At 33.0% G+C, this 71,163-nt stretch overlaps 7 protein-coding genes, 1 long non-coding RNA gene, 2 other non-coding genes and 1 pseudogene across 22 annotated transcripts; 7 read left to right on the top strand and 4 right to left on the bottom strand.

The window, feature by feature from the left end:
* The first annotated feature begins 4,253 nt into the window (after window positions 1-4,253).
* Window positions 4,254-7,160, top strand: LOC112707178 (transcription factor TCP4). Of its 3 annotated transcripts, XM_072201207.1 has the most exons (5): window positions 4,344-4,655; window positions 4,889-4,936; window positions 5,030-5,772; window positions 5,897-6,619; window positions 6,882-7,160. In XM_072201207.1, the coding sequence occupies exons 3-4, from the start codon at window positions 5,382-5,384 to the stop codon at window positions 6,562-6,564; spliced, it is 1,059 nt and encodes a 352-aa protein (XP_072057308.1). In that variant the 5' UTR covers window positions 4,344-4,655; window positions 4,889-4,936; window positions 5,030-5,381; the 3' UTR covers window positions 6,565-6,619; window positions 6,882-7,160. The 3 variants fall into 3 exon arrangements, with proteins under 3 accessions (XP_025614592.1, XP_025614591.1, XP_072057308.1); XM_025758807.3 differs by lacking the exon at window positions 4,889-4,936 and having other exon boundaries at window positions 4,254-4,655; XM_025758806.3 differs by lacking the exon at window positions 4,889-4,936 and having other exon boundaries at window positions 4,304-4,655; window positions 5,077-5,772.
* A 19,900-nt stretch (window positions 7,161-27,060) lies between these two features.
* LOC112707177 (RING-H2 finger protein ATL40-like) lies at window positions 27,061-28,081 on the top strand (annotated as a pseudogene).
* An 880-nt stretch (window positions 28,082-28,961) lies between these two features.
* LOC112707176 (sodium/calcium exchanger NCL) lies at window positions 28,962-31,561 on the bottom strand. The gene is made up of 7 exons (XM_025758804.3): window positions 31,061-31,561; window positions 30,682-30,867; window positions 30,380-30,561; window positions 30,142-30,287; window positions 29,770-30,043; window positions 29,367-29,666; window positions 28,962-29,267 (listed from the first exon to the last, which is right to left on the bottom strand). The coding sequence occupies exons 1-7, from the start codon at window positions 31,506-31,508 to the stop codon at window positions 29,019-29,021; spliced, it is 1,785 nt and encodes a 594-aa protein (XP_025614589.1). The 5' UTR covers window positions 31,509-31,561; the 3' UTR covers window positions 28,962-29,018.
* Window positions 31,562-33,900: 2,339 nt separating this feature from the next.
* Window positions 33,901-35,376, top strand: LOC112705292 (uncharacterized). Its single transcript, XM_025756126.1, has one exon. It carries the CDS (start codon window positions 33,901-33,903, stop codon window positions 35,374-35,376), a length of 1,476 nt encoding a protein of 491 aa, XP_025611911.1.
* Window positions 35,377-38,565: 3,189 nt separating this feature from the next.
* Window positions 38,566-42,157, bottom strand: LOC112707175 (basic leucine zipper 34). Its single transcript, XM_025758803.3, has 4 exons — window positions 41,162-42,157; window positions 40,765-40,855; window positions 40,542-40,668; window positions 38,566-39,290 (listed from the first exon to the last, which is right to left on the bottom strand). Exons 1-4 carry the CDS (start codon window positions 41,767-41,769, stop codon window positions 39,118-39,120), a joined length of 999 nt encoding a protein of 332 aa, XP_025614588.1. The 5' UTR covers window positions 41,770-42,157; the 3' UTR covers window positions 38,566-39,117.
* A 3,122-nt stretch (window positions 42,158-45,279) lies between these two features.
* LOC112707173 (pentatricopeptide repeat-containing protein At1g06270) lies at window positions 45,280-51,318 on the bottom strand. Of its 10 annotated transcripts, XR_011864796.1 has the most exons (5): window positions 51,183-51,260; window positions 50,910-50,984; window positions 47,822-47,916; window positions 46,541-47,151; window positions 45,342-45,650 (listed from the first exon to the last, which is right to left on the bottom strand). XR_011864796.1 is itself a non-coding variant. In XM_072201205.1 (3 exons), the coding sequence occupies exon 3, from the start codon at window positions 47,699-47,701 to the stop codon at window positions 46,670-46,672; it is 1,032 nt and encodes a 343-aa protein (XP_072057306.1). In that variant the 5' UTR covers window positions 47,702-47,916; window positions 50,910-50,984; window positions 51,183-51,260; the 3' UTR covers window positions 46,583-46,669. The 10 variants fall into 10 exon arrangements, 5 of the variants coding, with proteins under 5 accessions (XP_072057306.1, XP_072057305.1, XP_072057307.1 ...); XR_011864793.1 differs by lacking the exons at window positions 50,910-50,984; window positions 51,183-51,260 and adding an exon at window positions 49,982-50,724 and having other exon boundaries at window positions 45,280-46,036; XR_011864795.1 differs by lacking the exon at window positions 45,342-45,650 and having other exon boundaries at window positions 46,583-47,151; window positions 51,183-51,318.
* A 23-nt stretch (window positions 51,319-51,341) lies between these two features.
* On the top strand, window positions 51,342-51,414 carry TRNAA-UGC (transfer RNA alanine (anticodon UGC)). The gene has a single exon. It is a non-coding gene; the product is annotated as a tRNA-Ala (tRNA).
* Window positions 51,415-51,517: 103 nt separating this feature from the next.
* LOC140174843 (uncharacterized) lies at window positions 51,518-53,065 on the top strand. Its single transcript, XR_011864792.1, has 4 exons — window positions 51,518-51,722; window positions 51,990-52,054; window positions 52,143-52,208; window positions 52,472-53,065. It is a non-coding gene; the product is annotated as an uncharacterized lncRNA (long non-coding RNA).
* A 1,511-nt stretch (window positions 53,066-54,576) lies between these two features.
* On the top strand, window positions 54,577-54,649 carry TRNAR-CCU (transfer RNA arginine (anticodon CCU)). The gene has a single exon. It is a non-coding gene; the product is annotated as a tRNA-Arg (tRNA).
* A 3,810-nt stretch (window positions 54,650-58,459) lies between these two features.
* LOC112707172 (ras-related protein RABA1f) lies at window positions 58,460-60,499 on the top strand. The gene is made up of 2 exons (XM_025758798.3): window positions 58,460-59,010; window positions 59,870-60,499. The coding sequence occupies exons 1-2, from the start codon at window positions 58,787-58,789 to the stop codon at window positions 60,300-60,302; spliced, it is 657 nt and encodes a 218-aa protein (XP_025614583.1). The 5' UTR covers window positions 58,460-58,786; the 3' UTR covers window positions 60,303-60,499.
* Window positions 60,500-61,273: 774 nt separating this feature from the next.
* Window positions 61,274-64,812, bottom strand: LOC112707171 (transcription factor VOZ1). 2 transcript variants are annotated; one of them, XM_025758797.3, is made up of 5 exons: window positions 64,636-64,812; window positions 64,108-64,354; window positions 63,732-63,890; window positions 62,417-62,918; window positions 61,274-62,291 (listed from the first exon to the last, which is right to left on the bottom strand). In XM_025758797.3, the coding sequence occupies exons 2-5, from the start codon at window positions 64,327-64,329 to the stop codon at window positions 61,819-61,821; spliced, it is 1,356 nt and encodes a 451-aa protein (XP_025614582.1). In that variant the 5' UTR covers window positions 64,330-64,354; window positions 64,636-64,812; the 3' UTR covers window positions 61,274-61,818. The 2 variants fall into 2 exon arrangements, with proteins under 2 accessions (XP_025614582.1, XP_072057274.1); XM_072201173.1 differs by having other exon boundaries at window positions 62,417-62,915; window positions 64,636-64,766.
* Window positions 64,813-71,163: the final 6,351 nt, after the last annotated feature.

Here is a 71,163-nt window from a genome sequence, read left to right as displayed (position 1 = left end):
CTTGCCACACCATTTTATGATTTATATGACCAAAAATTTATGTCATTCTAGAAGATATATGAATCTTGAGAGAACGTTTAATCAAAGCAACATTTATTTAAAAATGGAGAGAACCTTTCAGTGTTAATAAATAGGCTACCTAGTTAGGTTTGCCAAATCATGAGAAAATCATGTTACTAAAAATAATGACAAAATTATATTAATTGAATATTAGTTGGAAAAAAAATAATTTCCAAATTATTTTCATTTACTAATGTGTATCTATTATAATATAAATATCACTTTTGCAACCGTTATTATTATTTTTAAGGTAAATTCTATTCTACGCTTTCTTAAATAAAGGATTAGTTATCCTTTATAATATGTTTAGTAACTTTCAGATGAAATGAATGTGTCATTATGATTAACTCTAACTCTTAATACATATAACCTTAGTTTTGATAACTTAGCTAATTAAGCATAGTAAAACTTTTTTTGCAAATTACAAGAGTTATTAAAGAAATTTTATTTTATAATTTTTTATTTTTTCTAAACCATCCATTTATTTAAAAAAGAATAAATAAAAGAGAAACCAAATTGTGGTTCTTCCATTGAAGCCAAACTATACTTTTTCTTTCCTTTGAAGAAATTCAGTGAATTATCTATGCTCAAATTTTTAAAACTGGCTATATTGGATTGGCTCATATCCTATCTTTAACCCCATTATTGTTCAATGAAAAATATAAGTTTTCTTCAATTAGAGAAAACTCTGCTGTTTCGTTATGGAATAACTACTTTTTGGATTTTTTTTTATTTGTTCTTTTAGTTTTTGAGTTTTTCTTTTTCTTTTCTGGCACTAATTAATAAATAATTTAATTATTTTGTTAGTTTTTAAAATTTTATCAAATTTTTAATTAGGTCTTTATATATTTTTTAATTGAATCCCTGTATTATTTTTAATCTTATAATTAGATCATTCTCACGGTAAAAAAATATTAGAGTCAATTGAATATTTTTGTGCAAATTAAAAATATCTATAATTAAGAACCTAATTAGATCTTTCATCATATATTTTTTGGGAAAAATATTCTATTAGTTTTAATATTTTTGACATAAAATGGACTTAATTACAAAATTAAAAATAGTACAGAAACCCAATTGAAATAAAAATATAGAAATCTAATTACAAATTTAATAAAACTGTATAAAAACCAACAGAGTAATTAAAACTTAATAAATAGATGGTTTGAAAGAATAAAAAATTATAAAATGGGACTTCTCTAGTAATTCTTGTAATTAGTAAAGAAAAGGTTTACCATAATTAATTAGTTAAGTTATCAAAATTCATATTAAATTAAGAGTTAGAGTAAATAATAATAAAATAATTTATTTTATTCAATAGTTATTAAACATATGTCAGAAAAAATAATTAACTTTTTATTCGAGAGAAAGTTAGATAGAATTATCTATTTTTAATACTGTACAAACTAAAATTTTAGAAAATTCTAAAATAACTAAATAAAAAATCGAACTCAGTATTTTTAACTATGAAAGTTATTTATATACAATCTTTAATTAATATATTATGGTTAAGTTTATACTTTTGCATCATATAAAATATATGTACATTTATCTTGTTGGTAGAATATGATCAAGTGATTGAGCCCATAATCTAATTAACTTATAACTCAAATGGCATAATCTCTTTATACTCATATAAAAGATTATGAATTCGAATTTTCTTATCTTTAATATCTAAATTTTTTTATTAGTCAACCACTATATCCTCCGATCCTCCTTCAATATTATCTTTGGTGAAAAAAAAAATAAGAATAAGATATTCCTTTTTGATTCAAAATAAGCAGTTAAGCACACAAACCGAATGTTGTATTAAGATCTCTATAAAAGTATAAATAATTATAATTTTCCATAGACGAGGGAATTTTTAAACAATGATAAATTGTTATACAAAATCTATTATTTAATAAAGGGTGGCATAGAATTGAATTCACCTTCTAAAGAATGTTTGCATAGGCACATGCTGATTCCCTTGGACCCTTTAAATGTACCTTCCCCACCAAAAATTTATTTCTAATGAATGTTCACCTCCACACCCCACACCCCCCACCATGATCTAAACAATTTTTTTCTTCTTAACAAAACGGCTTTTCATGTTTATCATAATTCTAACTTATGGATTCCGTATTGGTTTTTGGGATTCACACCTTAATCACTACCTAGAATAGTACTAATTAGTAAAGTTTAAGAAAATCACATGTATACTTTAGCAGATATAAAGGTTATTAAAATTAAAATGTTAGTTTAATAATGTAAGCACATTCATGATAATCTAAATTATGCTCAAAGTTCTCGTTTACCCCATACACACCACACAAGGTAAAAAAGAAAAATAAAAATTGCTTGATTCATAATTTCATACTATATCATCTATCTCACATTTTCCCACAAATGCTACATTGAGATAAACTACTAGTAACTAGGAAGTACTAGCTAGTTTTCATTTCTTAAGTATAAGAATAACTATAAGAAAATAATTTTAAATTAATAATTAATTTTTTACTATAGAATTATTATTTTAATCTTTATTTTTGAAATATTTTGAATCTAAGATTAAGATTTAAGGTTAAAAAAATTAGAATTTAAAATTTAAAATTTAAAATTTAAATAAATATAAATTAAAAAAAATTAACTGACATTAACTGAAAAAAAAGCAATTTTTTAGTTGAACCCACCTCAAAATTATATAAAGCTTTGGTTAATGTAAAGATAATCTCCACGCATGTACTTGCAAAACTTATGTTAAGAATGTCTAGAATGGTGTGCAAACAAAAAATGTTATTACTTAAATGAATAATGATCAAGGTGTAATGATATCTCAATGGTATTTAAAAAGAGGTTTATCAAATTATTCAAATACATACTTTATAATAAGAATACTACAACTCTACAACTACAAGAATGTTTGTTACTAAAAGTGTAAAACTCTTAAAAACTTGACTTATCCAATTTTAGAAACTTTAATTGAAAATAAGCAACATCACTTACAACTTGATAATAAATATTTAAGAGAGGAAATATTCGGATAATTAATTTAGCCTGCAGGACACTGTCTCAAAGCTTTTTGTGATTTGGCATTAAATTTGCATTTGGTGGATTAAATTCATGGAACAATTAATAAGTATCCACACAAGTTGCTAAAAATCACAGAATCAACAGGGCTCTGGTAAATGCATGCTGCACCTTTTTCTAGTTAAGCTTTCTCTTTTCACCAGTGTTTACAGTAAAAATTAAAGGCCATGACTTCAAAAGCTATAATATATATATAGAACATGGCAACATAACGACGAGTGTGCAATCTTTATGAGAAGTATGTTATCTTCACGCACACATCACATTTTTTTTATTAATTTTATATTCCTTAAAAGTTCAAAAGTAAATTTTTTTTATGACAAATACGAATCCACTTTAAAAAAAAATCATTTTAAATATTAAATTTTAAATTTTAAATTCTGAATATGAATTATTGATATAAAATATAATAAATAAAAAGTTAATATTTATTTAATTAACAAAAAATATAATACTCTTTACTAACAAAAAGCGTTTAAAAATGAATCAAATTTCATATATTAAAAAATATATTTTTTTTTATTTTGACAATAAATACACAAATCGATCATATTTCACAAAAAAAAAAAATTTACAAGCTTATATCAAAACAATTTCCTTCTTATTGAACCAAAAAAAAGGAGTGTTTATAGGTACGGATAATCTGATTATCCAACTAAAATTGACTCGATTCGATTATATTAGTTATATACTCAATGGATAATCAAATATACTTGGATTATACCCAATTAAACCCGTTTTTAATTGGTTCGAACATTGATTCTAAAGTTGCAAAATCTAAATCAATCTAATTTTTAATTAGATTAATTTAATTTTAAAAAGTAAAAAATAATATAACATTAAAGTGTACCAAATTATAATATTTATTTAAATACAAATTAATGATGTATTGCTATTTATTTCTTTACTATTATATATTATAAAAAAATTTCCCATTTTTTTAAATTTTATTTTCAGTTAGATATAATTAAATTATCCGAACTAATCCAACCCAAATTTTATCGATTCAAATTGGTTTGAGTCCACCTATAAATTAAATACAAACCAATTCAAATTAATTAAATTATGGTTATTAATTTTTCTTAATTTCAAACCAAATGGACTCGGAAACAAAAAAGAAAATTAGAAATAGGAAGGAAATAAATCAAAGAAAAGCTGTTAGATGTCATTATCAAAGGGTTCAAAAAGGTGTGGGTACAATACAAGTAGAAGACATGGTGATTGAGAGTTACCTCTCCATCATACACCATCCCCCTTAATCATACTTCATCACTACCAACAACTATACACTAAAACTCTTTCTCAAAATAATATACTTTTGAGAACATGGCTCAAAAAAAGAGCTTGGGGTTTGTGACAACAAACTAACCTCTTTTCTTTCTTTCTTTCTTTCTTACACTTGCAACAACATTTGCGTTTGTGGGGCTAAAAATAAAACGACCAAAACATCTTTAATCTCTTCACTCATCACACTCTCCCACGCTTTGCAGAACCATCAACTAGCTCTCTCATACTCTCAACCAAAGGTACCACAAATTATCTTCTTTTCTTTTTTTTCTACTTTGAATCTCTTGCAAGCCTTCTGAACCCATGTGTTTTTTAACACCCACTTCCCAGTTAGTACAATTCAGTTTCAAGGCTTGGAATTTGGAGAAATTAAGAAAAGAAAAGAAAACAAAAAACTGCATATTCTTCTGAACTCTATCATAAAGTTTAATTTTTATTTTTACTATGTCCTTTTTACTCTATGTTGTTGTAGTTGCAGTTGTAGAAATGATGTATGCATATGAGTCATTTGATGAAATACGTAAGAGAAAGCAAATGAGTTAAATTAGTTTTTGTTTTGTTGTGTGTATTTTTATTCACATGCTATGGTTTTTTGGATTTTGGAATTTGGTAGTGGTATTGCTCTAGTGGACAGGGAATCTTGAGAGATTGAAATTGCAGGTTTGTTTCTTTCTGGGATCAGCAGCAAGTGGCAGAGCTATCAGAAAATTCAGATGAAGCTCAACAAGAAGAAACACCAATTTAGAGTTAGAAAGGAACCAAATCCAAAGAGTACTATCCACAACAAAAACCTATAACAAACCCAAACCCCAATTTCAAGAAGGGAAAAATAATCTGAATTCTCATCACCAAAATTTTGAGCACAAAACACCCCATATATGATATATGAAATAGGCTCAGAGACAGAACAGAAGAAGAACCTTGTTTGAATCAAACCACATAGCATATAAAAGTGGTGAGTTATTATGGGAATGAAGAGCACTGGGGGAGAGATTGTTCAAGTCCAAGGTGGGCACATTGTTCGATCCACCGGCCGGAAAGATCGACACAGCAAGGTTTACACGGCGAAAGGGCCGCGTGACCGTCGAGTTAGGCTCTCGGCACACACTGCAATCCAATTCTATGATGTCCAAGACAGGCTTGGCTATGACAGGCCAAGCAAGGCAGTGGACTGGCTTATCAAGAAGGCCAAAGCAGCCATCGACAAACTCGCCGAGCTCCCTCCTTGGGAGCCTACTCCTCCTCCTCCCACTACCAATGAGGTGGAGGAGGAGCAGAATGGAGGATCAACTGACATGGCAATTGCAGAACAGTCAGAGTCTTCTGGTTACAATTTTCAGCTTCAAAGGCAACTTGGTAAGAACCTAACATTATGCTTATTTTATGCATATATGCATCAAATAAAAACTGCTACCTTATAATTTTGTAGTTTTTTAATTTCAAGCTAATTTACTTGTATTCATATTTGTGCGACATATAGGTGAAGACCCTGAAAACCAACACCACCACTCAGCATTCATTCCTTCACCTATTGACACTGATGGTGGCATAGCATTTTTCCCAACAACGTCTGCTGCTTCCTCCATCAATTTCCAGAGCTACCCTCCTGAGATAATCTCAAGGACCAACAACTCCTCAGAGGATCTTGGACTTTCCCTTCATTCTTTCCAAGATTCTGGCCTAATTCATCATCATGGACAGTCACAACAAGGAGGTGGTGCAGATCATCAAAACCCTTCTTCAAATGACCAAACTCTCTTTGCTAACTACCAGAGAATGGTGGCCTGGAACAGTGATGCCGGAGGCACGCAAGCCGACATGAACCGTTCCGGTTTCATGGTGAATTCACCTGGTTTTTCTTCTGCTTTTTCTCATCATCAACAAAGGGGTACCCTTCAGTCCAGTTTCTCACCATCACTTCGCCCTTGGAGTGAGATTCCTCAAATGGCTTCTTCTAACGAGCATCACCACAACCACAAGTCTCAGCCAATCCAGCAGCAACACCAAGCTTCAATCTTTGGAAGCCGGTTCCTCTCTGATGCATTGCCAGGGTTCTGCATTCCTGCTAGGATTCAAGGTGAAGATGAGAGCCATGGTGTTGGTTCTGACAGGCCTTCATCTTCTGCTTCTCCTAATTCACATCACTGACACCAAAAGCATTGAACTTCACAATGGTGCAGTGTTCCCTATCTATCAGTATCAGGTAATAATACTTCACTGAATCCCCATTATTTTTTTCCTCTCTTGGACCATTGATGTTAAACAATTCCATCCAAGGGAAAATGGAAAAGGGAAAGGGACCACTTCATTAGATTTGCACAAAGATGTCATCTTTTTGAGCTTTTCTTTATTTAATAGAACAAATAATGAAAACTCGTCAAAATCAATTGTTTCCTTTTATGCAATACTGAAAATTAAGTACTTTTTCTGGATTCCTCTTATGTCTTATGAATCTTGTCATGCAGGAGCAGTGTCTAACTAGATTTGCAATCTTGGGGGAAGATTAAGATGATGGGCACATTTTGATCATCTACAAGACTTTCAAATTTGTCTGGTTGGATTCGACTTCCTTTTTTTATGGCTTTCTTTTCTTTCCCTTATTGCAGGCCAATTACACTGGTGTTTTCCCCCCTTCTATAATTAATAGGGGGTTCCTTCAAAAGTTGTTTGATAAATTTGTGTAATTATATCTTCATGAAACTTTGCTCAATTAATATAGGGCTTTGAGGTGGATTCCTTGGTCATTTATAGCTCTCTTGCTTGTGTTAGTGTTGAGAATAGAGTAATTCAAGAGGAAAAGATTCTGGTTTGGTTTTGATTTATTATTAATTTATTATCTTCCTCTAGTAGAAAAAGATTTTGGTTTCTTTTATCCTTGCCCCACCCAAGTACAATGTTTAAAGGATCACTTTAGAAATCACACTTTCTTGAACAATTTTGCAATGTGTTCTTCTGTCATTCTGTGTCTCCTTCAACTTCAAATAGCTCTATGCCTCTAGCAATGAAACTGTCCATTGCATTTTGCATGTAACTTAGTTTCATTGATGTTATTCAAATCATTAGTTATCTGTTGTTTTATTTATATTAGTAAAGTGAGAAAAAAAAATTATATCTGTTTTAGATTAATAATTTGCACATGTAAACTCTGCAAAATAATTTAATAGTAGTTAATCCTTCGTTATCTTCAAGAGCATCATAGTCCAACTGTGTAAATATATTACCAGAAAAAAAAGTGAAAATTATTGAAATAAATTAGAATTTGATTAGGCGTATTTTCAATAGTAACGTGTGGCCCCTCTTCAGTCTTCACACACGAAAGTATCATCAATTGAGTCATAAAACCGTACAAATTAATTTAATGCCGATCCTATTCCTACCTTGCTAGAGCTTTGATTATGTTGACTTCAACCATATATCACAAAATTCACAAACTTTAATTAAGAAACTAGCACCTTCTATTCTATGTCTATAATCAAGCTATGGATGGTTATAATTTATACTAATACAGTGACACTTTGTTTTATGCAAGAATAGGACTCTAATTTGGATTACAATTGGAAAATATAAGTGAAGGGTGTGACAGGTTGAATTTAGTTGTATACTCAAAAAACGATAATATTAGGAAGACAAAAAAACAACCACAACTTATTTTATTTAATTTTTATTTATTGTTACAGCAATTAATAAAAATTAAATAAGATTAATTTTGATTGTTTTTGCCTATTTTTCTTTTGTTATCAAATATTTTGCTAAAAGAAAAAACTATGCTATTCAATAGAGATATATATGAAATGGATTTAATCAAGTAAGGAAAGTAAGACTTGTTTCATTTTTTAATAGAGAGTGTTTGAGTATCTGATGCAAACTTGGGCAAAATATCACTTGTCTATTTTTGCAAAAATAAATGATAATGCATCTTTTGCTACTTAAATTATTTGGCATTCAATAAGTATTTTATGAAATATTGAAGTTTATTTTTTTCAACGTACACTAAAGGATTTTCATCTACCACCGGTCTCAGCCAAGTTTCGAATTCGAGCGTACTTGTTGCAAGATAAAGATCATTTATCACTAACTGAAAGTATTGAAGTATTTAACTAAACATGTCTTAAAGAAGGTTTGAGTTTTCTTTTTTGTCCATATTTTATTCGCTTAGTGTATTGGGCCGTTGGGCGGTTTATTATTGTTATATTTTTTATGAGTTCGGATCATTTTTTTTTTGCATGGAAGTTCGGTTCGGTTAGACAGGATGAGAATTCATCGTCAAAAGTAAACTTGGGCCTGAGTACTGTTGTCTTCCTTTGGGTTTTACACTTTAAGCTAAACCAACAAAAAAAGTAATAGTTTAAAAGTTTAGAATGGATAAAAAACACGCAAGATTTTGGTCTAGTGGTTATTGTGTATGTCTTATAGAGACCTGACTAGGTTAAGTAATAGATAAAACTCTTAAGTATCGTGTGTGTGAGTGTGGTATGAGTGAGTCTGTAATGTTTAGAATTGGAAGCTGTACAATTTATTTGCCAAAAAATAAAGAAGAACCATAATGTTCAATCTATGTAATTATTAAATCAACTATGCTAAGTGTACGTAAAATTAGTCACTTAAAATCAGTCGCGAACGTAAAATATATATTGACATATATAATACATATTAAAATAAGTTAAACTGCACATATATATAATGATTAATTTTAGTAACTAATTTTGATATATAACTAGCATGTTTGTTATTAAATAAATTGAAAATTTTGTATCATATTACGTCTAAGTCTCTAACATCTATATTTCAAGTCATGTACACAAACCAAATACAGTTATTAGCTACACTATACGTCACTTAAATTATGTATTCGTGCTCTAAGGCTACGTTTGTTTATTATCTTTTAAATACATGTATATAGACACAAATATATAAAGAAACATATAGACAAAGATACACAAATTTTTTTATTGTGTTTGGTGATATTAAATAAGACATACAGTATAAATTAAATATCAATTTTATCCTTATATCATTACCAATGAAATAAGGACAAGAATAAATTACTAAGAATAAAAGAATAAATATTTGTGTCTCATCAATGTGTTTCCGTGTCTCATCTTTTTTGAAGGACACCAAATATATATATTTTATATATGTTTGTATGTCAATGTATCTTTTAAAATACTGTGTCTCAGCAAACAAGTAATAAACGTGTATCACTATATCTATATATTAGTGTTTGTGTCTCATCAAACAAGCACACCACAAAAGAAGGATATTAGAAGTGTTTATATAAGTGAATAGTTTAAATATTACTGTAATGTCAAAATTTTGAGCAACATTATGTTAAAATATGATTTTATTTGCTAGTTTAACATATAGCATATTTTGTTTAATGGTATACAAAGAATATCTTTAGTTATGTCTAGATTGTACCTAAAATATTTCAATAGTACGTAACACTTGTATTTAGTATTTACCCAACTAAATGAAAGAGCCTAGCAGCGGAAACGACAACAATGTCCAACACAAGAACAATATGGAAGCACTCACAACACAATATGGCAGCAACTATAACAAACAAATATAGCAAGTAAAGCAATAACAAGAACACACCAAGATTTTAACGTGGAAAACCCCCTCAATGTGAGAGGTAAAAACCACGGGTCGTTCAGACCAATGAAATAGCTCCACTATAATCAAATGAGGTACAAGAGAGTCTCAAACAAAGCACAAAAATGTGCATATAACCAGCCAAAACATCAATGCACCAAAGCTCACAAATAATAGGCAAGAAGATGAAATATACCCAAAAAATAGAGCTGATGTCGAAGCCAATTTCTCTCTCTGCAGACCTCCAATTAAAATCTCCACCATTCAAAATGAATAACAAGATGTGAATAATCTACAGTCCAAATTTCACGTCGATCCAACGGTGAAAGAATAAGAAACTGCCGTTCCAAGATTGATGCTCTGTGTAAAAACGGAAAATCTAATTTCTCTCTTGCGAAGCCAATTTCTCCTACTGAAAACCTCCAATCAACATCTCCACCGATCACAATGAAGAACAAGATGATAAGAACACGAAGTTTAAATTTCAAGTCGATCCAACGGTGAACAACTGAGAAACTGCCATTTAAAATTTACTGCTTTGGGCAAAAACGGGAATTCTGTTTTCCCTCTTCTCTCTCACTTGGTGGCTATTCTCTCTTTCTCTCAAAAGACCTCAAAAAACTGAATTAGGGTTGTGACACTAGGGTGCAAGAATACACCCCCAAAATGTTGGGCTTGGGCCTCACAAAGGAGAGAAAAAAACCCAACAAATCTCCCCCTTCTCGACTAGGTGGAGGCCCTTGCCATTCCGGCGATCAAACAACATGTTTCAAACTTTTCTCTTGACAATGCTTTTGTCATCATATCAGCACCATTGTCATCAGTGTGAACTTTCTCAAGTTCCAACAACTTAGAATCTAACACATCTCGTATCCAGTGATACCTAACATCGATATGTTTAGATCTTGGATGAAAAGTAGAATTCTTGGCAAGATGAATAGCACTTTGGCTATCACACAACAAGATATAACGGTCTTGCTTAAAACCAAGTGCTGCAAGAAACTTCTTCATCCACAACAACTCTTTACATGCTTCAGTTGCTGCAATAAACTCTGCCTCTGTGGTAGAAAGTGCAACACACTTCTGTAACCTTGACTGCCATGAAATAGCTCCCCCTGCAAACTTGACCAAATAACCTGAAGTAGACTTTCGAGAATCAATATCTCCTGCCATGTCTGCATCAGTAAAGGCAACTAGCAAAGGTTTCTCACCACCAAAACTCAAACTCAAGTTAGTTGTACCTTTGAGATATCTCATAATCCATTTAACAACATTCCAATGTTCTTTACCTGGATTAGAGAGAAAACGACTCACTGTACCAACCGCATGAGCAATGTCTGATCTAGTACACACCATAGCATACATCAAGCTTCCAACAGCTGAGGCATAAGAAATTTCATCCATTGCTTGTTTCTCCTCATCAGTGGTTGGACACTGCTTGGTACTCAACTTAAAATGAGGAGCAAAAGAACTAGCAACACATTTGCCATCATTCATGCCAAACCTTTGAAGCACCTTCTTTATGTACTTCTCCTGTGACAAATAAAGCTTCTTGGAATCTCTATAACGACTAATATTCATGCCCAAAATCTGTTTAGCAGGACCCAAGTCCTTCATAGCAAAGAACTTACTCAACTGTTTCTTCAACTCATTAATCCTCAAAGCATTCTTGCCCACAATCAAAATATCATCCATATAAAGCAAAAGAATGATAAAATCATCATCAGAAAATTTTTGCACAAATACACAATGATTTGAAGTTGTCTTACGGTAACCATGCTTTCCCATAACAGATTCAAACTTCTTGTACCACTGTCTTGGAGCTTGCTTCAACCCATAAAGACTCTTCGTAAGCTTGCACACAAAATCTTCCTTTCCTTTAACAACAAAGCCCTCCGGTTGCTCCATGTAGATCTCCTTATCTAAATCACCATGAAGAAAAGCTGTCTTCACATCCATTTGCTCAATCTCTAAATCAAGAGACGCTGCTAATCCAAGCACAGCACGAATGGATGACATCCTCATAACAGGAGAAAAGATCTCCTCATAATCAACACCTTTTCTCTGGCTAAAACCTCTAACAACCAATCTAGCCTTATACCGAGGCATAGAATTGTGTTCTTCATTCTTGATTCTGAATACCCATTTGTTCTTCAAAACTCGCATACCCTTCGGTAGCTTCACCAACTCATAGGTATCATTCTCAAGCAAGGACTTCATTTCTTCTTGCATAGCTTCAAGCCATTGAGCTTTGCTTTCATCTTCAACAGCCTCTCCAAAGCATTCAGGTTCTCCCCATCAGTCAACAAAACAAACTCATGTGGAGAATACCTTGATGAAGGCTTCCTATCTCTTGTAGACCTTCTGAGTGCATTTGCAGGAATTTCCAAAGCTGGTTCTTCATCTTGATCATCATCACCAACTTCATCAAGTATCGGATCAACTGTTCCATCTTCACCTGCACTTGTATCATGCTCATTATTTTGAACTTCAACTCTACCATCTTCTACCATAGGCATAGAGGGAGTAATATCCAGCTCAGAAAAATCATCACTAGGCTGAACCATTGGCTTCTCTGCATGATCAACATCCTTCAATGTTTGGTCTTCAACAAAGACAACATCTCTACTTCGAATCACCTTCTTGTTAACAGGATCATAAAACCTGTAACTAAACTCATCCATGCCATAGCCAATAAAAATACACTGCCTAGTCTTTACATCAAGTTTAGATCTCTCATCTTTAGGAATATGAACAAAAGCTTTACATCCAAAGACTCTTAAATGATCATAAGAAACATCATTACCTGACCATACCTTCTTTGGCACTTCAAATTGCAAGAGAACACATGGTGTCCGGTTCAAGACATGAACAACAGTGCTCAAAGCTTCACCCCAAAAGGATTTTGCCAATCCAGACTGTGACAACAAGCACCTAACTCTTTCAACCAGTGTTCTGTTCATCCTTTCAGCCAAGCCATTCAACTGAGGAGTCTTTGGAGGAGTCTTCTGATGTCTTATACCATGCTCTTTACAATAAGCATCAAATGGACCTGAGTACTCACCACCATTGTCAGTACGAATGCATTTCAACTTCTTCCCAGTTTCTCTTTCAACAGAAGCTTGAAATTGCTTGAACACATTCAAAACTTGATCTTTGGTCTTCAAAGTGTAAACCCATAATTTTCTAGAATGATCATCAATAAAGGTTACAAAATAGATAGACCCTCCAAGTGTTCTTGTCTTCATCGGTCCACATACATCAGAATGCACCAAGTCAAGTATCTCCGGCTTCCTTGAAGGTGGATGGCTCTTAAAAGAGACCCTGTTTTGTTTTCCAGCAAAACAATGATTGCACTTTTGCAAAGCAACCTTACAACCAGATAAAAGATTCCTCTTGGATAACATATTCATACCCTTCTCACTCATATGACATAATCTCTTATGCCATAAATCAGTTTCATCAACAAACTCAGCAGCATTAACAACATCTTTCACAATCTTTGCTTGAGTTAAATAAAGAGTAGAGTGTCTTGTACCTCTAGCAACAACCATGGAACCCTTGGTGAGCTTCCAGCTATCACGAGAAAATGAGCTATCCAAGTCTTCATCACACAACTTACCAACAGAAAGTAAGTTCAACCGAATATCCGGAACATGCTTCACACGCTTTAAAGTCAACTTGGTACCGTTGGAGGTTTCTAAGCAAACCTGTCCAACACCAGCACATTTTGCAACACCTTGATGAGTCATTTTCACGTCACCAAAATCACCAGGAGTATAGGACGTAAACAAATCCCTCCTAGATGTAACATGAATAGAAGCACCGCTATCAATCACCCAACTAGTGCTATTATCAACAAGGTTAACAGATTCAAACTCCTCAACAACAAGAAAATCATCATGAGTTACATTAACCTTGTCTTCTTTGTTACCATCATCTTTATTTGTGCTCTTGTCTTTACTTGCCTTGGTTTTCTCCTTCTTTAGCTGCCAACAAAATCTCTTCACATGTCCCTTTTGACCACAATGATGACACTCAATATTCTTATACTTTCCTCGAGACTTGCTTCTGCTTTGATCTCTACCTTTAGGACCTCGACTTTTGCTTCTCCCCCTAGACTCAGAAACAAGAACATCTGAATGTGTAGTCGATGTACCTTGTGACTTTCTTCTCATCTCTTCATTCAAAACACTGCTCTTGGCAAGATCCATAGAGATTACACCATCAGGAGCAGAATTAGACAATGACATTCTGAGAATTTTCCACGAGTCTGGTAAGGAGCCAAGAAGTAACAATCCTTGAACCTCTTCATCAAAATTGATGCCCATGGAAGATAACTGATTCATAATTCCTTGGAAATTATTCAAGTGATCTGTCATTGATGTCCCATCTGTATACTTCAAAGCCAACAACTGCTTGATAAAAAACATCTTGTTATTCCCAGTTTTTCGAGCATACAACTGTTCAAGCTTAATCCAAAGGGTTCGAGCATGTGTCTCTCCAATAATATGGTTCAACACATTATCATCAACCCACTGCCTAATATATCCACAGACTTGTCTATGCAATAAAGTCCAATCATCATCAGACTTATCATTAGGCTTCTCTGTACCAAAAACTGGTTGATGAAAATTTTTGACATAAAGCAAATCTTCCATCTTTGACTTCCACAAATCATAATTAGGACCATTAAGAGTGATCATCCTACTAGTATTAGTATTAGCTTCCATTGTTCACAGAATCACAAGCGCAGAAAAATACCAACAAGCTCTGATACCAGTATGAAAGAGCCTAGCAGCGGAAACGACAACAATGTCCAACACAAGAACAATATGGAAGCACTCACAACACAATATGGCAGCAACTATAACAAGCAAATATAGCAAGTAAAGCAATAACAAGAACACACCAAGATTTTAACGTGGAAAATCCCCTCAATGTGAGAGGTAAAAACCACGGGTCGTCCAGACCAATGAAATAGCTCCACTATAATCAAATGAGGTACAAGAGAGTCTCAAACAAAGCACAAAAATGTGCATATAACCAGCCAAAATATCAATGCACCAAAGCTCACAAATAATAGGCAAGAAGATGAAATATACCCAAAAAATAGAGCTTATGTCGAAGCCAATTTCTCTCTATGCAGACCTCCAATTAAAATCTCCACCATTCAAAATGAATAACAAGATGTGAAGAATCTACAGTCCAAATTTCACGTCAATCCAACGGTGAAAGAATGAGAAACTGCCGTTCCAAGATTGATGCTCTGTGTAAAAACGGGAAACCTAATTTCTCTCTTGCGAAGCCAATTTCTCCTAGTGCAAACCTCCAATCAACATCTTCACCGATCACAATGAAGAACAAGATGATAAGAACACGAATTTTAAATTTCAAGTCGATCCAACGGTGAACAACTGAGAAACTGCCATTTAAAATTTACTGCTTTGGGCAAAAACGGGAATTCTGTTTTCCCTCTTCTCTCTCACTTGGTGGCTATTCTCTCTTTCTCTCAAAAGACCTCAAAAAACTGAATTAGGGTTGTGACACTAGGGTGCAAGAATACGCCCCCAAAATGTTGGACTTAGACCTCACAAAGGAGAGAAAAAAACCCAACACTAAACACCGAGTTATTGTAGTGTATAGTTATAGTTATATCGTCGTTAGTTGTTTTGAAGCGTCAGCATTTGCAACCACATTGCCGAAATAGGAATGATGATGCTTAGCACATGATGTTAATTTCTACAGAAAAGTCCAAATAAATTTGATCCACCTAAAATGGAATGCAAAATATATATTATATAATTTTTTCATGTTTATAAAATCTTTGCTAATTTATTTTAAAAAATAGAATAAAGTAGGATCCATTCTTTTATTTTTAAATTCTATGAATAAAATTTAAATACCATAAAAAAGATTTATTATATAAAATGGTGAACTTGTGAGTTGTGAATGTATTTCTACTAATAATAAGTAACAATAACACATTAATCTCTCATAAAACAACTGATTTAACTTGATCCATATTTTCAACGAGTAAAAATGTGCTAGAACTACATTTCACAATAGAATCTTCTTGGTGTCTTTGACTTGAAGGTTACGTTAATTTATATAACTTCATTCGCCGTTAGCATAGATATGTAAGCTAGAAAGGAAACGAAACTGAAAGACAAGTGTTATGAATTTGGAGAATTTTTTCGAACAACTTCAAATTTATATAACTTCATTTCTTTGGTTTGGGGTGGACTAACTAACTTAAGAATTTTGCTACAATTATAACAAGAAGTCAATTCTACCTCCTAAACAAAAGTCATTATATAAATAAATTAATCAACTAGTAGTAACGTGGAGATTCATCCTCTGACATTTATTTCAAGTTTGGAAGTCAAGGAATGACGTGTTTCCACTTAATTTCCTGCCATGCATAATGTATTGATTGCAAAATACTTTTTATTATGAGTTTATTTATTAGGTTGTTTGAATAATAAATATCAAATAAAAGAAATTTTAACCAAGATAGCACCCTAAAATCCAAATTTCCAACATCATTTTCAAAGACTTTAGTTCGTGTGACTCAGGTGGGAAACTGGGAATTTGGTATGGTATGGTATCCTGAATTTCTAAGGCCCTTATTATTATTTATTTGACTTTCAAGATTCAACTTAAGAGTAATATCTCAAATTTGATTTCTTCAACAAATTATTTTTTCATGTAAAAATTAATAATTTAGTTCCTAATCTATTAAAATTTTAAACAAAATTTCCTATAAAAATTAAAATAAAAGGAAAATATCTCTTATTTTTTAAAATATCAGCCAATTTATAATTAACTCTATTTTTTTAAAATCATCTTTTTAAATATTAGAAATTAATTTTTCTAAAATTTTTAGAGATAAGAGACTAATTTATTACTTTTTTAGAAATTACTATGTGAAAAACAAAAATCGTTGTTGACCAATTTAAAAGATCACATTTAATTTAATTTTTTAAATAAGCTTGATAAGTTGTTGTTGTTGTTTGTGTGAACTTGACGTTGATGTTTGTTAGTGTGAACAGTGTTAGTTGGCGTAGAGAGATGTACTTGGAAGCTATGTTGTGTTCTTTGTTTGTCTGCTTCATTAATAGGAAGTAGGTTGAAATTAACATCTGAATATTCTTTGTTACTTCTTATTATGTGCATTTCTTTTTTCTTCTAAATTTGTGGCAGAATCAGATTGCACATTGCAGTAATGAGAGACCGACGTTCTAACTTCTCATTCACGTTAGAAATGAAACAATACTTTCTTTTCTCCCTTCTTCTACTTAGAATTAGTAAACAATTAATCTAAACTAGGCATAAATAAATCATGATGTATTTATAATTTTATATACCTGTTCACTATTATTTACTATTTATTTGATCAATTTCGGGGGTCCAAGCCTGAGAAAGTAAACCGATGATGACTTCACGTTTAAATACTTTAGCAACTAATAATCTGAAAAGAAAATAGAAGAGCTGCAAGGAAACTAGGACTACATATATGCAGCAAGGAATGACTATATGGTTTTTTTTTTTTTTTATAACAAAAAAGCTCAACACAAAAATAGACCGAACAAGAATGAAATAGAATAAAACAACACCTATTTTAAACACCTAAAAAATTATTCTAATGTCATTTCTAACATTGCCATCAACAACAAAAGGGATTCTAACACCTCCACTCTTTGTAGTTAAGAAGATTCATGTTGATAATTTTCTCTACACATTTTGCTTTATTCTAAAACAACCTCCTATTTCTTTTTAAGCAGATGTTTTAAACTACCGCGAAGAAAATTATGAACCACTTCGTCGCTCATCTTTCCTAAAAGTTACACCTGTCCAACTTAGGAAGTGTTCCTTCAAAATATTCGGAAAGGACCATTGTATGCCACAATCAGATAACCAAACGCACCACACCTGCCAAGTAAAGTCACAGCCAAAAAACAAGTGGTGAATATATTCAACATCTTTATTACACAAAAGACACGCATTATCACTTTGATTTACAATTCCAAGACGACCTAATCTTTCCTTTGTATTCACCTTGCATATCAATACAAACCATGCAAACAACTCCACTTTTGGAGGGACTAGCCCTCTCCAAATAGTCTTGGTGAAACTATAACTTGTTACGTTATCTGGAAGCGTTTCTACCTGCAACACCTGCACAAAAAAGTTAGTAGAAAATACACCCTGTCTGTCAAACTTTCAAACTACTTTATCCTCTCTGTCCAATAAGCTAGTTTAACCGGTCTCAGAGTCTCGTGTAGTTAGTTTACAAGTTCCAACTCCCATTGGAAGAGTTCACGCCTCTATTGGAAGTTCCAAATCTACTCTAACCCATTCCAAAAGCCACACACCCCTATGATTGATCCTTTTTGAATTGCAACTAAGAAGAGCATTGGAAACCCATCCTTCAGAGGGTCACAATTTAGCCACACATCTTCCCAAAAAAGAGTTCTTCTTCCATCACCAACCTCCATGGACAAGCCAGTTATCATCTTGTCTCTTAGATATTGCTCTTTTATCTGTAGTTGACATATGTCCTTCCATGGACTCGCTCTAATAGGTAGCGTCTGGGTTGATAATAGCGCATTAAGAGAGAGATTGTTACAAGAGCATACTACCTTCTTCCACAATGGACACTCCTTCTTCGAGAATCTCCACCACCACTTGAACAGGAGAGCTGTGTTACGAACCATCTCGTCTCCGACACCTAACCCACCCAATTTTTTTGGAGCTTGGACCACTTTCCAACTAACCAAAACCATGCCATTCCTTCCATCCCATTTACTCCATAAGAACCTTCTTTGTAATGAAATCAGTTTTTTCGCAACAACTTTTGGTATCTTATATAAGCTTAAGTAATATACCCGCAAGCTATTTAACACTGCTTTGATGAGCACCAACTTCCCGACTTTGTTTAGTACCTTAGATTTTCACAAGCTGAGCTTCTCCTCCACTTTGTTTATGATTGGATTCCAAGTCTTCACCAACCTCGGGTTAGCTCCTAGAGGAATTCCAAGGTATCTGATTAGAAGGTTAACTTCCTTGCACACCAGCAAGCTACACATACTTCGAACCCACTGCTGTTTACAATTGATTGGGATCAAACTGGACTTGTCAAAGTTGATACTTAAACCCGACATCAACTCAAAGCATCATAGAAGCCTCATGTAATTCTTAATGGTTTGCTCCTCTGACGGACAGAATAGCACAGTGTCATCAGTAAATTGAAGATGTGACAATTCAATATTGTCTCTCCGAACGAATAAAGGGGTTATCCTGCCGTTTCTAACTGCCTCTCCAATCATTCTATGTAAGACGTCAACAACAAGTACAAACAAAAATGAAAATAGAGGATCATCTTGTCTCAGACCTCTTTCCATCCTGAACGACTTTGTTGGTGAACCATTTATCAACACCGACATAGAGGTTGTGCTAATACACTCCATAACCCATTCCCTCCACTTTTGCCCAAAGCCCATCTTCTGCAGAACAATGTGATGGTTTCAGTGGCTAAGAGAAGGGGGGTTGAATCTTAGCCCCCTTTTTCTTGATTACACTTTCTGGTCTTTGAGGAGACTTTTTTGTTTTTGTCTCGTCCCTAGCCACGAGACTTTTTACTTTTGTCTCGTCACTTGACACGAGACATTTTTTATTTTAGCTCCTGTGCAGCAGAAACAGAAATGAAGAAGTAGAGAGAGAATATTACACCCAGATATATCCTGGTTCAGCTGCTAAGTGCAATGCAGCCTACATCCAGTCTCCATCACAACAATGATGGAATTTCACTATAATCATCCAGATTACAAATTGTAAAGTGCTAACCCAACTTACAAGGGGATTCCCACAGAATCATGAAACACAACATAGATGAACAAAGGAACTCTAAGACATCTATGGCTTTTTCTTTTAATTTTGCACTCTCTACCTTTTTCCGCTCTATGGCTTTTTCATACAAACCTCACTGTTTTCTTTTTTTCCATGAGACTCAAGACATGACAAAATTAAACAGAAAAATTATAAAATAGAATACATTGAAGGAGAAGAAAATCTGTAAGCTTAGGTAGCTATGAGACTTTTGTGCCTTGCACTCTCACTTTCTTTCCTTAAATCAAACCGTGACTGTTCACCCCTTTTATAGAGAAGAGAAGCCTTCACAGTTGAAAAAAAACCAAGCTTAACTTCCTTTCTTTCAAAACAGAACCGGTTCGGCCACAAAGAGAGAAGAGATAACTCATGCAAAACCCAACATGCAAGTACCTCTAGTTCTTCCTTGGTCATCACTCTTCATCAATCCGAGCGCTCCATCCTTGGCTTGCTCTCCAAGATGGATTTCTGGCCCTTGATGCTTCATGATGATGATGGCTTCATCTGCTCCAATCTCTGCCTCTTTCATCACTTCGCCACTCTAGCTACTTCCTGTGGTGGTTGAGCAGAATCAGAGACAAGCCATGCCTCCAAAGATCTCTTACTTGCTGGCCGAATCTTCTTCTTTCTTTTTAGGTATGAAGAGCTCGAGATTACCTCACAAAATCTTACCACTTTTGGTGAAAATCTCAGCCACAGCATACTTTTATTTTGTTATGTTTTCCTGCCATCATTGTGATGGTCTTTAGGCGTGTTTCTTTCTTCTCTTTTTCTTCGGTGTGTAGCCATAACCTCCATGCTTTCTCTATGTTGATATGACCGAAGGTGAGAAAGAGAGACGAGAGAGAAGAAAGAAAAAGGCTTCCAACTGAAAAAAGAAAGAAATTAAAATCAATTATGTTCAATTAAAAATCCACTTCCTTTTCTTTTCTGCCTTGTAACGTGTAGCTCACATTTAATGACCATCAAATCACATTTGCATTTTCTCTCTCATATTACCAAGGCAATTAAGGCTATTTCATAAAAATTTGAATTCCAACTAAAGAGAAAGAGAGGTAACGGAACAAAGCATGCAGATTCGCTTTCTCTTTTCATCCAAGCCTTAATGGACTTGGTGCAGCAATTATTTTGGGCTTGTTTAACATAATTCTGGCCCAATTAACACATCATAAATTCAGCTATATATATTAAACCATTTTTGTACCAAAGCTGAATTTTAACTTCACATTGGACTTATAAATTTTTCTTTTAGCCCAATATACATATCCTGCAAAATAACAAAATTATTAATCAGCAAATATAGCTTTGAAGATTAAATTGATAATTTTGTAATTAATTATTTTAATAATATTTGATCATCATCAAATTAGTTTAGAATTTTCCAAACTCATCACAATGTCTACAAAACTCCACTTGACCCTATCATATGCCTTTTAAAAGTCCAGTTTGATTATTGTCGCATGCTTTTTCCTCATTTTAAGCCAATGTACAGTTTCACATGCTATAAGCGCCCCGTCATGTATTTTCCGACCCTTGACAAACGCACTCTGAGTATTTCCAACCAGGGCTGGTATAACTGATCTCATCCTCCTAACCAACACCTTAGAAATCACCTTATACACACAACCCACCATGCTGATTCGTTGAAGGTCCTTGATCTCCATAGCCCCAACGAACTTAGGTGCCAAAGCAACCCAAGTTATATTAGTATCGGTCGGTAGCCTAAAAGTCTGAAAGAACCCCACTGTTGCTGTTAACTCAGCCCCAATCTCGTCCCAGCACTTCTTAATAAAATTCATGTTGTACCCATCACTCCTTGGAGCCCTAGAAGAATCACAGTCCCACACTGCATTTCTAATCTCCTCAATCGACGGCAACACCTCTAAGGCCGCAGCATCCTCTTCAGCTATCATACCCACCAGGCCATCCCTAAAACCCACCATAGGAGACTCCTCCTAATGATATAATTTCTTATAGAACTCTCTGATGTCTATTTTTATTCTTGCTTGATTTCTTCCAACCTTTCATTAATTACCAGCGCATCAACCTTATTGTTCCTCCTTGTTGTCGAAGCTATATTATGGAAGTACCTTGTATTTTTGTCCATGTCCTTTGCAAGACGAGAACGCGACATCTGCTTCCAGTGTAATTCTTTTCTCACAACAAGTCACTAACGCCTTTCTTCTTGCCTCCACCGTTCCATCATATACGCCATTGCTTACCATATCATCTATCTTCTTGATCTCTTCTTCAGATTTCATAATTTTGTTATCCATGTCTCGAAAATTGTCTTTGTGCCATCTTCCCAAAGAAATCGTCAAAGCCTTTAATTTATCTGTGAACTGTATCTCCCCTAATCCCATCCATTCCTCTTTTACCATTCTGAGAAAACCTTCGTGTGTAAACCATGAGTCTAGGCTTCTGAACGGTCTAGGTCCATCCCCCAACCTTGAACCTTCCACTATCAACGGACAGTGATCTGACAAGCCTTTTGGTCCTCCTCTTAAGCGAATCTCAGGGAACTCCTCAGCCCATTTCAGACTAACCAGAACTCTATCTAATCGACTGCAAGAACGACCTCTGAACCATGTAAACTTACGGTCATTAAGCGGTAAGTCCAACAGCTGCATATCTTGTATCCAATCCTTGAAGTCTTCTGTAGATGCTGTTAGACTAGTAGTACATTTTCTTTCCTCAATGTTTAAAATCTCATTAAAATCTCCTATGAAGCAATAAGGGACCTGGCATAATCCAGTAGTATAGCTCAACGCCTCCCATATAACAAGTTTCTCCTCTCTAGTGTGAGCACCATAAACCAAGAAAAAAATACAGTTGAAATTATTCTTTAACATGATCCCTTCCACACATAGCCATCTCTCCCCTTTATAACAGTTATTCATCTTAAAATTAGTTTCATCCCACGTTAACAACAACCCACCCGACGCACCGTCAGCCTCAACATATGGCCACCCAACACTATCACACCCCCAAAAACTTGCCACATCAAACTTCGTCACTACAGGCCTTTTAGTCTCAATCAAACCTAACATGTTCAGCCTATATTTTTTCTTTAGGTCCTTTATCATTCTCACCTTACCATCCCCCCTCAACCCCCTAACATTCTAGGAATTAAAGATCATTTAAAAGATTATTATACATCTTTTTATCATTCTTTGGTCTGCACCGCCGTGCTTTCGCTTTTTGCTTTGCCATTCTTCTTTTCTGAGCAATTTCTTCATTTTGAGCTTGGAGAATGGCCATGATATCATCTTCTTCGTTGTACAATATAGCACCAGATTCCACTGCTATTTTTCATGTCTTCTTGTTTTCTAGTATCTGCTCCTCCAATGTTAAACTCTGATTGTCACCAATTTCCGTGTCTTATCCACTTTGAGCATCTTTAAATCCTTTGCCAACCTGCATCAACACCCTCTGACCTGCATTTGACCCAGAACGTCCGTTTACTATATCAACGACAACATCTTCTTTGTTTGCCCTGCCTTTATTTACTGCTTCACTTACAAATTTGGTCTCCCCATCTGTGCCGTTTCCATGATCAATATCCCCAAAATTCCTATCATCACTAACATCACCGGGGCCACTATTTCTTCCTCGGGCAGCCCCTTCATCACCAACGCCTCTAACCACCTAGATCTCTGCGCTATCAGCCCCCTGGGTCACTCTAATCCTTTCCTCCTCCAACTCCACCGGTACCGTTACGCGATTCTCGAGCCCAATAGCCTTTTCATCACCGTTTCTGACATTCCCAACCTTCTCAATCTCAACCCCTCACTGAATGGTTCTCACAAGCACGGCTTTGATTGTTCGAATCTCGGCATTCCCCATCTCTTTGTGAACGCCGGATCTGGGTCCAGCCAACTCCTACACAGTCGCTCCTGCCTCCCTCGGCTGCATCGCGAAGTCCGTGATGGCTCTCCCTGTGGAGAGTGTGCTGCACCTGACTCGACTCCTCCAGAACCGGCCCACCCTCACCGCCTGAGCGGTTCTCACATGCATGGCTTTGACGGTTCATGTCTTGGTGTTCCCCATCTCTTCGACAGTTCATTTTTCGTATACATAAGTATAAATATATCTGTTGTTTAACTTATTTATAACATATGTATTTTGTATTGAGATAATATTAGATAATCAAAATTTTAAAGTAAATTTTTTTAAAATTATTTTATTTAAAATAAAATCTAGATCTTAAATCATAAACACTTAATTCTAAATTTTAAATTTTAAAATTGATTAACTGAAAATTAATTTTTTTATCATTTTTTAATATTCTAACATATATTTTATACTAATACTAATTTTAGAAACAAATTTTAATATACAGTTAATATGATTGGTTATTTTTAAAATAAAATTGAGGATAGGGAGCAGGGATGACATACAAGCGCTAAATAAAAATATAAGAGTATTTATCCATTTTAGTCCCCAAAAAATTTTGGACCATATACTTTAGTCTTTAACTAAAATTAATTATTCGATTGGTTCCTAATAATTAATTTCATCAGTCACTTAGGTCCTTTATTTTATCAACTTTAACGGAGGAGGTTTCGTTGTTCATGACTTAGAGAAAAATTAGGGTTCCCAAATTGTGTAAAATGCAGAATGAAAAAGAATGAGAGAAGAGAGCTCGAAAGGTTGAATATTTTTTTCTTTTATATCTAATCTAAATAATTTGAAAATAAAATAAAATAATAAATTCTAAAACCTAAAAGATTGTATTTTGTTTTAAATAAAAAGAAAATAAATAAAAAAATTAAAAACTAAAGCTATAAAGCCTTCCTTAGAGCTCCAAAACGTGCTACTGACGGTTAAACGCTAGGCTTGGTGTTTAGCTACGCTGAGGCAGAAAGCTTTGTTGAGGTTACTAGTTTCTTGGCGCTAAACGTCAGAATTGGTATTTAGCGCCACTAGCGTGTGGTTTTGGGCGTGCTTGGACCAATTATTTTTTTCTTTTTTTTTGTTTTTGCTTTTATTTTATCATCATTTGTGCTTGTTTTATTTCTTCTTACGCCAATATGATTAATTTATTTTCTGCACACTAAACAAAACAAATTACTCAACTAATTAGATAATAGTCCAATAAAATTTAGTCATCATCTTAATCATAATTTAGTTCTCTAAACACAACAGACCTTTTATGATGATAAAATAAAAATAAAAGATATAGAATAATATTGTACATATTTAGGTTAATTTTATTTTTTTAACAACCAAATTTGTCATAACATAACGGATAAACAATAACAATAGATACAAATTAGATGTACTTCAAGTATAATATACATTTTATTATTTTGTACGGAATAATATTAATTTTAATTTATATATTTATTATTATTGGGTATTAAAAATATAGTATTTGTATTATTAGCATTTTGTCTAACCTTCTTCAACTTCAACCATAATTAGATCCAAAATTTGCCCACCTTATTGAAAACAAATGTAATCTAATTAGTTTCGATTTGATAGTACTATTGATAGTGCTATACATTGGCATAATCATATAAGTATTAACTTTAGTGAGTTAACGATACGTTATTTGATCACCATAGAATTATTTTTACAAAAAATTATCAATCAATCATGTATGACTTCTGATAAAAATAATATATTCAACATAGATATTGTTTGTTAGGTAAAAAAAAAACAGATTGACAAAAAAAATTTATTATAACATATATTTATTTTAATAAATATTCTTCTATCTAATACTATAAAAATACATTGGCCACCTTAATTTACTATAGATTCAACTTTCAGTGACAGCGACAGAATGTCTAAACGAGATATTTTTGGGTTATAATATTCATCAAACAAATAATTAATGAAACATCATCCATGCCTTCTCATTTTGAGTACATTTATACATAAAAAAAATTACACATAAAAAAAAGCTAAAATAAAAAAATTATAATTATCTAACAAAATTATTTTATATTTATTCATTCAATTTAAATAAATAAAAAATCATTTTATTTTACTTTATTCTTTAATTCACATATTATTTGAATTTGATTTAATATATATAATTTGATTTAATTTAATTATTAATTAAAATATTTCACTTGTTGTCTATTTTATTCATAAATTTATTATTTTAATAATTAATAAATTAATTATATTAATTAATATACATAATTAATATAATTTATTTATTTTAATAAATTAAAAGAATTAAATTAAAAAATATTATTAAATATTAAAAAATAAATTAAAAAATACTACTAAAATAAATTAATATAAATTATAATAAATTATATGATATTAAATATATAATTAAATTAATTAATTTATATAATTAATTTATTATAATAAATTATATTTAATAAATTAAAAAAATAAATTAAAAAATACTCTTAGAAGAAGTATGCTCGTGAACTGAGAAAAAATATTTTACATAATAGACGATAGATATAATATAATATAAAAAAATATAGATAAACAATAATAATATTAAATAATATAAACAATATAAATGTATCGGATGTTGAATTAATAAATTCATTAGGTGTGCGAATGGTTATCTTAATATTAAGATTTAGATAAATAATTTAGTTGTATAATATATTTTTATTTTATTAGATCAATTTTAGAATCTATTATTTACCTTATCCACAAAAATCTTTATTTATCTAACAAAATCCTATAATATAATATAATTGATGCGTGTAGTACTCTATGTATGTAACTTTTCATGCGCTGAGCATGCACCTTCCCTCACGATGTATTTATTAAAAATATTAAAATAAATAATACCCTAGCTAATTTAAAGGTGAAAATGAAGAGTTAAATAAGAATTATTTCAAAACAAAAAATAACAACGATCTTTTATTTTTCATTTCTGTCTCGACTAAATTATTGAAATTTGAATCTTATTATCAGAAATATAATTAATAACCAAATTTGGAAGTCAGGTATAAAAATCAAGATTTGTCAACATTTTTTTCCTCCAAAAATGATCGGGTTAAAAGTTAAAACCATCTAAATATTTACCACCACACCAACACAGCACAAGTAATGTGTATAATGTCCTTTATCTTGAAAGTAAGTTAAGTAAGAACTCCTCAACCTTCTCCATTATTCCACAATCAAGGTCAATGTTCAACAATCAAATCTGTTTATATATATATATATTGTGTTTCTTCGTTTCTTGTTAGTTAATGCCATAGACTTTTCATATCCACACCCTACACTATATACTATACACTTTAATTTCTCATATACACACATAAACCAAACATAACAAAAACCGCACCCTCCTCCGATCCTCTTCATTCTTCTTCTTTTTCTTCTCAAACATGAGTGGTTACGATGTTGATGGCCATAGAAACCATGACAACTACTCATTCTTCAGTTTCCACAACCCATCATCATCGGATCGAAGCTACTCGAACAAAAAAATCTTGGTGATGGCCGTAGCTTCCTTAACAATGGTCATCATCGTGGTCTTGGCCCTTCACATCTACGCAAGGGTGGTTCTGAGACGCCAAGCTCGAAGAAGATTCGCCATTCACCAACTCAGCCTCACCGTACAAGCCCAAGCCCAAGCCCACGAACACAACACAGGCCTGGACCCTAACGTCATAGCCTCTCTCCCCACCTTCATCTACAAACGAAAAAAGAGAGAAGAAGAAGAAGATGAAGATGGCGAGTGTGCTGTGTGTTTGAGTGGTGTAGAAGATGAACAAGAGGTGAGGTTGCTGCCGAATTGCAAGCACAGTTTCCATGTTGCTTCTTGCTTGCATAGATACATGGCTGGCTTCTCATTCCACGTGTCCAATTTGTAGAACCAAGGCTGAACCAATCATAGGCCTTCAACTTCAACCTCACCCTCCTGAGCCTCCTATTCTTCTTCATGATGATGCTTCAACTTTTGAAGCTACTTCTGATAATAACAACAATTCTGCTATTGTGGGTAAGAACATTACTGGTTCTTCTGTTTCAAGATTCAGCAGCTCTTTTAGAAGGATTCTAAGTAGGGATAGATCTTCTAGCACAAGAATTCAACCTTCCATAGTTACCCATCTTGATGATCATGATTTAGAGAGCCAGCAATAATATATAGTACCAGCATCACTCATTAATTCCTTCTTAATACCATTCCATGTTTCATATGTTTTGGTTTTTGAAAAAAAAAATATAAAATCATTCATTTTTCTCATTCTTATTTTTATACTGATGTCTAATTTAATAACTAATTTTTTTTGTATATATAACATAATTGAATTTTATAATTGTAAAATAAAATAAAAAAGTTAAAATTATGTTCTATCTAACCATAATAAAATACAGAAGATACTGAGATAATAAATACAAAATAAAAGAATTTTTTTAATTTCTCTCAAATTTTTTTATAATTGATCTTGTTATTAAAGTATAATCTTTTGTACAATAAGAGATCACACTTGACAAATTCAACTGAGAAAGTTCAATCCCAGTTTTCACTGATATTTTTCTTTTACCATTGTTTGGATTTTCCATTATACTGAATAGGAAAGTGCACATGAAAAGGAGCTTAGTAAGAAAATAAAAAAAGAAAAAGAATGGGTAGCGGTTAAAGGTGACGGTGTAAGTTTGAGTTTGAAATCTTATTTCGTACGCGTTAGTCAAATCTGAGAGATTTTGTGTTGAATTTGACTCTGCATCGTATTTTAATTATCATTATTTCTAAAGAAAGGATTTGGTGTTTGGTAACCTAAACATATAATTATAAGCGCTGGTGATAATGGTATGGCAGATTAGGTGGTAATCCCATGTGAGCTTAATTAGCAAATTGAACTGACAAGATTCTATTTAATCTTCCTTGTCTTTCTTTAACACAAGGTTTAGTGAAGTGTGAAGAATCAAGATCCCTAATATCAGGGTGTTTATGTTGACTTTCCTGATATTATATATAAAATTCTGCATTTTCTAAATTCATTAGAGTAGTATTAATCCTAACAAGAACATGATGCAATCTTCAAACTAAACCCAACAACTCCTTAGAATATTATGTTAAAAAAGTTGCAATGGTCGGACTAATAATGCTTGCTAAAAGATAGTTTTCTAAATAATTTGATATTAATATTCAACAATGGTAATGAAAATAAGGATTGATTTTAAGGTATTCCAACAACATAATTAAGAATATAGACGAAAAGCAGAGAGAATGGATAAAGTGCAAAGGCAGGGAAGCATAGCCATAGAGGCAAGGTAGTGTGGAAGCTTGCAACAAGTCCCATTGTTATGCACACAATGAGAATGATCAAAACCTCAGCTGAGAAACTCCATGTCAGGTTTTGAATGTAAACCAAACACAAGAAAACTGATAATGAAAGGAGATTGCTCATTGTCACTGATCCATATATCTACACAAGAGAAAAAAAAAAAAAAAAAACAAACTGATCAGGTCTTTGTTCTTGAGTTTAGTTTTTCTTATCTGAAGATAAATGATTAGTCCATTGTACCTCAGAATATGTGAGTGAGGCGGTTCTGATCTTCTTCCGGCTGGCGAAAATAAGAGCCGACACAATTTCGCTGGAGCTGGCGAAAGGAAGGATGATGAAGGAAACAAAGAAAGAAGGGATACTAGTGGCTGCTGAGAAGTTGTTCACTGAATCAACAAGAGGATCAGCAAATACACCAGCCACAGCAGTTCCTAGAAGCAACATCAACACTGCTTTGAAAGTATTCCATCTTGGATTCTTTACAATCTCCACAGCCTCATCAATGTGATCACTCCATACATCTTGTTCTGCTTTCATCCTCTGCTTAGTAGTCAAAGATTTCATTACATTATTTACATGTTTAGTCTTGTTCTAAGTGTTTCTGTATTTTCTTTCCTCAGATATTGTTGTGTCAAAAACATACCTGATGGAAATCATTTAGAATCTTAGGTGTTGTGGGACTGTGATCATTGTCGTGTGTGGCGGATCGCTTAGCTTTGCGAAGCCATCTTGTTATTCCTCTCACAAACTCTTCCATGTCAATTCTAGAGTCATGTGACTTGTCAAAATCCAACATGATGCTTGCAACAGCTTCATCAATGTCCATATCTTCCTCCTCAAAGTGCATTCCTATGATTAAAGCTCTTAAATCTTTGGCTGTTATGTACCCTTCAGGATTCTTGAGTGAGTCAAACAACCTGTCAATTTACCAGTGTTCCCAAATGAAGGTAAAAAATTTCAAGATATTTGCATGTTTTTCTTTATGCTTCTTGAAATAATATTGAGACTCACTCACTTTTGTATAACCTCAATGTGAGGTTCACCATTGTCTTTGAGGAAACGGCCTCTTGCTTGTGTTTTCAATTGTTCTAGAAATCCTGACATTATGTTCTTGTACTTGGCATATGCAAGTCTTCTCCTCTGAATCCTTGGCTGACAAACCTTTATTATTGAATTTCGACAACATCAGTTGCTTGCTGTCCAAGAAACTTCATGTTATGAATATAGCAACAAATATATAAAGTTTTTGGTACCTGATAAATGGTATAAACAACCAATAAACAAATGGAGACAATGAGCGAAAATAGAATGGCTGCGCGACTTGGAGTAGCTCCATGAAGAATTTGGGGTAATTGCACAATAACAAGTGGAATGCAAGATATTATCATCAACATTGCAGCATAGCTTGTCCAAATATCAGTGCTTACACCAGATCCTGTGATAAAACATCTTCAGTTTGGTGCTAGTTATCAAATAATTGTAATATCATACAATGGTATATGTGAACACTCAAAAGAAGTTGAGAAAATCAACATAGTTATAGGGACATATGTACCAGCTAAGTCAAAGCCTTTTGTATGCTTTTGATCAATTGCTACTGAATTTTCAAGGTCACACCTTCCAACTATAAGACAGGAACCCCATAGAATAGTTAGAAGCATTACAGTTGATCCAGCAAGTAGTCCCATTCCCACAGAGACCTGACTTTGAGCTGTTTCTTTGTTCCCAGATAATGCAGATGCTGAATCAATTAAACAACACGTATAGAATACATGTTGAAATACAAAATACATATTGCAAATGAGTTAAACAACACTTATAATTATACACAAATATATAGCAGCTGATTTGGCAGATGATTTTTAGTGTACACCTAGCATTTTCTTTTGAAAGTGCTCAATGATCATCAAAGATTGAGGAAAAGAGAAACATACCAAGAATGATGGTTGCATCAGGAAGAGAACTCAAGAGAGGGAGGAATAGTCCACCAATGATGCCGGGTCCAAGAATTTGAAGCAAAATCTCACTGCCAGCTGATAATGACTTTGCTGCCAAGAACATAAAGTAGCCATACACCAACATGAGGAACACATTCCCTAGAGCAGTATTTGTACATGGCAAAAATCCATAAGCTTCTGTGCATGTATCTGAAGAACCTAGCTTGTTCACATAAATAAGAGAAGGCTCACTACTATGATCATGGATTCCATCAGAAACCATCAATAGAGGTGCCTCTTTTGTGACAGGTCTACCATAATTAGAATGTGGTAATATGAGCAGGAATATGACAAGGTAAATGAATGAAAACTTGTGTCTCATGGTCTTTAGAATACTTGTAACTTGAAAGGAACTTTGTATTTCTTCTCCTTTATATATATTCATTGATTTCTACGTGTGAGGAAGACAAAGTCTTGAAGGCATAGAACAAGTCTGAACCAGATAAGAAAAACATGTTGGAATTGTTTCTTATACATATTATATAGTGTTACATAAAGAAAATTATGCAGTTGCTTCTGTAATTCTGTTATAGCTAGTTAAGGTTTTGCTTAACGTGTACAATATGATTCAAAAAGTAATATATTTTGTTAATTACAATGTGGAGATATATATGCATTTCTGTGATGGCATGCCTATCAAAATTGGTTTCAAGTTTCAATTTGATAGGATTGCTTATTTTCAATTCATTTTTTGATCCAATCAAAAGGCCTTTTTGTTTAATACTAATATATAAGAGGGTTCTGAATGAATGCAAATATTTTCTAAATTGTTTACCTTGTAAGAAGAAACCATGACCCTTTCTTTTTTTTCCATTGCTTTATCTTGCTGGAGAATCTATTACACAAGAAACATCATTGAGAATATTCTGTAAGGATTCTTAGTTAACAAGTCAAATAAATATTTAAATTCTTCATTTGGCATACTTGTAGTTATATAATCCTCTCTACACTCAGCAGCGTATTATCACAACCTTAACAATCTTACCTCTCATTTCATATATTATATTATATTACAAAACAATTTATTAGATTACTAGAGTTAAATAAATACTATTCATAATAAGTTCATTCTTGTCACCAAAAAATAATAAGTTCATCCAATTAATGTATTGGGAAGTGGTATCTTGCGGTCAACAATATAGTTTCTTGTGTGACAAGAAAGAGCAGAGTTGACGCCACTTGAGCATGGATGTCTTCTCAATTCCCTTGCTATGTGATTAGCATAAACTTGTACGGAATGACTTCACCTCAAGCATCATCTTTTGATATCCCAATATTATTAAACTATTAATCCACAATTTGTCACATTGTGTTACCAACCTCTTGTATATTATATTTTTAGCGGTGAAAATTTCATTAAAATATTAATTTTTATGCCTTAATTGAGGTTTTTTTTTTATTTTGATTCGATATGGTATAATTTAATTTATTTATTTTACATTAGAGAGAATAAACTTTAAATATTTACTACTATTTAAATGTATATTAAAATTAGTTATTAATATAAAATATTTGTTAAAATATAAAATATATATTAAAAATAAATTAAGTAAGATATAAACAAATATATAGTGACTATTTATAATAATTAATTTTAATATATAAATAATATTTTTAAAATATTTAACTAGATACATATTATTAAAAAATCAAAATTTCTAAAGTAAAAAAATGACTCAATTAATAAAGTAATAAAATAAAAAATTAATTATTCTCTCTTTTACTCTCCTCTTTCATCATCAAATTTATACCAAACATAGGAGCCAAGAGAATTTATAGTCAAAAGTAAATTTTCACAAAATTAAAATTTGAAGGGATGCAACATAAAATACAGGTTCAAGAAAGACAGAATTTTTATGCAAGTATTAGTAATTGTACTGAGGTTAATGTTCATTTTTAAGAGGGATTTAGATCTTTTAAATTTTGAATTTTATTTGAGAAGATAAATTATAATTTTTTACTATTTATTTTATAGGTGGGCTAAAAAAAATATAAAAAAAAAAATATTTAAAAATGATAGATTACATTTTACTCTCCAAAATTTGGATGATCCAAATTCTTTAAAGGGGAGTGAAAGGAAAAGTTGGGTGTTCCAGTGAGGTGGGCAGAGAGGAGACGATGGTCGGCGGAAAAAGAAGGAGTAGTAGCAATGGCAAATGCGGCGCGCAATTGAAGAGGTAGTTGTCAAGAGAAGAAAATGGGTGAGAAAAGAAGAGGATAGAGACCACAAAGAGGAGGAAGAATAAAAAGAGCATTAGTGTGGTGGATGAAAAACATAATTGAGAAAGTGAAAAAAAAAAGAGTCAAAAACTGTTTTATTCTCTTGCACACATAAACCTGGCACATGTGGATACTTAATGCTAATGTGTGCTAGTTAATATGTCAAACTCCGTATTGGAGACTATTTTTTCTAAGAAAAAAAATAACAAGAATTAATATGTGTTAATTTTTTTCGAAAAGTAAAATATCCGTTTTTAAAATTTTTAAAATTTTATTTAGATAATTATTTATAAATTAATTTATTTGTAATTTGGCGGGAACGATTAACGAGCAAAGAAGCGTCCGTTGGGGGCAGAGAATCTCTATCGTCATCACCGCCATTAATAATTAACCCATATAAATCCACTCTAATCCCTCGTATTCGTCTTAAACCCTTCACTAAATTACACACCTTAGTCAATCCTTAAAGCTTAATAATACTCAAAATACTCATTCCTTGAAAACCCTAAATCCCAATTCCCGTTCTCAATCCTCAACAGCACTCTCCACATCTTCCAATGGAAGAAGAAAACGACACTCCTCTTCACAACGCAGAATGCAACCAACCCTTCGCGAACCTAACCCATCAGGAACCGAAGACCCGGTTCATGACCCGAACACTCAAACCTGTTCCTTTCAAACCTTCTAAAAACCTCAACTTTGCGCGCCACGAGAAGCTCTTAAGGCGAATCGGTCTCTGGGACTTCGCGCATCTCGAATTCGATAGCCACATTCGGGTTGATCTCATAGAACAGCTTGTAGATAGTTACGAACCTTCCCTACGGTGCGGTTACGTCAACGGTGTTAGGGTTTCGGCGAATCGAACTCAATTGGGGATAGCGCTGAAGCTGCTGCCCCTGAAGGAGGAGAAAGGTGAGATTTTTGGACAAGTGTTGGAAGGTTTGGACTTTGCTGAATCGGTTCAATTCCTTGAGGAGTTTATGTGGAATTGGATGGTTCTGCATGATGATGATGATGAGGGTGTGATGGTGATGCCTGATGAGGTTTTGGAGTGTGAAAATTTGATCAGGGAAGGCCATTTTGGGAAGGTTGATTGGGTTGGGTTGATATGGAGCATGGTAGAGAGGGAGATGAGGGAGGTTGGGTTGGTTAAGTGTTACTATGCCTCTCATTTGCAGCTCTTGATCCAGGTGCAATGTGAGGAGTTGTTGAAGGAAGTTCCTTTGGTAGTAGAGGTTGATGATGAGTTTCAGGAGCATAATACTGAACTCAGTTCTGGGAATGTTAAATTACAAAAGAAGAGCATTGAAGGGAACAAGGAAATTTTGGATTTTGGTTTGGATGATCATCTGGGTAAGCCGATTTTGCTGCAATGTGATGTTAATGTGAATAGTTTCGACTACGTGGAAGAGAAAGATGATGAAGAGTATGAGAATGATTCTTTGGAGTTGAATTCTGAAAGAGACTTTATCTCTTCTCAGGATGATCTTGAAATGACTTCCGGAAGTTTATTTGTTGGTAAGGGTCACAAGAGAGCAGTTGAATTGGATTATGATAACACAAATCTTTCTTTGAGTGGCAATAACAAGAAGCTGAGAATAGATAATAATCCATGTAATAATGCTGAGCCTGTTGACTTTGATGCCTGTATGGCACGGATGCAAGATTGGATGGGGAAGGCTGCATTGATGTATGCAACAAAGAACAGGTCTTGTGAAGACTCTGCAATGAGTCTACAGGACCTACTAAACGAGATTCAGAACCGCGACAACACGATAGAGGATTTGCGCAGGGAAATGGTGGATGAAAGAAAGAAGGGACAGATGAATTTGTATAGACTACAGAAGGAACTTGACATGATGGCAAGGCTTCTGGAGGAATACAGAAAGGCCTTGAGGGAAACTCACAAGGCTTTTGCCGAATACAGAGCAATCATCGAGCACAAGCCGATCACCAAGAAGGGACAGTTGAAGAAGAAGCATTTGGCCATTCAACAGAACTTGAAGGAGGACCACGTAAAAACAATTGCATGAAATTAATGTTAAAAGTCAAGTTCTTGAAACTCCCCTGAAGATGCTTCTCTAACTGCTTAGTAGAGTTTTAATGTTTGATTAACTCTATGTTTATTGTTGAAACTGAGAACATGAAGGAACAAACTATGGTAATTCATTCTTACATAGAATTATGTGGTAGCACATAACAAATTATGAATATTTGTTTTATCTGCTTGTAATTTGGATCTTTGTGGACAAACACATATATCAATGTCTATATTCTGTTGCTTGGTATAGCAAAGAGTTGAATTGAGTGTATTTTTCTGTCAGCCTCTATTCCTTTTCATAATCAACAGTGGTATCTTTTGAAATCAATCCTTTTTGCACCTACAATGATTGGTATGCCTTCAACAATTTTATTAGAGTGAAAGTAAAATCCTTTGCCATTTGGCGTTCTTTTATCGTACTATGTCTATATCCAGTCACATGTTACATGTATGCAAGGTAGCAGTAGTAGTAGTACGAGGCTACAAGCATATAAGAAAAACAAGGTTAAAACTATTCATGTGCCAAAACTTGTGTAAGTGTTAGTGGTGTTGGCACTTTCCACTATAGGGACAACACAACACTGGTAGTTTGGATTGGGATTTCTGAATGAAATTGATCATTTAATCTTATATTCACTGATGCGTTATATAGAATGCTTATATCATATGAATGATTGAGAAATTATGCTTGCACTTATAATACATATAACATTCTTTTTTAATTATTATGTTACCATCCTATTGTAAAAGACAAATTGTTTATCCAATTTTATTTTTATTAATTAATTTTAATATTAAAGATAAAAGATATACAAGAGAAATATACACAAAATAAGGGTTTAATTTTTATACACCGACAGTGTATAAAATTTTACACAATCGTACAATCACAACCGTTTTCTTAAATAACCATTTTACGCAGTTAATATAAAAGATAATTATTTTTGCTAATGTGATATTATGTAATTTAATGCATGTGTAAAACGATTTTACACCAATAGGCATTAAAATTAAACATATAACATTCTTTTTAATTATTGTATTACCATCGTATTGTAGACTAGCACCACAAGAGAAAAGGACCATATTATAGAAAGCTCCAAACAAATCTGACACACACACTAGCTAGGTGCATATTCGTTAGTCGCATCTATTTTATATTTTATAAATATTAAAAATTATTATTTTTACACTAAAATTAGTGATTAATATATTTATATATAAATATATATTATTTAATTTATTTTTAATATAAATCTCTATTTTAATATGTATTTTATATTAGTATTTAATTTTAATGTATATCTATCATAATTGTATAAATATATATAATATATTGAGTAAATAATTAAATTCGTTTCTAAAATATCATTCATTATTTAAATTGGTATCTAAAAATTTTTTTTACTCAAATTCGTAAGTTAGTCACGTCAGTCTTTTTGTAACTTTTATTGCTAATGACGTCAGAATTTACTAATATAACATATTAAGTGATACTCAAGTACATACTTAACGATCTTAATTGACTGTTAACATAATAAATCTATAAAATTAAATTAATTCTAATTTGAGAGATTCTAATTCTTTTAAGTCTTCAATTAAAATTTGATTTGATCTAATTTTATAAATTTATTATATTTGATTGTTATGTATGTTAATTGTTATGGTACACTTAATATGTCATACCAACAAATTCTAATGCAATCAATAAAAGAAGTGATAAAAGGATTAAAATGACTAATTTAAAATCTTTAAAAGACGAATTTAATTAAAAAATTTAAAGACCAATTTAAAAAAAAATCTTTCAAAAATAAATTTAACTATTTAGCTACTATGTTTGATACTTAGGTTGATGTAATAAAAATATTATATATTTTGAGATAATTAAATTGCTTATGATTGAGTCCTAGAAAGTTACTGATCATTGTAGAGAAAAATTCAAAACAGTCCCTGACAATTACCTCAAAAGACAACGAGGTCATTGACAAAAAAATATCAACTTAGCTCCTAAAATTTACTTTTATGGGGGCTGATTAACTCCTGTGCCAAAAAAAGTTAATGTTTGTTTTCTTTTGAAGACCTAATTGTCCTTTTAAAATAATTGTCAGAAGCGGTGGGGTATTCACTCATAATTGTAAGTTATTTCTCAATAATTTACCAAACAAAGTACATTTCAAAAAAATGAAAAAGAAAAAACACGACGGAGTATCTTTTGCCATTCCAAAGAAAGGTTATACATATGTCGAGAAAAGTTTCTTGTACCAAAAACTTGGTATATTGAGAAGGACACAGTATAATTCTACTTATTCTCTGTGCTTGCGGCACCACAGTACTAATGAAATAAGTATATGCTGGTAGCCATATATAACTCTACCTAAAATAATACACTTGATCATGTAGAATAAAACGTGTATTCACACTGAAACTGCACAAATCTTATAAGTCTATACCTACATGATCTGGCTGTGTATTAAATATACATAAAAAAAATCTAGACAAACAAAATATAAAAAGAAAAAGAAAAAAAAGTAGTGGTATCTTGCATTAACATCTCTTATGATTCAGGCACATGCAGTTGAGTTACTTAACTGGACCATCCACAATGTCATGACTCGTGACAGCCAAAACATCACATTCATGCCACTGTAAATGTCATCAACACTATTTATATGCTAGCTCTAACATGTATCTATATATCTATATAAGAACAAATTGTCACTCTCAATTTTCCAAAAATTAAATCTAACTTTTGAAAATGATTGAGAATCTTAAATATATAATAATTCTCTTAATTCTTAAATGACAGAAAATTTAAACATTTTTTTTTTCATTTTTACATATTATATATCTACATGCGTTGCAGATACTATAGTAGTAGAGAGCAGATCAGAAATATTATTGTCTCCACTCTCCCACATTTAATTTCTTAAATGTCCTTCCTCCATTTAGGATCCGTATTTCATTCATCAAATAAATGCATGGCCAGATACAGTTCTAATAATATTTACAATAGCCATGTTCTGATGTTATGCATACTTATATGATATCAGATATAAAAGACCTTACTATAACGAGACAAAAAAATATTTTACAGTTATGGCTGTGGCTCTTTCAAATAATATTATTAATGCATGACCAATTTGGTTTAATTATCTCCTTAAACAACAATCAACTTGCTATATCATAGTAACTTGGAAATCATAGATAATAATAACTTGGTTTATTTACAATTTGGACCCTTTTTGAATCGATAATCAAATAAGAATGGTTACACAATAGTACAAACCACAAATCAAATAATTTCCAACATGAATCGAAATTAACAGAGCTTTTTGAGAGAGAGTAGAAGTGGTCCCCTTTCCTTAAGAGAAATGAAATTAAAGTTAAAACACATCACGTGGTTGCAACAGTTTCATGGCATCCACCACCATCGATCAGAACCATCAAAATGTGGCCTCAGAACGTGACTCTTCTCAGTCAACAGAAAAAGTTTCCCCCTTTTTCATCATCAATTTCCTAATAAAACTTCTCACCAAATATCTCACAATCCCATCATACAGTATTATTTATACATTTACATCCAAAAACGAAATTATTCTGCAACTTCTTTGTAAAAAAATATAAAGAATCACAGCTTTAATTTGTCTTCATCTTCATCATCATGTACTTAAATCCTAGCTAGATAGATAGATAATTTGGTTGATGTTGTTGGGGTTACAACCTTTAATTCTTGTCAAACATTGAGAATCTGTTCATTCTGCCTTGGTGACGGCGATGGCGACGGCGGCGACGCTCGTAACGGTGATGAGCATGGTGCATTGTTATTGTTTTCCATCTTCTTAAGGTTCTGTTGGTGATACACTTGCCTCAGTCTCTCTATCTCCCTCTTCAGTGCTTCTTGATGAGCTGCATGCATATACAACCCATCAAAAATATTTCATATACTCATTTTATTATCTATCATACGTAAAATCCACATAATTATTAAACTTTATCTAATAATACAAAAATATTTTTCATCTTATTAGCCTATTATAATTTATAACTAAGTATACAAAAATGTTATTCGTACACTAAAATCAATTATTAATGTATTTGTGTATAAATATATGTGTATTTTAATTAATTTTTAATGTGTATTTATATTTCAATATATATTTTATATTAATGTCTGATTTTAGTAGTTAATTTTAGTGTACACATAATATAGCCAAATATCATGTACCATACATATATAAATACTAGGACTACACGCATTGCCGGTTTCATATATAATTAGTAGCTCTCTTTTCTAAAGTAAATATTATTATTATTATTATTATTATTATTATTATTATTATTAAAGTAATTTGTTATTTATTTACTTTTAGATAAAATATATAGAATAATACTATATATCTAAGTCTTTTTATTAACCTAAATTTAACTAAATTGATCTAATATAACAAAAATCAGTTATGATTAATATTATTTTAAATTTTATTATTTATTTTAATTGAACTTAATTTATAAAAAAATTTAAATATATAATATTATTTATATACTGATCAACCTAAACAAAAGTCTCTCAACAAAATTAATTATCAAACGATTGTCTAATAAAAGAAAAAATTTAGGTGAACAAAATTAAAAATATTATTTATATATTAAAATTAATTATTAAATTTATCTGTTTATATTAAATATATATTATTTAACTTATTTTTATTATATATATTTTATATTTTAATATATATTTTATATTAATAATTAATTTTAATATGTACTTAACATGATTGTTAATTGATCATATAATTTAGTTTAAAAATTAAGTAGAAAGATAAATAATGTGGATCCTAGTAATCTACTATGACTATACTATAGGCAATAAAAGTACTGGAGCTGATAACATCCACCCACCACATATATCTTAAACATTATGATTAATTGTATTATATGTACCAGAACAAGTAGCTTTTAATTATTACTTCATGCTTATTATTGATCTGATCTATTATTGCTCCCTACATACATTAACCATATATATTAAATAAAAGATAACTATAATTAGCTAGCTAGTAGCTTCCACCCTAAGAGGAGTTAAATAAATGAATGCGAATCTATTTATAGCATGTATAATAATTAAAAATATTAATGAAGAGTTGATGAAGAAATTACCATCTTTGAAAATCTTGTCTTGGGCAAGGGCGGCGATTCTTTGCTTGATAGCACTATTGTCAACATTTAGAAGCAAACGCTGATGATCTAAGAATGCAACCCGTGGTGACAGCACTGAAACTTCCGCCTTCCATTTTGGTCAACGCAAACAAAAAACAAAGTCAACTTTCTAATAATATAAGTCAATATTATGTATTATTATGTGCCGCAATAAATAACTCACCTGTAATGAAGTTACACTCCTCTCTAATTCTGATATGTATTGCAACTTTCTCACTCTCGATCTTTGTGCAGATTGTCTATTTGCCAAAATTCTAATACAAAACAAACAAGAATTTTCAGTTAAAATCATAAAAATGTAAAGGAAAGCAATTTTCATATGATAATTCTCAATAAATTTTATTCGCAACCAATTATAATAATTTTGTAATTCTGCAGTTGCTACATAAAATTTTAGGAGAGAAATTTTTAAAATAAAAAATATAAAAATTTAATTAACATATTTTATTATCATATTTAAGTAAAAACATTTTGCATATGAATAATAAATTAAAAATTAAAAATTAAAATTATGAAGTAAATGAATGAATATAATGTGTAAAATGAGAATATTGATGTACCTTTTGACTCTCTTGGGATCAGTAATTCGGTCATTGGAAGAAGCAAGATTGTTGGTGTTGTTTGAAGGCAGCGCATTATTACTTTCTTCTTCCACTTTACAATGGCTTTCAACCTCATCCGCTTCATTCTTCAAATTCAATTTCATTTCCTGTTCTTCCTCATCCTTCGAATTCTTCTTCACATTAACCTCCTCATTCTGGTAACTCGTTTCTTTCTCGTCGCTTGTAGTGTTTGAAGACGACATCGTTGGCGGCATCGGAATACCTCCACCATTAGCAATCTCGTCCGTGAACATCGACATGAATTGTTCATCGTCGAACTTTTCGAATTCACTCTCCTCATTATCCCTTGGGGGGACGGCACCGTCTCCGCCACAATTCTCCCCTGCCAGCAACGGCACCTCCAGGAAGGTGATCGAGTCGCTCACCGACCTGCGATGCGCGCCGCGTCTGGCAGAGGAGAAGTCTAGGAACTCGTCCACCCAGGACGGGTTCTGAGGAAGCTGATATTGGCTTGCATTGAGAGATGGGGGTGGCATTTTCTGAGGGGAAGGGAAGTCCGGCCAAGTTGGCGACATATTTGGAATCTTGGGAGGCAATTGCGCCATTGATGAGTGTGGATGAAAGAATGTACGAGATATATTTTCAAAATATATAAAAATCCAAGAATTATTTCAAAGAAGAAGAGGAGGAGATAGTTGTTTTTGTTGTTGGTTGGTTGTGGCTGTTATTATTGTTATTGTTGATGATGTGGTTGACGTCGTTGCAGTCTCCCTAACAACATTTGCATTTAAATGTGTCAATGGGAGATCAAGGATGAGAGATAGAAAGAAAAAAGGAAACCCAAAATTGAATATTTATACTAGAATAATAATATCCCCCATTGCAGGGAATGTTACACAGAAAGATATAAAGCCACAAGAACTACAAACACACCATATATAATCAATTCCTTTTTTTTTAATTAACAAATATAATACTATTATTTATATATTCAAAATTAGTCACTATATATATATATATATATATGAAAATTTTTTTGGGATTAACAGTTTTTAGCAATTTTAACAGACTAAATTGTTTTTAATAAATAAATATTATTAATTTATGAGAATAAATTTTAATAAATATAAATTATATATTTTTGTACAAATTTTTCTAAATGTAAATAAAAACAATATAAGAATGAATGTTTTTTTATGTACATAATATAATTGTAATAAATATATGCATGTTATTAATTTATGGATTTGAATAAGATAAAAATTCACGTGCAGTTATTTTTATATGAGGTTAATAGTTAAAAATTCATTGTTAGATAATAATTTAGTCAAATTTATCAAATTATATAACAATTTTTAAATATCAATTTTATATAAAAATAACTGGATATAAATTTTCATCCTTAAATAAAGATAGCATATAAAAAATGAAAGAGGATATGGTGTAATGTTGTGGGAGTGGGAGTGGAATGTCACATGGGATTGGACAGCTATAAACAGCTGTGGAAGGGAGGGGAGGGGGGTCTCTGAAGCCTCAACGGTATTGCTTGAAAGTCGCCAGTAGATTTAATAGCTATTAGCTAGTGGGAGGAATCATCCACCACGTGCCCCTTGTGACCTTCTCTTTACTACTCCACATTGCTCCCTTTTTCATATCCCTTATCTTAACAACATTGCTTTAATTTTGTGTAACATTTTGGTCTGCATATATATGCTTGTGTAACATTAACATAACACAGTCAAACAAGGTATGTATGTATCTCATATCAAAAGCCTATACTATTACACATATCAATTTACTAAGTACTAACAAATTCTTGAATATTCTTCGAGTGCTAATTAAAGGTTGGAGAAAATATCTTAAATTGGAAATGGTTGGCTTGCAATGCCGCCTATAATTAAGTAATTACAAGTTACTGGAGAAAAGAAAAAGATGTGTCTTATTATGTTGCTAAAAATAAGGTGGCCATACATCACGTTAGGTTACTGTTGATGAAATTTTAAAGACCGTGTCTTAAGACAAAAGGTAAGACAAGACAGCCCCACTTGATGGGATTAGTGATTGGTGAAATCATATGCCTCTGTGAATGTGATAATGATCTTTATCTATATGTGAGGAGAACAAACCCCATGTGCATAAGATTTTATACTCTATTAGTGGTGCCTATATATATATATGGGTGCAAGGGTATTAGTTTAATGAAGTAATTAGGATAAGCAGTGGAATAATTGAGACGATACATGAGCTGTGAAGTGGTTTCTTTCTTTGCTTTCTTCTCAAAGCATTCCCACATGTAGGGTATATGCTTTCTTTCTTTCTTTCTCTCTGCGTGTGCCTGTGTTTCGAGGTACCTTCTTCCATTCATCTTATCTTAACCGCAATTAATGTATTATTTTACGACAATGCTTCATGTACTCTAAATTTAGCTATTAATATAAAATATATATTAAAATATAAATATATATTAAAAATAAATTAAATTATATATATTTATACATAAATATATTAGTAGTTAATTTTAGTGAGTGATTTTGATATACGAATAATTTTTTGATTATTTGCAGACCAATAGTGTTTGACAAAGCTTCCTATGTCATCATTAACTGCATGAGATGTGCATATAAACTATATATTTTATGTATATCATTCATATTCCGAATCTTATTATATAAATAATCAATATAATGAAGTGCCTGCCAATAGAGCATCTTCAAGGACGAATTTCATATCATATATAATTAATATGTAGCATCTAGCTATTTGATTAGTATAGCTAGCTCTTGCATTTCCGTGTATTTTTTAAGCCCTCCGTCAGTTCTCAATCATAATTTTTGGGTGAAAAAAGATAAGTATATCTAAAAAAATTACATAATTAAAGGCCATTTTGTCATTTAGTTTTTGTTAAAAATTGTGTTTTTTTTTTTAAATACAAGACTCGAATTAGATATTTATTTATTTTTAGAATGAACAAGAACAAGAATACTATAATCCCATCCATAAGAGAAGGATTACTAGAGCCAGTTGGCGTTGGCCAATTATGAATTATGATCATTCTTATTTTTATTTTCTGATTTTCTAATTTATTTTAAAACATAATCACAAATTTTCAATAAACGGAAGAAAAATGAACTGACAATAATTCATCATCCACAATCATGATGCCAATCATGATTGCAACATCTGTTCGTTTCGCCATATTATATTGTCTACTTTGGAGATAAAAAGAAAAAAGGGTAACTTAGTTCTCGCTAATGAATTCCAACCAATCTTGAAGAAAAGAATCTCAACTAATAATAACTCAAAGAAGAGAATCCCAACTAATTGATTGAGAAGAGAAGAATCCCAAATATAGTTTGCAATTTTGCATTTTCCTTCCAAAAAAAAAAGCCACGTTTAATTATGACTCTCAATATTTTCTTTTTTTGGTGACTAATTATGTCTCTCAATATGTTGATTTTAAGAACCCAAATGCCATTAATTTAATTTTCTAATGAAGGAATTTCCCTTTTTCTTTAAAAATGAACTTAATCCAAGAATTGATATCTATTAATAAGTTTCCAAGTCTAGCTTTCAGCTGCTTCACTATTAACAAAGACTGTCAAGTGATTATACAGAATATTCTGATAATCATATCCTTAAGTATACTATGGAGTATATTATTGCAGAGTTCAAACAATCCAAGTTGTTAATCAATGTTGTATTGAGCTTACAAAAAATACCCATGTGCCATTGGCTTTGGCATGAAGTTAGCGGGGATAGACAGCTATCACTGATTCATTATCCCTGCATCTTTATATATACATTTCCGAAATTATGTTGACATTATTGCATACCATCTCCCACTTAAATAATGCTACTTGAATCTGTTTTTCATTAGTCATAGAAACCTTTTGCACTGTACTTTACTCACATCCTTATCATTTACCCTTATTGGATAGGATGTGACTCCCACTTTGAATAAAGTTGCAATAAATCCAATAATAGAAGGTGTGTGAAACAGCTTTTAATACAGAGTGAGTAAATCTATTACTCATTGCTCATGTAAAACTTGGCTAGAGCGGTCAATTCACACCCATGAAAACACTGAAAGGTGACATAATTCAGTTAGAGGAAGAAAAAGAATACCCTTGTGCAAGTTCAAGACCTTATGTTTCTTGGTCATGCAAAATAAATGTACACAGAATCCTTGCTTTGTTAAAACTCAGAAGCATAAGAATTGAAAGCCATCGGTACAAGAACATAAATATGCAGCCGCAATGCCTCTAAAAAGAATGAGCATGCATTGAAATGGGTAAACAATAAAAGCATTAAGAAAGACAAGAGTCTTACCCTCTATATTCTTTAAGAATAAAAGCAGATTGTTCATAGTAAAAATCAAATCAAATCAGATTCTTGTTCTCCAATTTGCACTAAGACAAGCCATGAAGATTAGTAAAATCCTGTGCCCTTGTAGCGTGCAATCTATGGATAACTGCGAATGCATGTTCTGAAAGCCACAAGAATAATTCATCTGAAGTAAACAAAATCTTGAGCAGCAGATATGAAAGTTGGCTGAAATGACATGGCCAGAAATGCACAACATAGAGAAGAATGGGAAGTCTGTTTTGCCATTTCAACTTTATTCAAGCAGTGTCTTTTCAGGAAATTGTGGAAGGGACCTAAATCATGCTGTGACTATAGTTGGATATGGAGAACAAGGTTTCAACTATCAAGTATTGACTAGAGGAAAACTCATGGGCAAGTAACTGGGGCGAAGCTGGCTATATTAGGATGAAGCGTGAAACCATGGACGAAGATGGGACTTGTGGCATTACTACGGATGCTAGCTATTCTGTCATCACAGATGAAGCAGTATTGTGGCCTAGTGACAGGCTGTGATTATAGAATGAAACATGTTAGCTCAAGAAGATTATTACAAAGCTTTAGAAGGGTTCAACTATGGCCTCGAAACAATCATATGAAATTGAGTAACATGCAAGAAGATTAGGAAACATTTTGGGGACCAAAAGTTAGGAACAAAATGGGGGAAGGAGAAGTTATAATATTATAAAAAAAGTAAACAAAACTTCAACAAATGAAAGAGAAGATAGCTTAACCAATTCCAGTGAAAAGATAAACTAAATCTAAGTCCATTGATTCTATATGAATTACATGTATTGAATGTGAAAACTAGTAAAAGAAAAAACAATGTAACACTAGAGCAAAAACGACATGACATAGAGCAGTTAATAATATAGTGCATTTATTTCTGCGACAAACTTCTACGTCAGTCATTTTCTTAGACAATCCTATGAGACTAATATCGCTAAAAAGTCATGCTATAATGGAATGTATTCAAAAGCTCAAAGAAAATCCAGCTGTGTTATATATACTTACATTTTTTTCATGCTTTAACTTCAAAGATTATAGCTCGATAGATTTTGAAAATCCATAATTTTATTGCATTACGTAGTCACTCCTTCAACATCAAGAATTGTTATTTGACAATTCTAAATAATTTCAAAGCTAAGATTTTAGTGATGTGAATCTTTGTCTCACAGCACAAGCTATCTTCCACTCTCCTATGCTAGCTAGGCCTTCAATTATTTTCTGCCTGGACTTGATATATGGTATAAAACCTCTTTCTGTCATTCCCATTGCAACCTTTCCAGCTAAAACATACTCATGTTTCTCCAAGCACCCTTCAATGACTGCCTCATAACTCTCGAACTCAACAGAGTGACCCTCTTTCTCCAGTAACTCAATCATCTCAACAGCTTTCCATATCTCCCTGTTTGCCCGCAATGCTGCAAACAGTTTCACTAGTGTTCCCTGTCCTGGAGTCAACCCATATTTCACAACCATTTGCTTCATCAAGTCCACTGCCTCAGCAGTCTTTCTGGCTCTGCTTATTGCACCAATTACAATGCCATAACTATTAAAATCGGGAATACATCCTGCTCCACCCATGCCATTCAAGACTTTAACTGCCTCTGCCAATTGACCAACTGCACAAAGAGACGATAGTAGATAATTACAAGTCCCACAGTCAGGATGATATCCAATTGACTGCATCTCAAGCAAAACATTAGCTACAGAATGAGAGAGACAACGGTGATCCAACCAAGCAGAAGTGAGGAGAACATGTGTCTGAGGAACTGGAAAGCAGCCAGAACGCAGAGTCCGTTGTAGGACAGCAAGTGCAATTGGGAGCGGATGAGAACTTTGGAGGGTGTAAGTTAGCAAGAAGGAAAGGGCTATCTTAGGCTTAGAGCGAGGTCTGAGAGGTATAAAAGATTGCAACATTTCATCAATAACTTGCACTTGCATGTTCTGGGAAAATGAAGAAAAGAAAGAAAAAGGATTATTCTTTGAACTATGGCAGGACTCTAAGGGAATGAGAAGGTCAGGGATTTTAACATAGTTTTTGGCTTCCACTTCAGCTCTAATATCCTTCTCAAGCTTTTGCAGTGATGACACCGAACGTACCAAATGGCACTGGTTCAAAAGAGGGTGAAAAGGTAAAAGAAACCTATGCATTGTAACTGCAATGACCATTCTTGGTGAATTAATATACTCCCAAGGCACCTTGTGACTCAAGAAACATGAATCCTGTTCGAAGTTAGTCAAAAAAGGAGATAATTTGAGTCAAATAGATGGAAGTTAATAACAAAGCACCTTTGTTTTCCTCTGTTCGTAGAGGACTTTTGGCAAACACTTGGTGAGCAGCCAAATAGATTTTGAGTCATGGTCATGTGTTAATCATAATTCAGCTGAAAGTAAAGAAATCAGAACACTTAGGCAAAGAAAAATCACTTTTTGTGTATAAAGTCATATAACATCATCATCGATACAAAATCAAATAATCATTAGTGGTCATCCTCCAAAATCCCATTTTGCATAATTTGCAAGTGGCGCACCTGAAAATAATTTATCAAAAACATAAGGGCAAACAAATAAACATTATAGTATTTTCATAATCCCAACTAACAATAAAAAATTACCAAAACAACAACAACAACAACAACCAATTTCCCACGCCATTGCATACTAACCTAAACTAATTTTAGCTCCTTTCAATAATAAAAGAATTACAGATAAAAAATCCATTTTGCTTGCACAAGGGAGGCAAGTAAATTAAAGGAAGAACCTTTGGACTTGTCTTAAAAAAGTGCATCGCTACTCACTAGGGGGTGTTCATGGACCGGATGAAACCAGATTTGTCTGGGCCCAGACACAACCCTAAATATTGACTGGGTCCAAGACCCTTACCTGGTTCTAGAGCCGATGAAACCTCATTACTTTCGACTACAATAAAACCGGGTCTCTATAAATCCTAAACTAAAAAAGAATGAAAAACAACTTGCTGCCAATGGAACTTAAAATGCAGAGTTGAACATTGATACAAATTTATCTTATACAAGTTCCAACTCATCAATTTGCAAGAACAGATCCATATACCAAGAGTCAGATATTTTGCTAGAATTTGGACTCAACAAATCAAGTATAAGCAAGGTTCTGAAAACCGGACCGGTTATCGAACCGCTCTAGTTACTGGTTTACTGATTCAACTAGTTCAACTGTGGTTCAACCGAAAATCATTTTATAATAAACAACAGCTGATTCTATAAAAATTCAATGAATAGAGCAACTGGTTCTAAACACTCTTCTACAGCATTTTTTTACTTCAAAAGGGGATCATAAACAACTAGTTCTATAAATAAACAAACTACAAAAATATGCAATGCCAAAAATAGGCCAATGATGAAATAATAAAGGGTTTCTCTCTTCAATTCTATGTTCAAGCTTGTAGCAGACCAGAATCAACAGAGTAATACCATTGAAATAGTCTTCTTTCTTAATTCTTATATACCTCAGAATTTCCTACAAAATGAAAATTGAACAAAACACACAGCCTTAAAATAAAAAAAAAACAATACTCAGAAATCATCACCTCTTCCAAACACAGCCTTAAAACAAAACAGAACAACATTCAGAGTTTGAGCATTGATCACAAAAAATTGATTTCTGAAACAAAACAAACAATCAACAAAACAATGAAAACAGATTTTTTTTTTCCTTCAGAAGAAGAAAACAATAAAAACATGAAGCATATAATAAATCAATGATAACCAATATCAAGCAATAATCTCAAAGACAACAATAAATACACAACAACAATTTAGCAAATGATCAAGAACAAGACCTAAATAGAAAATCCAACAAATTAAATCACAGAAACCTAACAATTTAGCAAATTAAAACAACAGCAGCCCAACAATTCAGCAAATTATCAACTTAACAAGTTCAAGAACAGAAAATCACAACAAAAAAAATAAAAATAACAGAAGAACAACAGAACAACAACATAAGAACAATTGGGAAATTAACAAGTTCACAATAACAGTTAAGATTTACCAGAAGAACACTAATGCAAGTGGAATCATCATGCTAATATGTTTTCTGCAAAGATGCTATTTGTGCAGCTAAAATTTCCTAATTACTAAGATCCAATTATTCTAATTCCACATGCAATCAACTTACTAAGTTTCTAAAAGCTAGAAATTATAAAACCAACCAGAAATATGGTTAAAGCATTTCATCAAACATGTTGAGTGCGGTAAAATTAAAACGAAATAAGAGAATTCAAAACTTAATATCAATACGATAGAGAAGAGAACATAACTATTGTAACTTGAATTCAGTCTATCAAAAAATCCAAACCACTACCAAATCAAATAGTTACTTATTGTAATAGAAATCAGAAGTTGCAGAGTTTGAAGCAGAGTATTGGTGTTGTGTGAGTGTATTGTCTGGTGGCGGGTTTAGGGAACTCACGGCGGCGACAAAAGAGAGCAGTTCGACGGCTAGGTGGAGCGCGCGGGTTGGTCGCAGAGTTTGAAGCAGAGCAGCGTGGCTTCCAGACGAACGCGAATGCGAACTCGAACGGTGAGCGGCGAGTGAACGCGAACGGTGAACGCCGAGCGAACGTGAACCGCGAAGAACGCGAACGAAGACGACAGCTGAACGAAGACGCGAACTTGAACGGCAAACAAACGGCGACGAAAGCGCGGCTGAACAGACAAAGACGACGGACGCCGAGCTCGAGGAAGCAGCCGCGTCGGTGACAACGAACAGGGGTTGAAGACTTGGAGCACGAGGGAAGCTAGATAGACGGACGGATGGCGAACTTTGAGTGCGACGGACGGCGGCAGTATGCCACTCCTTGCGGCGGTGGTGTAGTTTTTTGGCTGGGTTTGCGTGATCTCTTTCTGAATGAAAGAAAGAAAGGGAGAAAGGGCGAATGAGGAGCTTCCGTTTTTCTGTAAACCGGCCAGGTTCTGATTTAGTCCGACCGGCCGGTTCTCGTCCTATTCAACGGTGTTTCACCGATTTTCTGATCAACAGTTTTACATACTTGACTGGACTGTTAATGTTGTTGGTTTGCAATTGAATCGGTTCGACCGATTGATCCAGTCTAATTTTCAAAACCATGAATATAAGTGAAAAACTAAAGTATGTTGATAATAGTCCCCAACCTAAAAAATTGTTCTCCATTTTTTTCCATTTACCTTACCAATAATATTTTCATGACTAGGAAATGCATCAATTAAAAATCTATAACGAATAATTCACATATTTTTTTATCTTTAATTATCAAAAAATTTAATAATGTCACTATATATTCAGTAACATAAAAAAACAGCTTTATTACCAATTATTGGAAAACTCATATGCACTAAACTAAACAGGGAGATAAAATTACCTCGACAAGCATAACTATGCTTACACCACAGGCAACCCCACAAAAGAGGGTTGATCTCAGAAGCTCCTCCAAGTACTGCATAAAAGATATTCAAAATCAAAGAAACCATTGAGCATTCATGACCTTTTTTAATCCTAAATGCATAACGATACAATTTATAATCAGACTTTAATTTAATTTTTTCAAAATAATTTTTTTCAATTAACTTGGTTATTGCAGAATTTCAATTTAAAAAAAAAATGAAATTAACAGTAGCTATTGGTTAATGCGTACATGCAGTGAGCTTGGGGAAAGGGGAGGGGGCGGCTGAGGCGAGGCGAGGCGAGGCGAGGCGCGCAACAAGAAGCAGTGATGCATTATGTTCTCTTTCACTTAGGGCTGTGATCATTCTTATTTCGTTAAGAAATCTTATGAACTCTTACATGCCAACATGGGGATGTAGCTCAAATGGTAGAGCGCTCGCTTTGCATGCGAGAGGCACGGGGTTCGATCCCCCGCATCTCCACAAGAGATTATTTATTTTGAATGTTATTCAAAAGAATTATAATTAAAACACACAATTATTCACTCTTTTCCTTATAAAACCACTCTCTTTTGCTTATAAAACCACTCTCTTTTGCTTATTTTTATATTTCTTTAGGATTATGATTCCTAATATATTACTATGGTCTAAGCTCACATGCAGAGTTGTCTTTATGTTTAGTTATTATTGGATTATAACAAATTAGGCCTTTGAGTTACAGAGCAGCAGATGTGTTCTTGCTTGCATTTTCCCTTCTCAGCAGAGCCAGCTATGAAAATATCTCTAAGAAGGTTATTTATTCCCAAAATACCCAATATGTCTACCTTAATTACTATATGATATTATATTATATTGTATATATGGCATGTTAGAATTCCAAAAAGAAGAATCTGATATTAGGCTAATTTTTTTGCGATTCCTGAACTAATACATTATGCTCCAACTGTGCCAATTGTTCTTGTAGGAACAAAACTTGGTATCATAAGATCATTGAAATACTTGATAATTTTTTATCTATATTATGTTGCAAGTAATTCAATAATTATAATTGGTTACAGATTTAATAGAAGACAGGAACTATTTGATTGATCATCCTGAAATTACACCTATAACTACTTCCCAAGTAAGTCAATTTTCTAAATAAAATTCATTATTTGTTAAATTTGTTTCTCCTTTAATAACTATTAAATTTTTTAAAATATTTTGGACAGGGAGAAGAGCTGAAGAAGGCAATTGGTGTTGCTGTATACATAGAATGCAGCTCAAAGACTCAACAGGTTTATATATATTTAATACGTATTTTTTTTTTTCGCTTTAAATGTTAATTTTGAAATCCTTTGTAATTTTAACATGGACTGAATGCCAATCCTATTCTATTTTTTCTTTCAAGTCACTGAATGCATGTATGAAAATAATTCATCACAGATATATTCATCATACGAAGGGATATTGATTTTGTATTACAAACTTGAGAATATATGTATAAACTAATAACTTTTTAACATTAGCATAATTTTATGTCATTGTTGCAATATTTCAGAATGTGAAGGTCGTATTTGATGCTGCAATCAAGGTTGTTTTGCAGCCGCCAAACCAAAGAGAAAAAGGAAGACAAGATCATCCATTTTTCTTTAATTGGTTGATACGTGTTTCAAATATTCGTGATATGAAGAGTTCAAGAGTTATTTAGAATATATTTTAGTTTACATTTTTAGAATATTTTATTTAATATATTTTGATTTTGTTTATATAATTACTATTGGGCCCTATGTCTATGGGTTTTAGGGTTTTTCTTTGTTTTAACCTAATAAAAGGTTATAAATACCTCATTAACTATTGTAGTCGTAGTATAGAATGATTTAGAGGTTTCTAAACCTTTTTGGTTTCGTAATGAAACCATGGTGTGGACAATTGAGGTTGAGGAGTCCCTCTCTTGTTGCATTGGATAATTGAATAGAAGGTTGAGGAGTCTCTTCGATTCAATTCCCAAACTATGGCGTTGACAAGTTAGGTTAAGGAGTCACTTTTTTGTTGCGTCAAAAAATTGGGTAGAAGTAGAGTGATTCTCTTTGTACTCAATTTCAATCTATCATTTTTGTTTCTATTTCAATTTCAATATATCTTTTTTATTTAATTTCAATTCTTATCTTATTTATCCTATTATTTTGTATCATTGGTGTTCGTGTTTGATTCTCTATCATGTAAAATAATTTGAAACTCTCTTTTCAAATTTCTTTACTTTGATTGTATTACTCTTCCTGAACGCGTATTACGAACTCTTTAGTCTTTATCATTTTTTGAAGACAAATTTTGTCGTATAAAAAATATATACAATACTTTCATCATCTTCAGTTCATCACTTCTATATATGTTGCTCAACACTTTTGTTTTTCTTAGCTAGAAATTTTTTAAGTGATTGTGTTAATTATTGTCGCAATTATTAGCATCAATCAAATTTTAGATGATGTATATGCAACCTACAAAATTATTACGTTTTGTCAATTTCTGTTTAACAAGACTCACGTAATGGCCATTAAGAATTACGATAGTGTCTGTGTCACAAAGCTGAAATTTTTATGAAATTTATTGTTTTTAGTTATTATTTAATTATTAACTCAATTTTTTTATTTTAATTTTTTTAATTTAATAGCCTAACAACATACTTTTAGACATTAATGGCCAAAAATAATAAATTCTAATGATTTTTTAACATCTTTTTTTTACCAAAATAAACTTTTTCTTTTTTTTTCAATTAAAGATGTAAAGTATAATATTTAACCCTTTAATATTTTATCCTTCATTTTTTTTGTTTCACATATAAAATATATGATAAGAATACCTTCTCAACTGAAAAAAAAAAATAAAAGGATCTAATCCCGGAATTTCACATCATATATAGATAGGACAAATGGTCGGACGTAGAGTTTGTGAAAATAACTAGCCCTTAATGCATTTCGATTCTAATTTGATCCATTGATGTCCAATAAAGAATTAAATATTCTATAATGAAGTTATCTATTTGGATGTTCCTATGAGCTCGAATCCATCAACTAATCAAATCAACCTATAAAAGTTGTCTAACTCACAGGTCACAGCCCAAACCACATAGGATTAAGGACCTGAGTAATAATCTAACGACTTATTAAATAGAATTTCATCATATTTGAATTTTGTTTCCACCATATACAACCTTCTTACAAATGGTGGAAATCGACTTCACATAAAGTTGATATTTGAGAGTTGTTAGATGATTTGACTGATTTGACTAAATTTTTATCTAACATCTCTCAGATATCAATTTCACGTGAAATTAACTGCACCTAAATTTTTACCATGTTAAATATGATTTTGGTCACTTCATACACATTCACATAAACCTAACCTTTACTTCTAAAATTCTTCTAACTTAAGCGTCAAAATCTTTAATTTTTTTTCTATAATACTCTCAATATCTTAAAAGGATATCAATATTCAATACCTAAGGATAAATGAATATTAAGACACACCGAAAGAATAATTAAGAGAGATATTGGTACTTTTAAAGCCGATATGGCAGGCACCGAAACTTGCTCCAAATACCTAAACATCATCTCCTCTTTATTGAAATGTGATTAAGAAAATAATATCAAAGATGCTATTATAGAAGCGCTTGTAGCTCAGTGGATAGAGCGTTTATTTCCTAAGCAGAAAGTCGTAGGTTCGACCCCTACCTGGCGCGTTTATATATACCGAATAAAATGTTTTTTTATTTGTGTTCACACCTTACACAAATTGAACATTCTTTGGCTTAATCGCAGCCTTAATATAGCGATGACCAGACATTTTCTTTTCCGTGTAGCAAATTGTCACACGATATATTAGTATTGAATAATATAGCATTTGCATTATAAATGAAGTATGATAATGAGAATGAATGATATGACATAGTATTTCCCTACTTAAAATGTGTCTTGCCAACCAACTAGATTTGACAGAGTTAGCAAATGGTATATTTTTTAGAACACTTTGTTATAAGCTTAATTCTTGGCAAAATGTAAAAAGGAAAAAAAAACTGTTAGAGAGGTATATCCATTTTAGTAATTCAAAGTCTCAATATGCAACTAGTCATATTGTTGAAGAATGAAGATGGATAACTTCTTAATCAACAAAAAATTGTAATATTATTGGATACAAGTATGTTAAAATAATTCAACTAAAAGCTAATTTATTTATTGGATATAAGTATGTTAAAACGTAAAAAGGTACATTTTCTTTTACTTGGTTAATTCAAGACATCTCTTTCTATAAGGGTTTCAAGTAAAGTACTCTCAAATAAACTTTATTTGTTCTAAAATAAAGAGAATTATAAAGTGATGAAATAATAGATAATCACACTTGAATTATGTTGTGAGATTCATTTGTATTAAAAAAATCCCTAATGATAATTAATAACTATGTTAAGTGTACACAAAAAGTAAAAAGTAATTACAGTATAAAATACATATTAAAAATGAGTTAAACAATATAATATATTCATATATAAATATATAAAAATTAATTTTAATAATTTTTTTATGTATAAATAATTTTTTTTTAGATAATTAATTGTCCCCTCATTTTATCATTTTCCAAATTTATTCACTTTGAAGAATCTAACTCCCTCCTTTTCTCTCCTCTCAAGCGGAAAAAAAAAATCAATATTAATAGATATAGAGGATTCTTTTAGTTAAGCATTTAGAGCATTATGTATTTGTATATCCTTCTCTTTTTTTTTTTGGTCTTTCTTTTTGTTACTTGATATCATTATTGCCATTACTATTATTTAATATCAGTTAGTTGTATAGTTGGTAAGCTATACAGAATTAGTTAATGAGGTGTACAGATTTAGTTAGCGTAATAGTTAGTATAGTTATAAATAAATAGTTATAAAGCTTGTATTCTTTCAGATTTTTCATTAATGCAAGTTTCATTACTTAATTTATTTTCTCCTTCTTTGATCATGTATTCTTCTCCAATCTCACATGCAATTTAACATGGTGCAGTGAGCGTGGATGGAGGGACATAGAGATTGTAGATTGAAGAATAGATAGCTTGTTCTCTAATTCACGATCATTTGGCGTGATTTGAGAAAATTTGAAGAGTCCGGCTTCACAGATAACGCAATTTCTCTATTCTTCTCTGCCTTTCTCGATCAGACCTGAAACTCTCCTCTTCGATTGATCTCCTCTCATTCTTCATTTCTTCAATCAGATCTGGAATTGCCTTCCTCTATTCGATCTGAAACTCTCCTCTTCGATTGATCTCCTCTCATTCTTCATTTCTTCGTCTATTTTCTTTTCTTCTTCTCTCTCGAACTCGCACAACAGTGTTTGATGAGAGCTTCATAACTCACCTTTCTTTACGGTGACGTAACAAAGTGTTCCGATCAACGAGATTGAGAGAAAAAGGTTACGAGTCAATTGGTGAACCCGACGTGAAACTCGCACTTATGGCTGAGAAATTAGGAAGCGGATCTGGATCTGGAGGTGTTGGTGCGATGGATGCTCAACAGTTTGCGGCATTCTTCAGTCAAGTTGCACAGATCCAGAGTCATCTCAACAAGACAAATCTGAATCAAGATCTTTCAAGTCCTTACTACATTTTGCCGTCTGAAAATCCAGGTATACCTATCACCAATGTCACACTTATTGGTTCGAATTATAGTGCATGGAGCAAAGCTATGATGAATGCACCTTATTCTAAAAACAAATTCGAATTTGTTGATGGTACGATTTTGAAGCCTGAGAGAACGGATCCAAATTTTAAGGCATGACAACAATGCAACATGTATGTAGTTGCCTGGATTAATCTCTCCTTGAGACCTGACATATATCAAAGTATTTTATGGAATAATGACATTTAAAGGCAGCTCATCGAGTACTGCGCTATGTGAAGGGATCCCTAGCTACAGGTCTCTTCTTTTCGGCAAAGTCGGACTTATACCTCATCGGTTTCTCGGATTCTGATTGGGCCGGATGCCCTGATTCTCGCAGGTCTACTTTTGCATATTGTTTCTACCTGGGACCCTCTTTGGTAACATGGAAAAGCAAGAAATAACTTACAGTTGCAACCTCCTTTTCTGAAACTGAACATCGAATTTTGGCATTGACAACCCGAGAAGCTCAGTGGTTAAGCTATGTTCTTCATAATCTTGGTACTCCAATTCAAAAACCAATCAATATATACTGTGAAGCAATTCAGCAATCTATTTTGCCACTAATCCTGTATTTCACGAGCAGACAAAGTATATAGAAATTGATTGCCACACAGTTCGTGACAAGCTACAAGAAAAGCTTATCCACTTTCTCCCCATTTCAACCCACAATTAGGGGTGGAAAAAGGCCAGGCGGCCTGCCAGGGGCCTGCAGCCTGGCCTGTGTTTGGCCTGGCCTGGCCTGGCCTGTTATAAAATAGGTACAGGCCCAGGCTCTTTTAAAAGCCTTAATACATTAATAGGCCAGGCCCAGACTTACTAATTAACCTTATAGGCTTGTCAGGCTTGCCTGGGCCTGTTAAAATATAATTAAATATATAAATAATTATTTATTATTAATAAAATTATGGGATATTTTAAATTTATTATATTTTATTATAAATATTTTTGTATATTTTAAATATGTTAAAAGTTTAAATTTTTTTATAAATATTAAATATATGACATATTACATATAACTATTTTTATTAAAAAATAATTTTTTTAAATAATATTTTTATTTTTGTAAAAAAATTTATCAGGCCTTCAGGCCAGGCCAGGCTGAATAACAGGCCAGGCCTAGTACTTTATAAAGAGCCTATAACAGGCTGCAGGCCAGGCTCAGGCCAATCAACTGTATGACAGGCCAGGCCTGTTAAGAGCAAAGCCTGGCCTGGCCTGGCCTGTTTCCACCCATACCCACAATCAAGCAGCAAATATTCTTACAAAGTCCTTTGCTCCGGTCCCTTTCATGCTGCATATTCTAAGCTTGAATTGTTGAACCTTTTTTCCCCCAACAATGCAAACTTACGAGAGAGTGTTACTTGATATCATTATTGCCACTACTGTTATTTAATGTCAATTAGTTGTATAATTGGTAAGCTGTACAGAGTTAGTTAGTGAGGTGTACAGAATTAGTTAGCGTGACAGTTAGTGTAGTTATAAATAAATAGTCATAAAGCTTGTATTCTTTGAGACTCTTCATTAATGCAAGTTTCATTATCTAATTTCTTCTCTCCTTCTCTGGTCATGTATTATTCTCCAATCTCACATGCAATTTAACACTTTTTAAAATTTATTGCATAGCCAAAATAATCACACAAATCCATTTTCAAGTTTCTTATTTTGGGGGCAATTTTTACTTTTTATTTTGCCCAATATATTTTTTCTACTTTTATCATTTAGATAAGTAACATTGATTTCCTTGAATCTTGATGTTGAAGGAATAGTACAACAAGAGACGCAAACAAAGCAACAAATCCCCCACTTGACAGCATCATTACTTTATTAATATTATGATTGTTAATTATTAATTTATTAATGATCATTTTACCAAAGAAAATAAAATAGTATTAAATAAGAAGAGATCATTCATCATTTGAGCTTTGAAGGCTTCTCCTTCTCTTCTTCAATACGCGCCTTTCTTCATTCTCTCTCTCTCTCTCTCCGTGTACTGTCTTCTACAATTCAACTACAAATTCAAAAAAGTTTCAAGCTTTAAACCCTGAACAACACCAAACTCAACGGCCCTTAACAACAATCAAGAGAGAAAGAAACCCCACGCTGAATTTTCGATCAGCACAAACAAAGGCAAGAACACTCACAATTCAAACTCCAATCGAAATCTTTTAGTTCTTCAAAAAAATGGGTAGCGCTTACAAAGCAGAGGAAGAGTACGACTACTTGTACAAGGTGGTGCTGATCGGAGACTCAGGCGTTGGGAAGTCGAACCTGTTGTCCAGGTTCACCAAGAACGAGTTCACCTTGGACTCAAAGTCCACCATTGGCGTCGAGTTCGCCACCCGAACCGTCCATGTTCACGACAAGATCGTCAAGGCTCAGATTTGGGACACTGCTGGCCAAGAAAGGTCTTTTCTTTTTTCCTCAATTCATGATCTTTCTTCTTCTCTTTTTGATTTTTGTTTTTGCTCAATGCTATGTGTAAGATTTGTTTCCCGATGATGAATTGAATTGAGTAAATTTCGAAAATGAGTGATCTTGTTATGTTTAGAGGTATTGTTGGGTTTGATCTTGATGATCTGGGCACTGATCAATGAAACAGGGGATTCTGAAATCTGGAGTAGGATTGATTAGTGACTGCCAATGATGGTGCTAGTTCTTTCTCTTTATGCTTTAATGATATGGTTTTGATGGATCATCGATGTGCTAAAGTTGGATAATTGATTCCCTTAGTGTGGGGGGGGGGGGGGGTTGAGTGTGTAGGAATGCTTGATGTTCAATCCATTGGATCTGGGTGGGGTGGGATGCAAAATTATTGTGTTATTTTGGTTGTTTTGCAATTTGTTAATTTTTGTCAAGATGAGTTAATCCTAAACAATGATTATTCTGATCAATACTTGATGCATTGGAGTATTGGACTCTTAGCTCTGTGTGAATGGCTCTGGTAAAATAAACCATTTTGAAGTGAGATAATGTGACGATTAAGGTCAATCTTAATCTGCTAGTGACAATGGTCTTACAAATACAAGAACATGGTGTTACACAAATTGTGAAATAGAGAGAAAGTTCTATGTTTACATAGGATTATGGAATAACCTATTATGTAATACTACAATCTTTGTGGCATTGTCTAGTTTAGTCTAGTCTAATATTCTAATCAGCGTTCTTTTTAATATTCCAAAATATGTGTACACATTCTACATTCTTTACTCATTCCTGAATGGTGAATGCCATATTTATCTGTTTCTTTCTTCTCAATTATCACAGATACCGGGCAATCACAAGTGCTTATTACCGAGGAGCTGTAGGTGCATTGGTTGTGTATGACATCAGCAGGCATGTGACCTTTGAGAATGTGGAGAGATGGCTGAAGGAGCTTCGCGACCACACGGACGCCAACCTCGTTGTCATGCTGGTGGGGAACAAGGCGGATCTACGGCACCTGCGTGCCGTGCCAACGGAGGAAGCCAAGGAGTTTGCTGAGAGAGAGAAGATATACTTCATGGAAACCTCAGCACTTGAGTCTTTGAATGTGGACAGTGCCTTCACAGAAGTGCTAACTCAGATATACAATGTTGTGAGTAGGAAGAGCCTTGAGGCTGTGAATGACACTGAAGCATTGCCAAAGGGACAGACCATAAATCTTGGAACCAAAGAGGATGTCTCAGCTGTTAAGAAATCTGGTTGCTGCTCGGCATAGTTTGTGAGAGATCAAAGAGAGCAATTCATCATCATAGACAGTGCGAAATAGTAGTATACTGAAATTTTTTTTAGAATGCATATGAATGTTTGATACCTTACCATTTTGTTGTTCACATTTTTTTCCCACTTATTTTGGGAAGTTTGGTGTATTGGCATATTCTATTGATTGATATGAATGAGTATCTTTTTGGTTTTTGTGTTTTTTTTTTTTTTGGTTTTTGAAGATAATATTTAAGGTAGTGGATTTTAACTCATTTGAATTGGGTTAGGATGACTCATTAAAAAAATTTAATTTACAAATAGGACTTTTATGAATCATATTTATTTTACATTGGTATAGACGTATAGTAGTGGAGAATTAGGAAGAAAAACAAGTGTGTTGGATCTTTGGTTCTTAAAATCAAGTAAATATTTAAAATATCTTAAAAGATGGAAATAAAATAAAATAATGAGATTTTAACAAGAACTATATATATATATTTCCTGTTTGGCTCTTTTTGTCAGTTTCCAAACTTGGACAAATTGTTGGTGCATGAACCAGTAGTACGTAGCATGGACCAAGTGGTTGGTTTCATGGCGAAGCAACGTGCTGACGAAGCATCTCCAGCTTTCCTCGAACCCCTTCATGTAATAATATTATACTTATGAAATTCCTTGCTCCACACTATGTAATGATATCGCTCTTTCATTTTCCTTATCCCAACATAATTTACATAACGTGATACACTTTGCATTGTTTAAGGATAATACATATTTGGGAAATCTAGTAATATTTGATTCAAGTAATATTTAGCATTACCAAATTTTTTTCACAAGAAACTCATCATTTCAAAAGCACTCTAAAAATGAATGTCTTCTTTGTCAAAACAATGAATTAAAGTTACCATCCAATATTTAAAGTTCATTAATGGCGATAAGAAAGCAATAAAACTGTCCTGTGTAAATAAGTAACTGACAAAGACAAGCCACTGAACAGAACCACAAAGCAAAAATAATGAAGTGCAGATTCATGAATTACAGATTTATAATATAACTTAATTACACGATTATGTTGCTCCACTAATGCTAAAATTGGTACTGTTTGTATGAGAATGCATCATTTACCAGATGGCAGCAAACTTCATGCGCATTTTAAGAACATACATGATCTGCATAGAAGATCAATTTTGCCACCACCACCATGAAACCCCAATGCTAAAACTTGCTACAAAATAGAAAACTAAGGCATGCAACCTAATGGTTCTATTTGTATTGATGCTGTGTCAGGAATTGGGAGGTGCTTGACCACAAAAGGGAGCTCCCACTGATGCCCCCCAAAAGGATGCAGAATCTTCCTAAATGATAACAAAGGCAGCACAATGTCAAATTCAATGCAAACTTGTAACGTTGGACTCAGAGACACTATCTACCACAAGGAAACTGTGTTCCTCTAACCAGAGAATGTTAGAAGTTTCCTCATGCTGCTACCTATCCTATGTATGTACATGTTAGTGAGAATTTTGGCAAGAACAAAATCACTCTGGATTTTTTGTTTCATGCTCAGGAGATCCACCATTCTCAGACTTGGCCTTTATTTTTCCGTCAGCGGTGCCTCCATCATCTCCCAAAACATCAGCACTTAGCTTTCCCATCTTATTTTGTAAATCAGCAAGAGATTCCTTTGTCAATTTTGCTTTAGGACTTTTCTTTTTATTATCGACAAACTTTAGTTCCAGTCGATACAATGCTAAGCTATCTTGGTTGTTGATCTCATACTCATACAAATGCCACTCGAGATAGCTTAGGGGCTGGGGATCCATATAATAGGACCTCTTATGTCCCCCATGTTCCTTCATCACCTGCTTCCTTGATTCATGCCAGCCACGCCCATTGTAATCTGGAAGTGATCTTTGCTTTCTATTTCCGCTCACAAATGCCCTTCTAGGCTGGTCGAAGAAGAGCCACTCCCTCAAAGTTTCACCCTCAAGAAAAGAGAGATCAAATAACTCTGCAACAACAGAAGAAAGTACTGATTTAAACACAAACAATAAAACTGCAGATGATAGCATGATTGTTGTTAAACAACAAATTAAATTGTAAGAACGTTATCAGTAATTGACTTCACGAACACACCAGGAGCTTTCCACGGGGATTTAGTTGAAGCAGCGCCCTCACATTTAGGGATGCCAACTTCCTTTCCCTGTGTCTTTGCAAGAAGTGCAGCAAATAAAGGGCCATCTTTTACTCCAATGCCTCCAGGGCGCAAAATTGGGGTCGTTCCAGGAAGACCCTCGTTATTTGCCAAAAGCTCATGACCGCTGCTGCAGTAGTCCTGGCAAATTTGCAACCCTTGAGCAGGTCTGAAACAATCCCATAGAGAACATTTAGGGCCTAAAAAAGCAGAAGGAGGAGGGCAGATATTTGGAAGAACGTTGGGCATAGTATCCTCTTCACACTGTTTGGCCTCATTTTCAAAAAATTGGCCATAATCAAAGCCTTCTTCGATAACTAGTGTATGGGAATCCAACTGAGTAATCATATCTGAGGTATCACTTTGTAGAGTTGAAGCAGGGCCATCAAACTGACCAAATCCTTCAAAAGTATCATGTAGCATGTGGCTATCATCAAAAGACTTCTGCAAGATACCAAGTGCACATCAGCTATTGATCGCATCCAAGATTAATCAGTGAAAGCACGAAATAAAACTAAATACACTACAAATATTCTGTTCATGCATATTCTATTTCAAATTATATCACAGAATTTCTGTTCTGCTTATAACCTAAATCTACGAATTTAACAAGTTAAAATTAATCTAAACAGGAAATCGAGAGCAATGCTGCATGCACTTCCCAAAATTCTCAACGACACTTTCAAATATATTGAACTATGGTTTTGCAAAAGTAAGCTGAGAGTACACAATACATAACTGGGACTAAACGGAACAGAAGATGAGAAAAGAAAACACACAACATGAATTAGACTCGGTGTATCAGGACACTAAACTTACATAACTGTTACTACTAAGCTATATAACTATCACACCGATGAAAATAGTACCCAAACTATTAAGTCAATGCGTTGTACAGAGCTAATTAATCATGCATTTTTTGTTGCTTTTTCTCTTTTCCCCTAATGGATCCCTAAAACTATAGTTAATTTTGAATCATGCCCTCTTTCACTTGACATAATTATGTCATAAACAGTTAAACAATTTGATCCTTTGATCTCTTTCTCCCATGGTCCATGGAAATCCATACTTGGCAATGGAAAAGCACCACTTTATCTTGCAAAAGTTTCCATATCTTAACTCTTTAAAAGATCACCAAAACATTATTTACAGATGCAATCCATATTTAGCGAATTCTAAAAGAGAACTAAGAAGCATACTAAATGAAAGTAACAGCCAGGCAACATAGACTTTCCAGAACTAGTGGCAGAAACTCACTTCATGAAAAGATGGATAGTTCACATCATGAACAGTGTGAGGATGCAGTTGAGTCTTCAATGTTTCAGGCTTTTCTAATGGACTGATTGCATCATCGTTCTCCTCAAGTTCTTGCAAAAGTTGAGCCAGCTCCCCCGGAAATGAGCCAAGGCTTCCTTCCTATAGAAAACCAGCATATTTGATTACCAATAACAACCCAAGCCTTGCCCCACCAAGTGGGAAGATCAAGCAATTTGGTTTTATAGATCAAACGACACCATAATCCTATGTAAACTATAATTACAATCAAACGATTTAAATCTAAAACTATTATGCATATCACAAATAACTTCTGATATATATACTTAATTAGCTATGTCTATGATTATAAACATACAGCTAAGGAGGTTGCTGGAGACTCTAGTTCTGCTTTCCACTCTCTAAGCAGTTGATGCATCTGCTCCTCAAACATAACAATGTCTTTATACCTATTCTCCTTCCTTGAAGACTGAAGATTGATGAAAATTCCCTGAATTTTATCAAGATGGTGCTTTTCCTTCTCCTTCATGGATTGATGAGAAGAAGATCCACATTTGTTCTTCAAGTTGTCTTTCATCATTGCAATATTTATGAAAACAGACTATCTGCAATTAGAATCACCATCGGCATTCAGTATTTACACATGGATGCTAAATTTATGGAATAATCAACTAATTAAGAAAAAATATATATCATAATCAGTTGGAGGAAGGAAGCAGTGGGTTGTTGACTTGACTACACAAAACCCTAACCGGGGAGGGAAAAAGTTTCGATTTTGGGAATGAAACTGAAATCACCAAATTGTCCATCTTCCTAATTGAATTGTAAAATTTCAACAGCGCAATTATGATTGAAAGTTGTCCAAGAACGTGGAAACGAGAATTACCTTGAAGAAGGGCAGAAGATACAAGTTCTTCTACAATTGGAAGGGGATCTCTTGTTCCTTTGTGTCTGCTACATTACCATCAAAGCTTCGCACCGCATTGCATTAGCGTATGTATATTAGGGATCTTTTTGGTCATTACTCATTATTAATATTATTTTTTCTTATGGAAAAAATGTTATTAAAAAAAGGAATATTTTCATAAGTATTTATTTTTATTTAATAATAAACACACATAATGTAAGCTTCCTATACTAAATGTTGAAAAGAGGAAGCGATTATTTGATATTTAATAATAAAGTAATTATTATTAGAATTTAATTAAGGTGTTAATTTTTTTCAATCAAACTAATTTTATTTAAAATTATTTTTTTATCTTAAATTCTAATGTTACACTTTTAATTTTAAATCCTAAATTCTAAATACTCCAAATGAGATTTGAATATTAAACATAGTTTTCTATACTTTTTTTTTATTTTTATTATATTATATACAAAATTGGCTAATAACTTAAAAAGTACTATTTAGATTTAATACGAAGTCCTAGCCCCTCATTGCTCCTTAAATCATTTTTCATAAACAAAAGTTAAATTTAATAAAGTCTATATTGTATTTATGTTTGGTTTATTTACAAACACAAAAAAGTTGTCATATTGAAATATAAATCAGCCAGAAATAAATCTCTGCCGACTACATAATGTAGTGGGCCTTTAATAAGAGAATTTATCTTTAACATATTATTACGAAGCAGCATTTTAGAAGCTACTAATTTTTATCTTTTGATCCTAATTAATTGATTAGACATGCTACATATACAAATTTTTTTTACTTACAAGTCATGTAAGTTGAGCCAAATCCAATAAAAATGAGCATCACCTGTATAAGCATGTGGCAATATGTACTCTATCCGCGAGTACCTAATCCGACTCCATCCGATCGGTGTGTAAACACATGCGCTACTCAACGATTTCCATAGCACGCTCACTTACAAAGTCACCATTATGAAAGACGCTTCTTTTTCCTCGATCAAAACCACAACCGTCAAAGTTCAAACCGCGTTCGAAAACTCTGAAAAAACTGTCAAAATCGTCGCCAACACTCGAGGAAATCAATAAGAAACTTCAAAATCTCCATAAAAAAACACCGAAAGATTATTCAAGGTACTGTTTCACTAATCTTCAAAATTTTTCACTTTTCTGTTTCTCATTTCGAATGTGAAACACTATATCGTCGTATTCCTGTTTATTAAGTAGATTCATTATGTGTTCTTGGTTGAAAATAGATATTACTACTCTCATCAAACTGTTCAATAGGTGATAACTGTTTTACGTTCTATTTAACGTATATTTTAATGTGTTTTTGTGTATGTTTACATGTTTGGAACTGAGTTTGTATAAATCAAAACTTTCACTGTATTTCAAGTAAATTCGACTGTAACTGGTGCTATTGTTCTTGAATTTGTACTTGTGGTTCTGGTGTCATTTTATGCATGTTTGGTTGATTTGAATATCATTTTGAACTCATATAATGTCATGTAACCCAAAAAATAAAAGAGGTGTATGTAACTGATATTTGGGTGTATATGACTGATATTTGGGTGCATATCAATCGAATTGGAGTGTAACTGGTGCTATTGTTCTATACCTAGTGTAACAGAGTATTGTCTTGTGCTTCTGGTGTCATTTTATGTAGGTTTGGTTGACTTGAATATAATTTTAAAAATAATTTTAAACTCATATAATGTCATGTAATTCAAAAAATAATAAAGGTATATGTGACTGGTATTTTGGTGTATATGGTTGGTATTTGGGTGTATGTGACTGGTATTTGGGTGTATATCAATCGAATTCGAGTGTATCTATTGATATTTTTTTTATCTCTTAACAATATTTTAATTTATTCCTTACAGTAAAAATGGCAAGCAAGAACCCTAGTGGAAAAAAAAATATAATGTAAGCACACATATATCTTAGACTAACTCAATTTTTCTTTGTATAAATATAGCTTATTTAAATGATCTTCGTTTCGTTTCTTTACAGCAAATCAAAGATTTGAGATGCTCAACAAGACTATTGAATGAAAAGTTCCAACACATGAGCGAAGAAAAGAAAGTCATCGTCCGAAAATTCGGATTTGATGGTTTCATGCACATCTCACCGATGAATCTGCCACATAAACTCTTGAAGCAGTTGGCATATAGCTTCAATGTGGTAATAAACAAATTGGACAGCCGGTACGATAAATTGACCATCAACCCCGAAAAAATAGGAGTTGCACTTGGTTTGAATGCATCTGGTAAATGATTGCACAAAACTTTTATACTTGCATTCTTTGTAATCTATTCTTTGTAATATATTATTCTGAACTCATATTATTTCATGTAATTAAAAAATAAATTGAGGTGCATATGACTGGTATTTGGATGTATTTTAAGTGAATTAGAGTGTAATTGGTGATCTTGTTTTGCTACTTCTATACCTGTTTCCAGAAAAAATTAATTTTAAAGTTATCTGATGAGGTGATGAGCGGATAATCTATACGCTTTTTGGCATTGTTTTTAGGTAGTTTTTAGTAAGTTTGAGCTACTTTTAGGGATGTTTTCATTAGTTTTTATGTTAAATTCACATTTCTGGACTTTACTATGAGTTTGTGTGTTTTTCTGTGATTTCAGGTAAATTCTGGCTGAAATTGAGGGACTTGAGCAAAACTCTGAAAAAGGCTGACAAAAGGACTGCTGATGCTGTTGGAATCTGACCTCCCTGCACTCGAAATAGATTTTCTGGAGCTACAGAACTCCAAATGGCACGCTCTCAATGGCGTTGGAAAGTAGACATCCAGAGCTTTCCAGAAATATATAATAGTACATACTTTATTCGGAGATTGACGACGTAACTTGGCGTTGAACGCCAAGTACATGCTGCTGTCTGGAGTTAAACGCCAGAAAAACGTCATGATCCGGAGTTGAACGCCCAAAACACATTATAACCTGGAGTTCAACTCCAAGAAAAGCCTCAGCTCGTGGATAGATCAAGCTCAGCCCAAACATACACCAAGTGGGCCCCGGAAGTGGATTTACGCATCAATTACTCACTTATGTAAACCCTAGTAGCTAGTCTAGTATAAATAGGATAAGGAACTATTGTATTAGATATCTTTGGTCTCAGTTTTGTTTTATTCTTCATCTTAGGAGACTATTGATCACATTCAGGGGGCTGGCCATTCGGCCATGCCTGAACCTTTTACTTATGCATTTTCAACAGTGGAGTTTCTGCACACCATAGATTAAGGGTGTGGAGCTCTACTGTACCTCAAGTATTAATGCAATTCTATTTTCTTTTATTCAAATCTCTCTTATTCTTATTCCAAGATATTCATTCGTACCCAAGAACATGATGAATGTGATGATTATGTGACGCTCATTATCATTCTCACTTATGAACGCACGTGATTGACAACCACTTCCGTTCTACATGCAACAGAGCTTGAATGTGTATCTCTTAGATTCCCCAACAGAATCTTCGTGGTATAAGCTAGATAGATGGCGGCATTTATGAGGATCCGGAAAGTCTCACCTTGTCTGTGGTATTCCGAGTAGGATCCTGGGAATCCGGAAAGTCTAACCTTGTCTGTGGTATTCCGAGTAGGATTCCGGTAATGAATGACTGTGACGTGCTTCAGACTCGCAAGTGCTGGGCGTTAGTGACAGACGCAAAAGAATCAAGGGATTCTATTCCAGTAGGAGCGGGAACCAACCAGTGATTAGCCGTGCTATGACAGAGCGCGTGAGCGTAGTTTTCACTGCGAGGATGGGATGTAGCCTTCGGCCAGTGTGATGCCTCCAGACGATTAGCCATGCGAGTGACAGCCGCAGAGGACCATTTTCCCGAGAGGATTCAAAATAGCCATCGTCGAATGGTGAACCCCTATACACAGCTTGCCATGGAAAGGAGTAAGAAGGATTGAGTTGAAGCAGTAGGAAAGTAGGCGTCCGTGAGCCATACAGTATCTCCATATGCTTATCTGAAATTCCCACTAATGAATCTGCATAAGTATCCCTTTTATTATTTCTTTTTATTATTTGATTTTCTAAATTCCATAATTTTATTTGCCTAACTCAGATTTACAAGGTGACCATAGCTTGCTTCATACCAACAATCTCTGTGGGATCGACCCTTACTCGCGTAAGGTTTATTACTTGGATGACCCAGTACACTTGCTGGTTAGTTGAATGGAGTTGTGTCCACTCGTGCCAATTTCAAATTCCATAAAAGTACAACTTAAAGAATAGTGATCACAATTTCGTCCACCAAGTTTTTGGCGCCGTTGCCGGGGATTGTTCGAGTATGGACAACTGACGGTTCATCTTGTTGCTCAGATTAGGTAATTTTCTTTTCAAAAATCTTTTTCAAAAATTTTTCTTTTATTTTTCGTTTTTCCAAAAATATTTTCGAAAAAAATAATAAAAATACAAAAAAAATCATAAAATCATAAAAACCAAAAATATTTTGTGTTTCTTGTTTGAGTCTTGAGTCAATTTTTAAGTTTGGTGTCAATTGCATGCTTTAAAAATTTTTCTTGCATTTTTTTCGAAAACTCCATGCATTCATAGTGTTCTTCATGATCGTCAAGTTGTTCTTGACAAGTCTTCTTGTTTGATCTTGATCATTTCTTGTTTTGTGTTGTTTGTTGTTTTTCATATGCATTTTTCGTTTGTTAGAGTCCATGCATTAAAGATTTCTAAGTTTGGTGTCTTGCATATTTTCTTTGCATCAAAAATTTTTTCAAAATTATGTTCTTGATGTTCATCATGATCTTCAAAGTGTTCTTGGTGTTCATCTTGACATTCATAGTGTTCTTGCATGCATCTTGTGTTTTGATCCAAAATTTTCATGTTTTGGGTCATTTTTGTGTTTTTCATTAAAAATTCAAAAATCAAAATTTTTAAAATTAGTTATTTCTTACAAGTCAAGTCAAAATTTCAATTTTAAAAATCTTATCTTTTCAAAATCTTTTTCAAAAAAAAATCATATCTTTTTCATTTTTTTTATTATTTTCAAAAATTTTAAAAATTAATTTTCAAAAATCTTTTTCTTATCTCTTATATCTAATTTTCGAAATTAGCTAACAATTAATGTGATTAGTTTAAAAATTTGAAGTTTGTTACTTTCTTGTTAAGAAAGGTTCAATCTGTAAGTTCTAGAATCTTATCTTGTAGTTTCTTGTTAGTTAAGTCATTTTAAAAATTAAATCTTTTTCAAAATATCTTTTTCTTAAAACTTTTATTTTATCTTTTATCTTATCTTTTTCAAAAATTTTATCTTTTTCAAAATTTGATTTCAAAATATCTTATCTAACTTCTTATCTTCTTATCTTTTTCAAAATTTGATTTCAAATCTTTTTCAATCAACTAACCAACTTTTTGTTTGTTTCTTATCTTTTTCAAAACCACCTAACTACTTTTTCCTCTCTAATTTTCGAAAATATCTCATCCCTTTTTCAAAAACTCTTTTTGTTTTAAATTTTAATTTTAAACTTATCTTATCTTTAATTTTCGAAAATTACTAACCCCTTTTTCAAAAATTATTTTCGAAATTTCTCTTCTCTTCTCTTATTCTATTTAATTAATTAATTACTAACACTTCTCTTCACCTCTCTTCATCTAAGAATCCAAACTTCTTATATCCCTTGTATTTGGATTCTTCTACCCCTTTCTTCTTCTACTAACATAAAGGAATCTCTATACTGTGACATAGAGGATTCTTCTTTCTCTTCTTGTTTTCTTCTCTTTCATATAAGCAGGAACAGGGAAAAAGGCACTCTTGTTGAAATTGATCCAGAACCTGAAAGGACTCTGAAAAGAAAATTAAGAGAAGCTAAATTACAACAATCCAGAAACAACCTTTCAGAAATTTTCGAACAAGAGAAGGAGATGGCAGCCGAAAATAATAATAATAATGCAAGGAGAATGCTTGGTGACTTCACAAAGCCAACGTCCAAGTTTGATGGAAGAAGCATTTCCATTCCTGCCATTGGAGCCAATAACTTTGAGCTGAAACCTCAGCTAGTTGCATTAATGCAACAAAATTGCAAGTTTTATGGACTTCCATCTGAAGATCCTTATCAGTTTTTAACTGAGTTCTTGCAGATTTGTGAGACTGTAAAGACGAATGGAGTTGATCCTGAAGTCTACAGACTCATGCTTTTCCCTTTTGCTGTAAGAGACAGAGCTAGAATATGGTTGGATTCACAACCTAAGGATAGCCTGGACTCCTGGGATAAGCTGGTCACTGCCTTCTTGGATAAATTCTTTCCTCCTCAAAAGCTGAGCAAGCTGAGAGTGGATGTTCAAACCTTCAAACAAAAAGATGGTGAATCCCTCTATGAAGCTTGGGAAAGATACAAGCAGCTGACCAAAAGATGTCCATCTGACATGTTTTCAGAATGGACCATATTAGATATATTCTATTATGGTCTCTCTGAATTTTCAAAAATGTCACTGGACCATTCTGCAGGTGGATCTATTCACCTGAA

Source organism: Arachis hypogaea, chromosome 8, assembly GCF_003086295.3.
Source record: "Arachis hypogaea cultivar Tifrunner chromosome 8, arahy.Tifrunner.gnm2.J5K5, whole genome shotgun sequence".
Lineage (NCBI taxonomy): Eukaryota > Viridiplantae > Streptophyta > Magnoliopsida > Fabales > Fabaceae > Arachis > Arachis hypogaea.
This window is presented reverse-complemented; position numbering and strand designations above follow the sequence as displayed.

Excerpts from the sequence above, each read along its gene's own strand:
- LOC112707178 (XM_025758807.3), top strand. The coding sequence starts at position 5,382 with ATGGGAATGAAGAGCACTGGGGGAGAGATTGTTCAAGTCCAAGGTGGG. Across the intron at positions 5,773-5,896 it reads TCAGCTTCAAAGGCAACTTG|GTGAAGACCCTGAAAACCAA; the intron begins GTAAGAACCTAA and ends TGCGACATATAG.
- LOC112707176 (XM_025758804.3), bottom strand. The coding sequence starts at position 31,508 with ATGAATATATATAAAGGAGAAGAAATACAAAGTTCCTTTCAAGTTACA. Across the intron at positions 30,288-30,379 it reads TTGTTTATACCATTTATCAG|GTTTGTCAGCCAAGGATTCA; the intron begins GTACCAAAAACT and ends TCAATAATAAAG. Across the intron at positions 29,667-29,769 it reads TTCTAAATGATTTCCATCAG|AGGATGAAAGCAGAACAAGA; the intron begins GTATGTTTTTGA and ends ACTACTAAGCAG.
- LOC112705292 (XM_025756126.1), top strand. The coding sequence starts at position 33,901 with ATGGAAGAAGAAAACGACACTCCTCTTCACAACGCAGAATGCAACCAA.
- LOC112707175 (XM_025758803.3), bottom strand. The coding sequence starts at position 41,769 with ATGGCGCAATTGCCTCCCAAGATTCCAAATATGTCGCCAACTTGGCCG. Across the intron at positions 40,856-41,161 it reads GATCCCAAGAGAGTCAAAAG|AATTTTGGCAAATAGACAAT; the intron begins GTACATCAATAT and ends GTTTTGTATTAG. Across the intron at positions 39,291-40,541 it reads AGACAAGATTTTCAAAGATG|CTCATCAAGAAGCACTGAAG; the intron begins GTAATTTCTTCA and ends ATATGCATGCAG.
- LOC112707173 (XM_072201205.1), bottom strand. The coding sequence starts at position 47,701 with ATGGTCATTGCAGTTACAATGCATAGGTTTCTTTTACCTTTTCACCCT.
- LOC112707172 (XM_025758798.3), top strand. The coding sequence starts at position 58,787 with ATGGGTAGCGCTTACAAAGCAGAGGAAGAGTACGACTACTTGTACAAG. Across the intron at positions 59,011-59,869 it reads GACACTGCTGGCCAAGAAAG|ATACCGGGCAATCACAAGTG; the intron begins GTCTTTTCTTTT and ends CAATTATCACAG.
- LOC112707171 (XM_025758797.3), bottom strand. The coding sequence starts at position 64,329 with ATGATGAAAGACAACTTGAAGAACAAATGTGGATCTTCTTCTCATCAA. Across the intron at positions 63,891-64,107 it reads CTCCAGCAACCTCCTTAGCT|GAAGGAAGCCTTGGCTCATT; the intron begins GTATGTTTATAA and ends GGTTTTCTATAG. Across the intron at positions 62,292-62,416 it reads ATCCCCGTGGAAAGCTCCTG|AGTTATTTGATCTCTCTTTT; the intron begins GTGTGTTCGTGA and ends CTGTTGTTGCAG.